The 71,283-nt window shown below is 36.9% G+C and overlaps 2 protein-coding genes across 2 annotated transcripts; both read left to right on the forward strand.

Annotated features, from left to right (window-relative positions):
* Positions 1 to 24,631: 24,631 nt before the first annotated feature.
* Positions 24,632 to 26,289, forward strand: LOC149146084 (uncharacterized). Its single transcript, XM_089452652.1, has 2 exons — positions 24,632 to 25,516; positions 25,798 to 26,289. Exons 1-2 carry the CDS (start codon positions 24,632 to 24,634, stop codon positions 26,287 to 26,289), a joined length of 1,377 nt encoding a protein of 458 aa, XP_089308778.1.
* Positions 26,290 to 26,334: 45 nt separating this feature from the next.
* On the forward strand, positions 26,335 to 47,522 carry LOC149146085 (uncharacterized). Its single transcript, XM_089452653.1, has 5 exons — positions 26,335 to 27,433; positions 27,527 to 28,123; positions 28,282 to 28,384; positions 28,668 to 29,780; positions 47,093 to 47,522. Exons 1-5 carry the CDS (start codon positions 26,335 to 26,337, stop codon positions 47,520 to 47,522), a joined length of 3,342 nt encoding a protein of 1,113 aa, XP_089308779.1.
* The last annotated feature ends 23,761 nt before the right edge of the window (positions 47,523 to 71,283 follow it).

Below are 71,283 nucleotides of genomic sequence, written 5' to 3' on the forward strand. Positions count from 1 at the left end.
CTTGAAGTAGCTACAATGGGACAATCCTTGAAGATGGAGAAGTTGGAAGAGTTAAGAAACATCCCACAAGTAGATGAATTAATGTAAGATGAATTAGAAAAGAAGTCATTCACATGGAGGAAATGGTGGCTTAAAAAGGAGTGTGTAGCAAGCCACTCAAATTTTCTTATATAAGCTTGGAAGAGGGTAGCAAAGAGATCATTCCATCATTTAGATCTACACCAACACTTCGAGGACCAAACAATGAAGTTAGAGAGCATCATATAATATGAAAAGGTAGGACATAGTATCTTGGGTTTCTTTCTATTGTAAGAAAAGTGGACATAAGACTAGAAATTATTGGCACTATATAAGGCCAAGCGATCCATGCAAGAATTATTGCCAATACTATAGATTGATTAGACATTGGGAGGCCAAATGTTGAAGGTTTCATCCAAAACTCCATCCCTATAATCAATATCCAACAAGAAATCTTCGAAGCTAAGGTCAAGGGAAAGAGGCATTGTTTGCACTTCCAGAACAAGGTGCAATATTTTTCCAATTACATATTGTAGCAATGAGTGTCATCCCTAACTATGAGATGGAAAGAAAGCTTATCCCAAACACAACCCCTATTCAACTCTTATCTTCCATCTTGTAGCAAAGGCACCCATGAAGGATGCTTGAAGAGAGAAAAGAAGAAGATTGAAGGGAGTTGAAGCTTTTGTGAACCCAAAACCTACAAAATTGGGAGGTGTGATCTAATTTAGATTCTCATTAAAATCTCTTTGTGAAATTTGTAATAAGTATTTTATTGTGTTTTTAGCACAATTAAGGAAATTATTAGAGTAAATTTCGGGTCTAAAATGAGTCTCTTATTAATAAAAGCATATGATATGTCACACTAAGTTAGAGGTGCTATGTAGTGAAGGTTAATGTACATTGTCTCATTAATTATAGTTATTGAGTATAGCGTTATGATATGAGAGTTAAAAATAATAATGAAAGGCTTATATCCTTGTGCACACAATATATGATATAATATTCTTGTTTGTAAGCTCCTGTGGCGGTTAGAATTTGAAGAATTTGAGTTTGAAATTTGATCCACAATAATCATTTGTAGTCGATATTTCAAGTCCACAACAAGACTCACCAGTAGGACTAAATGGTTGAGAGAAAGAGAGAGAAAGATAAAAAAGAGAAGAAAGACAAAAGCTAACTAATGATAACCCTAGCCATAAAAGAAAGAAAACTTGACAAATATTGATGAGATTAATAATTAGTATTAATATATTAGTAAGTTAGTATGTATTATTAATATAATATATGTAATATAATAAAATATTGATATATATTATAATAACGTGGTATCATTTAATAGAATAGAATAATCTATTAAACTATTAATGGTATTAATATATTAATATTAATGTGAAGCATTAATCTATGAAGGAATTATATGTATAGATAATTTTATTACTATTAATATAGTATATCTAGTTAAGATATATTAATATTTTAGAATTAGTATATTAATATATTAATATTTTAGAATTAGTGTATTAATATACTATATTAATAATACTAATAGGTTATATATAATATATATTAATAATACACTAATAAGTTATATATTAATAACTTATTATAATTAATGTACTCACATTTATTATTGTATTGCATTAATAACATCAAAGATTAATACGAAAATATTAATATATAAATATAATGCATTAATAAGTGAATGTATTAATGGATTATAGTGTTAATATTAATATCAATATATCAGAGTATTAACATTAATTTGTTAGTGTAATAAAATACTATATTAATATATGTTGCTAAAATTAACTAATTAGGGATAGAACTATCTATTAGAGATGAGAGATGAAAGGAAACCAATTTCTACTTACCTCAATTCTGTCACCTTGATTGAGGTTGTTTGGATGCTTTAATATCTCCAGAGCTTCTATAAATCTTCTTTTGAAGTAGTGATCTTCTTTTGAGATTAGTGTATTGTCTTCTAAGCAAATATGCTATTTAGAATGAAGGGAATGTTCTGCAAGAGGAATATCTTTATATTTAACATGAGGAATGTATAAATATTTAGGTCCTCGATGGATTGCTCAACAACAACAACAAATATCATCATGTCAATTGCGGGAATTGAACCTAAGTGGGGAGGATAACAATCGTTCCTCTCAACCACACAAGATAAAACCGATTGGAATTTTTAATAGCTATATATAATGATGATGATGATTAACATCTACTAAGACCAATATGGTCTATCAGACCTTAAGAAAGTAAGAGATTAATTGATATTATTTAATATTTTATTTCTATGATTGAAAAGATGGGAGAGAAGCATTCCAAGATCACCATAGTTTTGTTGACTTAACAAGTCAACGAGGTTGATAGTGTCACAAATATTTTGAAAATTAGAAAGGATGTGAGTAAGTGTTGGGTAATCCAAGAAAAATGATTTTTATCTTCAACCCTCTTAGTATCACAAAGGTGAAAAACTATTTCGTCCCTATGTGTTTTGGGAATCGACCAATGCCCTATTTCACTTTGAAGCTTATGAGAATTGTTTCTTATCTTGGAAATGCTCATTTTCTTCTTACCACTAGTCAAGTTAGAAAGGCAATTTTGGTTATCAAGATTGGGGTTGGTCACCTCTTTATAATACCAAGTAGCTTCCTTTTTCCTTCTAACTCCTTATCATCCCACAACTTATCCTTAAATTTGGAAGTAATAATATTTTTAATATTATCCTCAATTCTCGAAGATTATATCCTCCTTTACCCCTAAATGGTCTAGCCAAGACTAGGCATCCTTATGGCAGTCTCGCTTGAGTCGAAGATGGGGGTTCTAGGTAGAGTTATAAGAAACTTTGGGGAACCTCTTAGTTTCCATGTTGTATAACTTCTTCTTATACATGAGATACCTAATCATAATCATGCTTTCAATGGGGGAAATATTAGCTTCAATCAAGAGGATAGGGTAGGAAGTATTTCCTTTAATTTTGAGGTTGTAGGTTATATATTGCTTTTGGATCAGCTCGATCTTCCTCCATGATTCTCTAGATATACTGCAACCCAAAACCTCACATCCATATAAAATAACAAGGGTGACAAGAACCTTAAAGAGGAACTCTTTTTACTCCATACCAAAGATCTGTTGACTTACAAATGTTTTCAAGCCCATAATATGATTCCATCCTCCGATTATCCTTTTCTCAATGCTCTAATTCCAGTTGAGCTAATGATGAATGTCAATACCTATATATTTGTATGAAGGAACTTTCTCCAAGCAGTTATTATCATAAACAAAATTATCATAGTTGGTTTTTTTGGATTTAATTATCGTGACTTTAGTCTTGTCAGTATCAACAATCATACCCATCTTGGAGAAATAATATTGGAGGATTCTAATCTTATTATCGATATCATCATGGATCCTAGCTAGAAGAATGATATCATCAGCATAAAGGAGAAGAGTAATGACCATACCAGTGAGTCTAGGGCCATCACATCCTATAGCTTCTAAAAAATCTTCTATCTTATCAATGTAAATGCCCAAAAGGATAGGAGATAGGGGACACCCTTTTTTAAATCCTATATTACATTTAATTTCTTCTAACCAACCCTCATTAGTCCTAAGCTTGGCAATAACTTTCTCATATAGCCTAGTCAGAAAAACCCTCAACTCAAGAGGACCATTATCTCTTCTAGTATCTTCCATAGCTTATCCCATGGAATTGTGTTGAAATATTTTCTAAAGTAAAAAAAAAAAAAAAACTAAAGAGATCGGTTTTATTTGTAACCACTCCTCCCACATTTACCCAGTTTCACCATCCTTCCAGGGTAAACATGAGAGGAATAGTTACTATGATATGACCCAACCTCCTAGGTCCCATTAAGGAAGTGGGCCTGACTACAGAAGACAAACTGACAGCTCATAACATTCTACAGGGGCTACAGGTCACTCAGAGGCTGAGTAACCACCCCATGTGGCCAAAACCTGAGTTGGAAACCATTTTCTTTGACGTAGGTCCCCAATCATTCTGAAAACAAGCCCTCCATGTGACTCGAAACCTCCAACTACATGCAAAAGCCTGCATCCATTCAGTTGAAACCCAAATTTTCTACTTCAGAGGTAGCGGTCCCAGATTTTGAGCCATCATTTAAGGCTAGCCTCCAAACCACTGCCCATAACTTAGTGAGACTTTCCAGAATGATAAAATACATTGGGAAAAAGTTATTCATACAAAATTTAATCAAGGAATTGACCTAACTATTGAAGAATATGGGGCAAATTAAGTTTAATAAGATTCTTTTCTCCATGATAACTATTTTTGAGGTATTTTAACTTTTTCTTCTTATCACAATATTCACTTGTTATTATTAGAGTTTTTCTTCTTTATTTAATCAAATAGCTAGCAAAAACAAAAGAGACAAGAACACAAGATGGTGGCTTTCTGCCAGGGCCAAAACTTCTCACTCCTTGAGAGGAAAACCCGCACAAAATTCTTCTTATAGAGATTCCAATTGATGAATACCAAGACCATGACCCTTGGCCTATTTAGACACTCCAAGACCAAGACACCAATCCTCTTCTTTGTCACTGCTGAGATCATCATCATTGTTGCACCACTGAGGCCATCAGTACTGCACCACAAAGATCTTCATTACTGCTGCCACATCATTGATGCACCTTCACCAAGGTATTCATCAACAAGATCTCCATATTGAGATATGTACATGAGAGCTACAATTAGATCCATCGAGATCATGATTGTCTCATCATAGTTGTACCTTCACTGAGATCGTGACCTTGTGAATACGTCTCCATCAAGATCGAGATCATAACTATGCTAAGATCATGATTGCACCTTGAAGCATGCCGGGATAGAGTGTGTCACAATGAGATATTTTCATAATAATTATGTTGAGACTGTTTGTGCTACTGTGGGATCCCTGAGATTATCTTCATCACTGAGACTATGACTATGTTTTCTTCCTGCATTGATATCTTCACCGAGACTGTGACTATGTTTTCCTTGCACCGAGAGCTTCATTGTCACAGTTATGCTGAGACTATTACCACCGAGAAGGTTACAATATAATTACTTACTATAATCACCACCGAGATTTTAGAGGTATTCGAGACCTTGTACTTCACTATACCCATCGAAAATTACAAATAAATCCGAGTTATTGTCCTTTCTGTGGTGACCCTAGCCACATATATATAGTGGTCTGCCTCTACACTTGAGCCAACATCATAGAGTGAACTAATGTGACTCCTTATGAATGCTTTTAATTCGATTTGTAGGCCGACATGATGAAGAGGATTGTTTTGGTCATTTGGAGGGCTTCTTGACATTATTTATGACTCAAATACATTTGATACATGCCCAAGAAGGGTTCTTCATGACATTAACTCTTTGACATTTAAAGATAAATCCTAAGGCTCTCAATGGGATCCATATATACATAAAAATTCTTGCTCATGAAACCCATGAAGCAAGCATAATAATAAATTCATTTTCTTGTTTACAAAAATCATAATTACAATTTCTTTATGAAGAATGAACCTAGTTACCCTTTCTTCAACACGACCTCTTAACTAGGGAGGTATTCATAATAGTACTTGGTCATTCTCAATCTGAATAATTTCTCATAAGAAGAATCATATTGGTAATTCCATCTCTACAGCATCATAGTAACCAACATTGTTTCCACAGAAAGGCCTTAACTAACAACTCTACCTCTCATTAGATCAGAGCATAATGTTGGTGAGACCAATGATTATAGACACCTTCATCATTGTCTCTCAAGGAACATACCCACCTGGATGTTAACTGAGTATGATCTTTTAGGACTATTCTTATCTTGGGTTACCAACCCTTAAAGAATATTGGTCCTCTTGCCTACTCTTATCTTGTATGCCCTACACATCCTCAAAAAGCATTGGATGCCAGATGATTACCCAATCCTCCATTCTTTCTTCCCAAATGAAGACAAGAATGTTGTTTCTATCCATCCCTCTCAACTAGGGAAGATATGCCCATTCCTGTAAAGGAATTTACCCAAGTTCCTTCTGACCAAGAACTTGCCCAAGCTCCCTCTCAATTAGGGACTTTTCAGATCTCCCTCCTAACTAGGGAATCTCCTTTTCATCAGTAGCTTCTTCTTCATGGGTCCTTCAACTACTTGATAAACATATTTTCTTGTCTCCTACTTAACTCCCCAACCCTCGCTAAGAAATAAACCTTAAACATATTTACTAGACTTGTGCGGAGCTTTCAATATGTGCAAGGTTTCGAGCAAGCAAAGCTTTACACGATATTTTACATGCAAAGCTCCATGCAGTTTTTAAAAAAATTAAACACTAGGTGTTAAGAATGTTTCAGTTCACATTCCTTCATTTCAAAAATAAAGTAAAAAAATCAACGATACATGTTCCTAAATGCTTAATTTTACATGTTTTGAAACAAATCATCAACTGGTAAAAATATGATTAATTTCATGAATTTAATAAAATGTTACAGCTATAGTTTACATAGTTCCATTACCAGTGTGGAAATTTTTAATATTAATATTTGTCTCTTACTTATCTCCCCATCCCATGCCAAGAAATAAACCTTAACAGTCTTTACTAGACTTGTCTGGAGCTTTTCTTGTGTGAAGCTTTCTCTATACGGAAAGCTTTGCACAAGAAAATCTATGTGTTGATTTCTGACAGCATTGGATGTGCTCTAAGCCTCAAAATTTGTAGGGAAGCTTGGACACATGTATTCCACAATACCCATAAATCATTTTGGGAAGTTCCACAAGAGATAGTATATTATTAAAAAAATTAATTATTTTTAATGGGTGCCTAAGTTTAAACTAATTAAGAGATTAAAATAATTAAGGGTATTAATCAAATTGTGGGTGAACTTCTAGAAGAAGATGAGATCAAGCCAAAATAATAAAATGAACATTAAGAATCTAATCTATCCATTTCTCAATCTCAAAATATATATAAGAGGAGGGCTTCATATTATTTGGAAAATACTTCGGGGAGAGATCAAAGGTCAAATTTCGTAAAGAAGGTTAATTTCGTAAACAGTTCGAATTGTTATGGAAGAGGGCAAGTATTTTTTTGAGTTCCTAAAAGTTCCGGTTGGAGAAATTCCAAAGAGAGATACATTGCAAGAAGCAAAGAGAGATCTAGTAGAGGCATGCAGAGGCTACGCTGGGCAATATGCTCACATAGAGGAAGCTTAGAGCTTCAAAGAGTGTCTGAAAATCAGATGGAAGTCAAGTTCCTGAGTCAGAAGATGGGTGTGAGACCAGAGAGACAGAGGAATGAAGCCCTAGATAGCAGGAGATCCAGGAAGAGGTGACGCAGATCCCTAGAGAGTTTGACGTAGAACTGCGTAGGCTGATGTAGTAGTTGCACACAAACAGTGTGGGGCTAGCCATCCAGGTCCTAAATTAGTGATAGTGTGAGGTATTTCTCACTAATATTTTGTCAGTCATATTCTCTATATTGGATAGCCAGCAAGGCATCCAAAGATTGTATTCATAAAACCACTACTTAATAAATACAAACCCTTAGTTGTTAAATTGATTTTCCTGCGTTGGGTTTTTCTGGAAACATTTTTCCAAAAGTAATGGTGTAATGTGTTGTCTATTTCTTTCTTTCTCAGTTTCTTGTTTTCACTTATAATTTTAATTGGTGAAGACTGCAGTGTATTAGTTTTGGTGTTTACTATAGGAAAAAATAAATAATTTGTTTAGAAATTAACAAATAGAAGGAACTTAATTAGTTGATGTAGTAGAAATTTGGGCTTCCAAATTTTCACATGGTATCATAGCCACATGTGAAGCAAGAGAGCAGAGCCAGAAGAGCCCGATGCTGAAGAGAAGGAGGATTGAAGTGTTGCATAGGCAGCAAATCGAATCTCGAAAGGGATTGTGTAGTCCAGGCTAGGAGGGAAATATTTTCGAGGAAGGGCTCTCTCTGAGTGAGTCGAAAAAGGCGTAATAATTCCATATCAAAGTTTGCTAGTGTCAGAGGGAGCAACGCAGAAGTTTCAATGAAGAGGAGGTTTCTGGTGTGACACCGTTTTCTACAACAATTGTTGGGGTAGAAAAACGTAAGAAGGAAGAAGAGAGACATTGTTGAGGGAATTCTTCCTCAGAGGACTTCTAGCCAAGAAGTTTGAATTCTCATTTTTTGAGTAGCAGTAGGGAGTGGTAGATCTACTAATTCCAGCAGGGAGTGTGTAGGCCAGCCTAGTAGCAGCGCAGAGGAGAGAGGAGGTAGTTTTATAGTTCATTGGCAGAGATGGCAGCTAATGGGTCGATATCAGGATTAGTTTGGAGGGTGCATCCAACTATGTGATCTGGAAGGAAAGGATCTCATCCCTTTTGGATGAGCTTGATCTCAAAACCTATGCCAACAGTCTAGTAGTTGTACCAGTGGATCTAGCTCTTCTCAAGAAGTACAAGGATGATATGGAAAAGGCCAAACGTTTGATCCTTGATGGAGTGAGAAGTCATGTCATATGTCACATTGCTGACAAGGATACTTTCGGACAAATGTGGGAAGCATTGGCTATGTTATACGAAGGATCTTCCGAGAAATGGAAAATGTACTTGAGAAAAATATGAGATCCACGCAGATGCAAAAGGGGGAACACATTGATCTATTCCTTATAGAGCTTCAAGAGATATGAGACCCATTGACAGCTGTGGGGACAACACCTTAGCCTACTGAGATGGTGAGGTTGGCCCTGAACTCAGTCTTAGAATAATGGCAAGTGTTTTTCTAGAGTATCCTGGGCAGAGAGAGATTGTGAGTTTGGGAAGGGATGTGGGCCACTCTTCAGCAAGAAGAGATGAGGAGAGACTTAGTCAAGTGAAATCTTGATAGTAGCAACAGCAGTAATGGGACGAAGCCAAAGGAAGAGGATGAGAATGCAACCCTCACATATAAGGGGAAGTAGGAGCAGCAGAAGAAGACGAAAGATGTTTCGAAGATCAAGTGCTTCTGATGTGGTGAAATTGGTCACTATGCTACATAGTTTCCTCTCAAGAAGAAGGACATGGATGAGAATAATGATATGAAGGCTACATTCACACAAATAGAGGAGGTGTTTTTCATGATTCCCAAAGATGGGGTGATCTAGAAATGTAGTTCAAAAGAACTACAGTTGGGTAGGATATTTGAGGAGTCGACCTCTTGGAGCCCAAGTCAAAAGTAGCAGGATGGATCAGTGTCAGTTGGTGTAGAGGAGTGTTGGAGTGACAATTGTAGTAGCTAGGAGCGCCAGAGATTGAATAGCGCATATAAGAGTTGGTAGTAGTGTAGTTGGAACAGTGTAGAATCAAAAGTAACGTAGAGGCTTTAGAGGGTCAACATAGAGACTAACAACAATTAGAACTCCGATAACAAGATGAATCATACTAAACACATGTTCATTAATTTTTTATTCTTTTCGTTACTAATGCAGTAGCAGTAGTATTTGGAGAAGGTTGCAGTGCAAATGCAGTGTTGGTAGTGGTAAGGCCAGCAACAACACACATGCATAATTTGAGAGAGAGTTATAGTATAAATTCAACGTTGGCAGTGGTAGTGGTAGGGTTAGCATTTGTACAGATGTAGCATTTGCGCAGTAGTTGGTGGGCGAAAATGTTAGATATCAGCAGTGCAGAGGAAGATGTTATAGAGAAGGGTGATGCTTCAACATGTTGCATTACTAGAGCATATTCCTTGCTAAGAGGGAGTGTTGATTTCTGGTAGCATCAGATATGCTCTAAGCCTCAAAATTTGCAAGGAATCTTAGAGACATGTATTCCACAATACCAAGAAATCATTTTGGGAAATTTCATCCGGAGACACTTTTTTTTCCCGTGGAAAAAGTCATAATTTTATTCATAAGATAAAATTACATTTTGTAGATGCAAAAGAATATGCAATGATATTGATCCAGTTTACACAGAAACCAAAAGAATAAAAAAATGAAATGTAAACTAGTCTTTTATCCCTTTCTTTTTCTCCACCTTTCACCATCCCCCAGAGTTGGGGGTAGTGGTTACTATGGAGAGTAGATTTTATGTTATAGTTGTGGGAGAATTCTTGTCCGACTTGGATCCTTCATATCCATGTGTTCTTTTGTTGCCAAATATTTCCTTTCCTATTATCTGGAGGTCTTGTTTTTGTAGAGGGTTGCTGGGAGCTTCCTCTTGATTTTGCATGCTGGGCTGGATTTTTTGTTCACCCTTTTCTGCTTTACATTCTGTGGTGTCTACAATGTCTTCTTCTTCATCCAATAGCACTGTGTTTTTCCATCCTTTGGGCTTCCTCTATTGTTGCTTGTTCTAATTGGGGATGTTTCTTACCTGTGGGAAAGCACTAAGAAGGTGGCCTATTTGTCGACAGCCTCGACATCGAAATGCTATATTTTTGTAGTCCAAGGATTATGTCCACTGAGTGTTGTTAAAATTCAATATTATACTTTCTGGTAGTCCTTGGATGAGATCTACTTCAACACATATTCTGGTGAAGGTGAATATTCCCTTTGTTAGCCTATCGTCAGCAATCTTTAGAAATTTCCCTAGGGTATTCCTGATAGCTATTAAAACCTTGTGATGCCAAAAATGTAATGGGAGGTTATGCAACCTGACCTAGACTAGTATCTTTGATAGCACCATTGTATTGGCGTCGAAATTTGGAAACCATGGAGTGATGTAGAGCCCTACGCTACCCCAGAACCATGGCCCTTATTACGGATGAATTCCTTTTGCTGTTCTGTGTTGAATCTTACTATGAAGAAGCCCTTAGGGCATAAGTAGATTTCACAATTTGGTGTCTAGGTGGTATGGATCCAGTGGTGTAGATCACCTGATTTGGTCCAGTAACCATTGAATCTACAGATAACAAAGTGAGAAAATAGATCTGAGTATAAGTCATTTACCTCAGGGATTGCAATGGTGAGAGCTGTATTCTTAGTTTTTTTTTCAACTATGTAGGGCCCAGGAAGAACAGGGGTTGTTGCTGGATTGACTTGGGCTTTCCGTTTACCCTTCACAACATCCTTGAAAAACCGTGTGTTCTTTGAGCTTGTATTCTTTTAGCTAGTTCCTGAACATCCACCTCACAGACAGAGGTTGATGATGATGGTCGAATCAGTGGTTATGTTGTATTCCTGAAGGGTGTGGTTGTCCTGCAGACTACGCCCCATATAGATCAGGTTTTGCCTCTGTTCTGGGATGCCAAGAAGGTTCTGTATTTTATTTTGTAGTTCTTGGATACTGTTGTTCCTTCGCAACCTCAAGAAGTAACTCAAAGATGTTGGAAAATGATCTAGAGGCTATGACATCAATATTAGTCATAGGCTCAACTACTCAAAACTGAAAATAAAAGGATAGGAAAAAACATTTAACGATAAAACTTATGACCCTAACAAGGGTGCAATCTCGTAGCCTATTCCTCTCCAAGCTTGGTTCCAAGGTTAGTTTTGGAGTGGTTGTTGGGGCCACATTTTCCATGGTCTTGTAACATTCCAAGGAGGATACCGTTGATTAGGAAAATACAGAAAATTTGTAGCAGAAGAATCAAAAGGCTTACCTTAGGTGAGGTTTTTCATGGCTTTTTGGTTGACAACAAGTAACTTTGTTTTGGTGATTTCTCTTCTCCCTGATACACCGCCTTAAGACCTATAAAAGAGGGAAAGTGATCAATGAAAAGTTCTTCTGCCCAAATAACACAAATGATAACACTATCAAATAGGAAATATTTCCTAGGATGCTTCTTTAGACATCTCAGATAGGAGATGGAAAGGGTAGCACATTCTTCTTCCTGTTTCATTTTAAAACTTAATGTATTGAGCTACAAACTAAGAGTACTCAATATGTATGTTTTAAAATTTTCCATTAGGTTCCCCAATTCATCTCTTGTTAAGCCATTGGAGGCAGTTTTAATATTTTTAGAGAAATCCTCCTGATAATTCTTCCCAGTTCATCCTTTCCCATGAGAATACATCCTACAAATTTCAACAATTTCATCAAAATAAAATCTAGAGATATATGTGATTCCCATTAAATTCATCATGTTAATTGATTCTTCAAAAATACCTTTTGGAAAGAGAATTTTTTTTAGTCTGAGGATATAATTTTTGTTGTCTTGCTCACTAAATATTTTACACCAATATTTCCAAATAATCTTCTAAACTTGCGTCCTCTATCTGCACCACTCTAAATATTTTTTCTTTTAATTCCCCAGGATTACAATAATTATGATATTTCTTAAGAAAGGATTTTCTCATACCCTCCTAGGTTGTAATACTATTTTTAGGCAATCCCATAAACCATTTCAAGGTTGATTCTTTCAGGGAAGTAGGAAATAATTTTAATTTTTGTGCATCAGTCAAATAGTCCATGCTATGACATAAAACATCGAATTCAAATAAAAAGGTGTCAGGGTCCTCGCTTACCAATCCTTGAAATTTGTGAAGAATTGAAGGGGAAATATTCTTCATATGAATATCAGTAGTAGTATCAAAAATTGGAAAGTCGAAGGTTATCTCACCCTTGTCCTTTACCTGATTTTCTCTCATGCTCATTCTCCTTCTCCCTCAACCATATTATTGTCCCCATTAAAGATAAATTCAATCTCTAGTGGTCGAAGTTTGGTAGCTAAGTTATTCTGAAACATCAAATCCACCTCCCTTTCAAATGATATTTCAACTCTAGGACCAGCTGAAGTGGCAATAGTATTTATCACAATCCCAACTACAGATTTCTCACACAACATAACTTGGCTCTCCAATGTTCTACCTCCTATCCTCTTATTTGAATTGTTACATGTCAATATGTTAGTGCTTGGGGGTTTCTTTTTTTTTACTTCGCTATTTGGAGTATTCAAATTTCCTTTACCCCTAACCTTTCTACCTTTTCCCCTACTCATATAGTACCAACATCATCTAAATCCAATGAGACAAGAAAACCCACAAAAGTGGACCTACAGGTACTTATCTCTCATCTTACTACTCCTACCACTATGTTTTGTGATGCTCAAATATTGTAGGCAAGGGAACCTATTCAAACATCAAACCAATCAAGACCTAATTCTGTGGCACCTCCCCAACAATGATGCCAAAAATTATGGGAAAATTAATTGCTTAAATTGTTGTACATTAAATTATCAACCAGGGGCTTGTAAATTGATGAGGTGTCAAAAAAGTATATGCAAAAGTAGACTCAATTGGTTTTCAATCAATTAAAACTACAACTTCTATTGCACACATACTTCTATTTAATAGGGATTCATCTCTTACATTCTACATAAATGAAAATTAAATATGTATTTTAAAATATTGTTTCATCCATCAATATCATAGGGACATCCAACAAGTTCAATAGTTTCTACAAATCAACAAACAAATACATCAAACACACTATTCTAGAAACATAAAACAACCCAAACTCTCAAGAGTTACTTGCAACTCCTAGTGGATCCCTGCGTTACGTCAAAGTGAAACCAACAACAACGATTTAATTTTAAGTCATCAAAATATTACAAAGTTTAAAATGAGAATCAAATGCAATAGTAATTTATTCTAACATAGAGGCTAACCTATTAAGTTGTGTCAAAAGATATATATAAGATTAAACATGTTCATATTAGGCCAAGAGGTGATTTCGGTCTTATCCTAGTCGTTACAACTATGTGGTCAATTACTACAAAAATATACAAAGGGTGCAATTGTTCAACCATATTTATATAATTTGAGAAATATATTCTGAATAAGAAGATATTTTGTTACAATGAAACAAAATATATCCTAAGTGGTAAAAATTTCCCTAGTTGGACTGGTCATAGACATGAATACTAATGCTGAACTTTGACTGTGTATTCATTCAGGCTCCCAATAACTACGACAAATGATCACATTCGGTAACTTAGCTTGATGTGTATGGCCACACGTTCAGGTAGCCAACAACTACTCTTCATTTAGCTTATGTGAAGAAGCTACAATGCCTAAAGGGATTACATAGAGAAAACATGCCAAAATATAGACCAAATCAATGATAAAATGAGTGCAATGAAAAATAATATGCACCTTAATGCCTCGTGATTTCTATAGGCATGATATTTACAAGAAAAATAGAAAAATATAGGGAAACACAAAGTGAAACAAAGGAAATTGGGTCGAAAAGTGTGTTTGAGAGGTACTTTGGATGAGTCAAATTTTAGATTCGTTATCTTGCGTATCAACTCGTTTATTTCTAGAAGTGTTCCATTTAGTATGTACACCAAAATATCAACATCACATATGTGTTACAATTCATTTTATTACTTAGTAAATAATCCTTCTATAGGAAACTTGGTTTTTTCCTCGAAATAAGTTGAATTTCTAATAGGTGAGGTTTCAAACTAATACTTATCTATATGGTTATTCTTTGCCTCCTTTTCCTCCATAGGTAATAATTTTAGCTCATTGTCTACATTGGATAGGCCCTCTTATACTCACATACTAATGAGTGTGTGACAAATTTATTCTCCCATCAATTAATTACCCTTCTAGGCCCACGAACCCCCATCCTTTGTTGATCTACTTGTTCGAGAGCTTTCCGATATGGGATTATTGAATACATAATTATATTCTTATAGCCATGTGCCCTTCTTGTGTGCTCTGACATAAATTATACTACATTTCTCATGGAGACTTATAGTCGAGGTGCCCTTTATGAATTTCTCCCATGAGGTAATCAAAGTGTGTCATATGGTTGCAATGTCATCACAATGGCCTTGTTCTTGGGATATTTTCTTCACCTCTCTTCTATCAAAACATTCAATTCCCATGAGATATACCCAAAAGCTTCAAATAAAAAATTTTACTTTCCCAAATTTGCTTCATTCATAAGCCAAATCTCACAAACATGAGACTTTTAGTTATGATGTTGGGCTCCTTTGTAAGTGGTGATATTTTTATCTATCAAAATGAATTCTATCTCACACCGCATTCCATCACTCTACATGCAATATAAACTTTCAATTAGCCAAACAATGGTATGTGTTCATACATAAAAAATAAAAATAAAATATATATATATATATATATATATATATATATATATATATAATAAATAAATAATAATAAAAAAAAAAAAAATAAAAAAAAAAAAAAAATAAAAAAAAAAAATAAAAAAAAATTCATTGCATAATTTACAACATCCCTTGAAGTGATCTCAGAATTATTAAACACATAAAATTATATCACTTTTAACTGAGTTTAGATAGATTTAAATAAACTATCATTGCATTGTATATTTGCATCACAACCATTCTAATCATTTCATAATGAAATCAAACATTTATTCCAAGAACCCAAGGGGTCAAAATTAAGAGTTACATAACCATTTTCTCCACTAACACACACATCTCTAAACTCATGATTAATTGGTTTCCACTTCTTTTTGTAGGATGAGGGATTCATTCTACTCATTCACTACTCAAAAAATCCTTAAGAGTATTAGAAGTTATTTCCTTTCATAACATTCAATCATGCAATCGATTGTTCCATACAAACATGTGTGCACTTAATGCACCAAGCATATGTACCATCATGATTCATAATATGAGTGTCATGATCAAATAATATCATAGTAATTGATGGAAGCATCACAAGTATTCTAGTAATGTTTACACATTGAAGGCTCCTTGCCTTTGTCCTAACCCACTAGGTATTAATGACAAACATTCTTTCATATATCAAGTTCAATTATCTACAATCACATTGACTAGGAAAAACCAATCCTTCAACAAACTTAACATTATATAATAGAATCACTTGAGTTAAGATTAGAAACTATTCGGCCAATACTCATTTCATTTCTCTCATCTAGCTAAATAGAAGTCAAGCTATGAGCATTCAGAATATGGATTCTAAAACGGCGAATTCATTGAAAAACACAATCCTATGCATTTTAATTATATTTTAATTAATATATATATTTATAAAATAAACAAAATAACAACCCACATAAAATAAATTATACAGAAATATAATAATAAATAAAATATAATAAAACTTAAAACAAAAGTGTTTAATATAAAACAAAAACCCGTACATGAAATTAAATGCCAAAAGCTATTAATAAGGAGGTTGTAAGTGTGTGTTGGGAGGAATATATATGTGGAGTAGAGTGAGTGGAGGAAGGGAACCACGTGGGGTTTGCTTTCCACTCACTTTTAACAAATCAAAATTATATATTATATTACAAACTTCCTATTCTTGCTATAGCGTGATATCAACAAATTCATTTTATTTTATTTTATTTAATATATATCATATATTTAGTTTATGATGATGGTGGTTAACCTCATATACCACATTTATGTAATTGTAATATAATTTTATATATAGTATTCTAAAAATTAATAATTAATTTAATTAATAAAAAATAATTAAAATTTAATATTTACAAATTAATTAAGCTAATTAACTTAATCTATCGAAATTAATTAAATAACTAAATTAAACAATTCTATTTATATATTTTAATTAATTAAATTTATAAAATAAAAGGAAAATACATTTAACATATTTTAAAGTTTAGGGGGTAAAATTTGACGAAACTTCGACTAAGTCTAATTTCTAATCACTTTCAATCTGTAACTCCAAATAATGTGAAACTTGAACCATTGGAAAGCTAAAGATGAAATGTATGAAATGAAACAATGAAAATTAAATTCCTAGAAATTGAAAATCCCAAAAGATTAACAAAATTAAAGCATTAAAGGAGTGATTTGACCAAAATTTACATGGAAGGTCCCCACAATAAATTTGAAAAAGTATGGCAGTGTTGTGGCCACAACATCTTTCTAGTCAAGCTTTCCCCCCTCCCCAAGACATCATGATCTATTAGCTGCTCCCATCTTTCATCTTTACATTTTTTTATTAATAAAATAGAACAATACATCACATAATAAATTGTAGTACATAATATAAATATTGGTAACCAAATATTACAAGTATTTAATTACATCATAATTTTTTGGGAAATGAAAAGAGGGTGTCACAGGTAGCATCTCAACATATCACTATTTTGGACGACCATGGAGCATAGAGGTAAAACACAAAGAGTCTATAAGTTGCTTCGCTGGTTTCATTGGATATTGATTTCTTCTTTATTTGCTAATGAAGCTAGGAAACATACATATTGTGCATAACTACAATTTTTTTAATATTGGTATGTGGTTCGGTTACATGTACTTTAGAAACATTTAAGTTTGTTTTCAATTAGGTAATATTAGGGTTTCAAAACCTCTAAAACTTAGGTTGAATAAACAAAACCTTCATGTCCTGACTACCCTAACAAATCTCGATAAGAATGACATGTTGATTGGTGAATCCTACCTTTTATGTATTGTTTTGATGAGCTTGGGAAAAGATTACTAAAGAGAAATATTTCTTATGAGTAGGTTGACAGGGACTTACTTCTGGTAGTCATCTCCTAGAAATGTCTTGGGTACTAAACTTTAGTTGATTATCTTTAATCTACTTGAAGTTTTACATCCATATATAACACTAAATTAAAATTAGCTCACATTTGTGGGTAAAGTTAAAATGATGGGAGGCTGACATACATAATTAGAAAACTTGATGATGTGAGTATACCCATCTTATCTTCGTTATTGGATGTCAACCCTATATGTTATAATAAAGAAGATATTGCATACATAATTGGGAGATGAAGACACCTTCATCAAGGTTATAGACACTTGTTGGAAGCATAGAATTCCCTATGGTATTACAGTAAACCTAGTGCATAAACATCACATTACACCACAAAGTTATATTATCATATTTTTGCATTATTCTAGTGGGAAATTCAAGTAGCTACATCAAGGCTATGGACATCCACTAGTGGAGGAGCAAGGCCTGTGATGTCAGATTGACTACACCATGGGTTATGAACGCTCTTTGGTAGTGTAGTGACACCAAGAAGACAAAAGAGGATACTCATATGAATGTTTACTTATTTCTCAATTATTAAATGTCCCCCTCAGAATTAACCCTATCTTACACATAAAATTGCTATAAGTAAATGAACATTCATTACAAACTACTTTCATCTACAATGATGAATAGTTGGAATTGACATCTAAGACCTATTTACTATCATCGATTACCTTGAGTAATGACCTAATACACTAAAAGTTAGAAAAAGAAAGTCTTATAACTAGGCACATTAGTATTTTTATGCTAGGATTTTACGTGATCAATCACTTTATTGTTCTTGTTTATTGATCTAATAAGGCATTGAAATATAAAGGATTTTGTTCATAAACTAGGTTTTTTACTTGGTTTTCTTCTAAATATATTACATTTTTGTTATTTATAAATTAGAGTTTGTCTTCCTTTTATTTGTAAATAATTGAAGTTTTTGAAACACGAAAAGCATTATTTGATTTTATAATAACAATGAAGGTATAACATCTTATAATATTTTCATTACTATTATGAATTGACGTGTGTTACTGATATGATGTTTTTGTGAATATACATTTTCAACATTATTATGAATTGACGTGTGTTACTGATATGATGTTTTTGTAGAAATACATTTCCAACATAATTATAAAATGTTACATGTATACATAGTTATCAAACAAAAATAAATTTAATGATACATATATACATGATGGCAACTCTTGCAATCACTTTTCAAGTACTTTTCAATTAAATTAAAGGGTCTATATCCTTTCCTTTTGAAATAATACCGAGATATTCATGGTTAATAAATACCATTGACTTTACAATAATAAATATTCTTATCAAACTAATTCATAATTTACGGGCAATCATGAAACAAAATATGTGAAATTGGTTTTTTATCTTTAGGCCCAATCATTATCAACTTTTAGATGTTGCAACATGTGCCTTTAACACTATAATTCTTACGTGTCCTATTTAATCTATGATACATTATCTCATGTTTATATAAATATAAAAATTAAAATAAAAGACCACATAGTAATTATATTATAATAATATAAAAATATTAAATTATGTAATGGTTATGATGATAGGATTGTAATATAAAATGATATAATTATTTTATTTAGTATTTATATAAAAAGAAAAAGGTACCATATATGTCTTAAAAATAAAAGGTTATATATATATATAAATAGATATATAAATAAAGAAAAAGTAAAATAATAATTAAGAGAAATGTTTAATAATTAATAACAAGTTTAAATTTATTTTAACTCCAGATTTATCAAGTGTTGAGACGGATCAAATCTCTTGAGGTGTAAATATTTTTTTTTGTGTGTAAAATTTGAAGAAAAGTTTGCACTTCGAAAGATTTGATTTCTCTCAACGCTTAATAAATCCAGGGTTAAGATGGGATCTAGGCTAGTTATATAATACTATATAATATCTATATGTTTATCTATGTGTCTCTTTATTATTCCCTCTCTCTATCTCAACCCCCCAAACATGCACACTCTCTCTCCATATCTATCTATATCTCTCTTCCTCGTTCTTTCTCTCCCTTCCCCTCTCTCTCTCTCTTCCCCTTCTCTCCCGCTCTCTTTCTCATTCTCTCTCTCTTCCCTCCCGCTCTCCTCTCTCCCTCACTCTCTCCATCTCTCTCGTCCTACTTACTCTCTCTCTCCACCTTTCTCCCTCTATGTCTTTCTTCTTCCCTCCTTCTATCTCGAGTCCTATATGTCTTCATTCCTCCCTCTCCCTTTCTCTCCCACCTCCCTCTGTCTCTCCCCCCCCCCCCCATCAGTCTCTTTCTCTCTCTCTTCCCTCCAACTTTGTCACTATCTCCCTCTCTCTCTTTCTATCCTTCTCTCTCTTAAGTTCATGTTGTCTTCCTTCCTCTCTCTCCCTTTCTCTCCCACCTCCCTCTGTCTCTCCCCCCATCACTCTCTCTCTCTCTCTCTCTCTCTCTCTCTTCTCTCTCCAACTATGTCACTATCTCCCTCCCTCTCTCCTTGTCTCTCTCCCCTCAATCTTTGTGTCACCCTCTTTCTCTCTTCCCCTTCTGTTCTTATCTCTCTCTTCTCTTCTTCTCTCTATTCCCTCCTCTCCTCTCTCCCTCACTCTCTCTCCACCTCTCCCATGTCGCTCCCTCACTCTCTCCACCTCTATCTCTCTATTTTTTTGTTCTTTCCTCCCTCTCTCCCCCTCCAACTCCCTCTCTCCTTCTCTCTCTCTTCATTCCTCTCTCTCTCTCTCTCTCTCTCTCCACCCTCCAGCTCTCTCACTATCTCCCTCTTTCTCTCCCCCCCGCTCCACTTAAATTTGATCCTATTGTATTATGTTTAAGAAGGTATGTAAATTAAAAAAACTCAACTGATTGTAAAATGTTAAACATATATTTTAGATCAATCATGTCAAAGAAAATACAATAATGGAAAACTTAAAAGAATCGTGCACTATCTTTCCTCTATTATTGTTTGTCACTCTCTTTGCTCCCATCACCTGTCCTTAGTTAAGATGTTGATCCTATTGTATTGTGTTTAAGAAAATATCTAAATTAAAAAAACTCAACATATATTTTGGATCAATAATGTCAAAGAAAATACAACAATAGAAAGCTTAAAAGAACCGCCACTATCTTTCCTCTATTATTGTTTGTCACTTTGTTTGTTCCCATCACCTGTCCTTCGTTAAGATGGATCTTTATTGGTTCTTAATAAGATTATTTATATTATATAAATTACACATCTTTATATATAAACGTATTTTCATCTTTTATTTTATTAACAACTTGATTTTATTTCTATGGGAATATTTTAGATATAGAGAGTTTAGATATATCTCAAAAGTAATTATAACATTTTTCCTTTTAGATTTAATTAAAAGAATATTATAAAATTAAATTAAAATAAAATATTTATAAAATATTTTGATTGTGAAATAAGTTATGGTTTTTTGGCATGTGGTATTAATAAGCTAGGGTATTGGCTCATGGTATTGTAACAAAGCTTATTTACAAGTTAATAATATGTGTGGTAAAGTGGGGGTGAATATCCATGGTTAAGAATCTTGTCATATTGTTATAAAATATTTTGATTCTGAAATAAGTTATGATTTTTGGGCATGTGGTATTGATAAGCCATGGTATTGGCCCATGGTATTGTAACAAAGCCTATTTACAACTTCATAATATCAATGGAAAAGTGGTGGTGAATATCCATGGTTAAGAATCTTGTCATATTGTTATAAAATATTTTGATTGTGAAATAGGTTATGTCTTTTGGAGCATGTGGTATTGATATGCCATGATATTGGCTCATGGTATTGTAATAAATCCTATTTACAAGTTAATAATATCTATGGTAAAGTGGGGGTGAATATCCATGGATAAGAATCTTGTCATATTGTTATAAAATATTTTGATTGTGAAATATGTTATGTTTTTTGACCATGTGGTATTGATAAGCCATGGTATTGTAACAAAGCCGATTTGCAAGTTAATAATATCCACTGCAAAGTGGGGGTGAACATCCATGGATAAGAATCTTGTCATATTGTTATAAAATATTTTATTGTGAAATAAAAGTGGGGGTGAACATCTATGATTAAGAATCTTGTCATATTGTTATAAAATATTTTGATTGTAAAATAAAAGTGGGGTGAATATCCATGATTAAGAATCTTGTCATATTGTTATAAAATATTTTGATTGTAAAATAAGTTCTCATTTTTTAGCATGTGGTATTGATAGTGTAACAAAATCTAATCACAAGTTAATAACAAAACTAAAACACAACAAATTGAATTTTATTATTTTTACTACTTTAACTTTTTATTATTAATCGAACCAACATTTAAATGTTTACACTCATTCCATATATCACTTTTAACTTTTTAAATTTATAGCCCAAACAAATTAATAAGTGATGTCAATTCTTGTCCATTCTGACAAACCGTAAGTACACATGAAGGTTAATCATCTTACATTTGATGATTTTTTATTTCAAGAAATCACAATTTTGTTTGGATGGCAAAATTCTTACTAGAATTAATGAAAAAAATTTCACGAAATTCAATTCTAAAAATATTTGAATAATTTTTTAATAATAAAAATGGATTCACTATCATAAAAACTCATAACCACCCAAAAAGGATTTCCAAAATTTTTACCATAATTTTTTAAAACCGTACCAAAATCTCCATAAATTTCCTAACGAGATTGTGGCATCTTTAAACTTCGGCCTATCAAATTCGATATTGTTCTCTGTCGTTGAAAGGGCACGTAACCCTTTGATGTGTCTAATCCCAATATCAATATCAAGAGAAAGGGCACGTAACCGAGGCCATCATGGGTGTTCTCTGATTTTTTTATTTTTTATTTTTACAAACATGAAAATGCCTATCGCGTTATCTAAGGTCATGGGTATGATCATAGAAAACCAAGAAGAGTGCAGAGTCCACACATTATGATTGCAGATCCAAGTGTTTAGTTGACATCATCATCACTATATTTGAAAAAATGGAAAGGTAAGATTTATTGAATTTATTGTTTGCAATGGCTTCTAACTCTGGTCACATGTATTTTCATGTACTTGTATTCATGTAATGCCTACATAAAGTCCTCATTAATATTTTAATTAAAATAAATTGATACAAGGTTACTCCTTAAGTTTATATTTAAAAGATTGGTTATATAATGAAGATACCATAAACTAATAAAATTTGGATGAAGAATTTGTACTAAGGGGTTGGTGTTTTATTGTAGATGATCAATGATTCCCTCCGACAACTCAAATTCAGTCTATCTTCTCTCGTGGATGTAAAAAAAATCTTAGGTTAATTCAAAACCATTTTCTTGTTTCATATAATTATGAAACTTTGTGGTTTGTTGGTTTATTTGTTCAAATTTCTAATTAGTTTTAGTACCATATGCTATTGTATTCAACCATTATTTACTTATTTGATCATTGAAGCATGACTATGACGCTACTATATATATTACATTTGATGTGTGGAGAGAACTTGTATCTTGATGTTACTATATATATTACATTTGATGTATGGAGAGAATTCGTATCTTGAAAATAGATTTAGAGAGCTTATGTTGAATAAAAAGATGTTTACTAAAGAAATCAATTGAATAGTGAAACATGTATGAAATAAAATTATAAATTTTTATATTTGTTGGTGATTAGTAATAATGAGCATTATTTATTTCTATAGAGACCCACATTGACGAAATAGATAGGTCATAGTCTTACCATTTATAAATTATAAAGTACCAAAGCATGTTCATGAGAGACCTTGAAGTAGCTACAATGGGACAATCCTTGAAGATGGAGAAGTTGGAAGAGTTAAGAAACATCCACAAGTAGATGAATTAATGTAAGATGAATTAGAAAAGAAGTCATTCACATGGAGGAAATGGTGGCTTAAAAAGGAGTGTGTAGCAAGCCACTCAAATTTTCTTATATAATCTTGGAAGAGGGTAGCAAAGAGATCATTCCATCATTTAGATCTACATCAACACTTCGAGGACCAAACAATGAAGTTAGAGAGCATCATATAATATGAAAAGGTAGGACATAGTATCTTGGGTTTCTTTATATTGTAAGAAAAGGGGACATAAGACTAGAAATTATTGGCACTATATAAGGCCAAGCGATCCATGCAAGAATTATTGCCAATCCTATAGATTGATTAGACATTGGGAGGCCAAATGTTGGAGGTTTCATCCAAAACTCCATCCCTGTAATCAATATCCAACAAGAAATCTTTGAAACTAAGGTCAAGGGAAAGAGGCATTCTTTGCACTTCCAGAACAAGGTGCAATATTTTTCCAATTACATATTGTAGCAATGAGTGTCATCTCTAACTATGAGATGGAAAGAAAGCTTATCCCAAAAACAGCCCCTATTCAACTCTTATCTTCCATCCTGTAGAAAAGGCACCCATGAAGGATGCTTGAAGAGAGAAAAGAAGAAGATTGAAGGGAGTTGAAGCTTTTTTTAACCCAAAACCTACAAAATTGGGAGGTGTCATCTAATTTAGATTCTCATTAAAATCTCTTTGTGAAATTTGTAATAAGTATTTTATTGTGTTTTTAACACAGTTAAGGAGAGTTTCCCGCGCGAGCTGCTCTGCAACTGCTCTACTCTAAGCTCGCACTGCCGGTCTCGGCCTCTGGGCACCTCGGAGGGCTCTGTCGCCCTCTCTCTGCTGTCTGCTCTTTCTAGTGAGCTGCGCGGAGCTTTGGTTTTCATTTTGGGGCGGCGCGACGCGCAGAGTCGGCCCCCTCTGCTGAGCGCATCGCTCTGAAAAGCCCTGGTCTTCTGTGCGTTGTTTCGAACAGCTGTTTTTTGGATTTGCAGGGGAGCCATCTTGTGGGGTATGGGTTGAGTTCTCTGCGACTCAGCTTCCGCCATGGGTGATCCCGGGGGTGAGGAGCCCTCTTCCACTCCTTCGATCTCGGCTGAAGAATCTTTTCGCCGCCTGTTATCTCAGAAAGGGAAAAAGCGACCGGCCCCTGAGGTCCCAAAGTTCATTTAAAAAATTGAGGAATTCCCTGAGATAGCCCTGCAGCAAGATCAACCAATTAAAATAGCCCTTGCGCTTGCTGACATAGGACTGGTTGGGTAATTTATGGGTCGATGGCCTTCTACCAAAACCACTGATGATTGGATTCAACGCAACTGGAGACCACAACTGAAAGATAATGTGATCTGCTATGCGGTTGGCAGAGGCTTTTTCATTTTCGAGTTCACCTCCAAAGAAGACCGAGATCTAGTATTCAGAAACGGTCTGTATTTCATGGGAAATCAGGGTCTCTATCTCAATAAATGGACCCCTGACTTTGATCCTTCAGTTGATGTCCCTAAGGAAGTCCCAGTCTGGGTTCGTCTCCCCAATCTCCCGATCCACTGCTGGAGCTTTCAATTTTTGCAAATGATTGGGAATGGTCTGGGCAGATTCATCGACAAAGTAGATAATAAGGGCCAATACACCTGTGCTAGAATTTGTGTGGAAGTCGACTTAGAAGTTGGGTTACCTGAGGCGGTTAAACTTATAGTGGGAGAATGGAAACACTATCAAAAATTAGACTACGAGCAACTGCCTTTCAAATGCAGAACCTGTCATGAACACGGACACTTCCAACGGAACTGTCCTAAAGCCCTAGCCGGGACTAAGGAGGACGAAGAAGGGTGGAAAGAAGTCAAAAGAGGAAAGTCTAACCCAAGGACAACTGAGAAGAAAAATGCTGGGCCAATGGGGAAACCCCAAACCAAGCCAAAGGCCAATGAAGCTCCAAAGGTTGGTTCCTCCTCAGGAGGGAACGAAGAAACCATCAGGGTTCAAGAAGAAACGGAAGACTTGCCGAAGAATGCAATAGAAAATGATACTGAAACAAACGCCCTCCCAGCAGATAGAGGCAATGAAAGAACTGCCGATAAAGAAGAGCATATCGGACTGGACTCTGAAACTGATGAAGAATCAGAAGAAAGAGTCTATGAATCAGATAGCTCGCAAGTTACCCCTACCAAAACGACCAAGGGTCGAAAATCCAAGAAGAAACAGAGAGAGGAGAAAACTTATCTGGATGTTCTCCAAGGCTCCCAGAAAACACTCAAGGGAATGATGAATACAAGATCCGGACGCAAGAATGGCCCGGCTCCAAAAGGAGCCACTTCCCATTCCAATAAATAATGAAATACGTCTCCTGGAATTGTAGAGGATTAGGTAGCAGACTGAAAGAAGATGCCCTGAAAGATATAGTGAGAACATATTCGCCTGAAATCCTACTCATCTAGGAGACAAAGTTGGAGGAACTTCTTCTCCTCCATGCTAGCAAATCCTTTTGGCGTAAAGGACATGGGAGTGCTGTAAGTGCGAGAGGCACCTCCGGAGGAATCGGTTCCTTCTGGGATTGCTCTCTCTATGACCTGATTCAGAAAGATATCTCTCCACACTGGCTCTTCACGAAGCTCCTCCATAAAGACTCTGGCAAACAAGTAAGTATATTCAATATATATGCACCAGTCCTTCCATTTGAGAAAAAAGCATGTTGGGATTCAATTTTGTCCTATCTTTCGTTGCACAATCCAGAAAACATTATTATTGCAGGAGATTTGAATGTCACTCTAGCTGTAAATGAGAAAAAGGGGGGCTCCCCAGTCAGGGATCTAGCTAGAGAGTGGGTTGAAGACCTTATGTTGGGCTGGGAGCTGGAGGATATCAAGCCCACTTCTGGGAAGTTCACCTGGTCCAATAAAAGGGTTGGCCCCAGCCATATAGCTGCTTGATTGGATAGATTTCTCATCCAATCCTCTTTTCTGACCAACAGTCTAATGACCTCTTCCAAAATTCTGCCAAACAGTACCTCTGATCACAAGCCCATTCTCCTTGAACTTTCCATGGATGTAAACCTTGGCCCTATTCCCTTTAGATTCAGTCCATTGTGGCTTCAGCATGATGGCTTTCAAGAGGTCGTTTCAGAGTCCTGGAACAGGCATGTTCATGGTTCCCCTTTCTTCGTGTGGGAAGAAAAAATGAGGGGACTAAAAGGAAGGCTCAAGGAGTGGGCTAGAAAGATGAAATCTCCCACCTCCAAGAGAAAGGAGGCTTTGGACAGTCTTGCTGCCCACCAATTATCTTTGGAAAATACTGTTGTCTCCCACGACCTACTTCAAACAGAAGTTGATCTGCAAAAAGAACTCCACAAAGCAAGCAGGGAAGAAGAAGAGTACTGGAGACAAAAATCCAGAACTCTTTGGTTACAAGCTGGGGACAAAAATACTAGCTTCTTCCACAAACAAGATGAAGCACACAAGCACTTCAAAACAGTAAAAGAAATTCACCATCAAAACGCAGTGATCAAGGATTTTGAAGGCATAAAGAGGGCTGCCCACTCTTACTTCAAAGATCTCTACTCTGCCCCCGATGATCCTCCCATTGATCCTCAGGCCTATCCGATGGACTTAATTCCCCAATGTATCCAAGATTCTGACAACTCTATGCTGACTGCTCCAATCAACATGAATGAACTTAAATTTTCCCTGGATAGTATGGAACCCGATAAAGCTCCTGGCCCGGATGGGTTCCCGGTTAGATTCTATCTATCCTGTTGGGCCACAATAAAAAATGACTTGTTGAGAATGGTCAGAAAATCTCAATCTTGTGCCAAGATCGGAGGCGGCATCAATTCATCATTCCTTGCCTTGATCCCAAAAGAGAAAGGCGCATCCGATTTCAGCAGATTCAGGCCAATCTCCTTGTGTAACTCTAGTTACAAGTTGATCACCAAAATTATAGCCAATCGCCTTAAGAAGATTTTGCCGTCCATTATCCCTGAAAATCAAGGAGGATTCATCAAAGGGAGAAAAATTCTGGATAATATTGTGCTGGTGCAAGAAGCAGTCCATTCAAGCTACCACCAAAAGGAGAAAGGTATGGTGATTAAACTAGATCTGGCTAATGCCTTTGATAGGGTGAGACATGATTTTTTGTTTATTGTGATGACGAAAATGGGCTTCTCTTCAGCCATCATTAATTGGGTTAAAGCCTGCATTGCCTCTCCTTGGATAGCGCCATTGGTCAATGGTCGACCTTCAGAATTTTTCCAAGCCTCTAGGGGCCTTAGACAAGGCTGCCCCTTGTCACCGCTTCTATATGCTATTCAAGCCACTGTGCTCAGTTTCCAGCTCGAATTTGGTCAACAGACTCAAACCCTCCCTGGCCTTCGTATGGCTAGCAATGTCAAAGACATAAACCATGCTCAATTTGCCAATGACACTTTATTGCTAGGTGGGGCAAGCATTCACTCTGCAAGACACTTCAAGAAGGAGTTGGATATTTACAGAGAGGTCTCGGGCAGCAAGATCAATTACCTAAAAAGCACAATATATGGCTGGAACTGCTCGGTCAAGGAATTAACCGAAATTGCAAGGTTTCTTGATATGGAAGGATCCTGGGCCTGGGACTCTTTTAAATATCTGGGGATCCCAATCTTCAAGGCCAACCCTAAAGTAGCCCACTGGATGCCCCTGCTGGACATGATTAAACTCAGAATCCAATCGTGGGGAGCCTCTTGGCTGAACAACATTGGAAAGGTCATTCTGATGAAAGCTGTCCTGTCAAGTATGCGACTATATCAGCACTCCATCCTCCTTGCCCCTAAATCCTTCATAACCAAAATGGAAGCACTTCTGAGGCGTTTCTTATGGGAAGGGGGAAAAATAATGAACGAAGGTTCCACCTTGTTAACTGGGATACTATTAAAAAGCCATTTATGGAAGGAGGTCTCCAAATGCGCGATCTAGTTGCCCAGAATCTGGCCTTGGGAGCTAAGCTTCTCTGGAACATTGTCTCTGGAAATTTAAGTTGGAGCAAGAAGGTCCTGTGGGCAACGCCTTAGATGCTTAGACCAGCCTCCTAGAACTTCCAAAGGTTCACCTGTTTTTAAACTCTGTCTCAAAGCCTTGGAGCACTTCAACCATAATCTGTACTGGATCCCAGGTAATGGGCAAAAAATAAGAATCTGGGATGATCCAATTCTGGGCGATCAACCTTTGAATCAGATGGAAGATCTAGCCAATATCAAAGCCTGGCTACAGGCCCGCAATCTAAATACCCTCTGGGACATCTCCACCTAGTCAGAGGATGCTTCCTGTCTATGGAACAGCTGGTACCTGGGGGAGATTCCTCAATGGCTGGAAGGTGAAGCCTCGATTTTGCTGGATAGGCTCCAAGGAAAATCCCCTTTAAGAGCTTCTGCTAAGGACAAACGAGGGTGGGGATCGCACTCTGGTGTATATTCAGCTTCTGAAGGTTACAATAGTTTGAAGGCCTTTCCAAATGTTCCTCCGAATCCTGCTCCATGGAAATTTATTTGGGCATTCCCCTCTCTCCCCAAAGTTGATTTCTTCTGCTGGACTTTAGCACACAACAACATCCTCACTAGAAATAATCTCCGCAGGCGTGGTATGGAAGGTCCTTCCATGTGCACCCTGTGTATGTCGGATGATGAAACCATTGATCATATGTTCTTAAATTGTCCCTTTGCTCTAGAAGTCTGGAAGGGTGTCTTGCTGCTAGATTCTGACAAAATAGAGCTCCCAGGGAACATCCCCAATCTTATTCAAAACTGGGTCACTCTATCCCCGTTCTATCTCTCCAAAAAACACCTTCTCAAAACTTGTTGGATGTGGATTCCCAAATTTGTTTGTTGGAAGCTGTGGCTGGAAAGGAACAACAGAACATTCAGGAATGAAAGCGGCAACCCAACAAGAGTCATCAATAAAGTCAAAGCTTTTTTGGGGGAATCTCTAGCAGCCAATACTATCATAAAGAATGGAAAAGAGTTGGACAGAGAGGAGGATCTCTGGTTGAAAGGGCTATTCCCAAATCATAAGTATCATTCCCCTACTCCTGCCATTGCCATCTCCAACTGGGAAATTCGGTTGGGAGAACAGGAGTTCATTAAGTGGAGATCGGCTCTGAATGAACACTGTCTATTTTTCGACGGGGCCTCTAAAGGCAACCCTGGTATCGCTGGAGGTGGAGGGGTTCTCCTAGGTCCTAATGGTTCCACTGTGATTCGATTTGCCTGGGGTCTGGGTAGGGAAACTAATAACAGAGCGGAGGCTCTTGCTCTGTGGCAGGGTCTGAATCAAGCGATTAAAGGTAACTTCCTCTCCATCTCTGTATTCGGGGACTCCAGGCTCATTATCCAGGCGTTGAATACTCATAAGAATCCTGCTAAGCTTCAATTATCCACCGTCCTCAGGAAAATCAGGTTAATATTGCCAAAATTTCTCAAAATCTCTTTCTATCACATCCCCAGGAAGTTAAATTCCCAGGCGGACAAGGAAGCCAATCTTGGCTCTCTTCGAAGTAAAAGATCTCTTACTGTTAATCAAGCTGAATCAATCTGCAATATCCCTTAAGAACTATGACTTTTGGGTCCCCCTCCCCCTGGGTTCCACTCTGTTTCCAAACCACGGCCTTTTTCTCCCTGATCCGATCGCCAACCTTCTGTATCGAAGCAACCTGACCTATCCCCATTTCTCCGTGCTGTGACCTCTCTCAACTTTATTTCTCTCCAAGGTTGACAGAGAGGCACATTGGATTTACTGATTAATTTCCCAAGCCTGTGACTTCGACCGAATATCTGCAGGTTTTACTTGACTTCACTTCTTAAAAGCCAGCATGCTCCTTCCCCTGTTTTCCATGCGGTTTCCCTCTGCTTTCCGTGGAAAGGACGCCAGGCGATCATCTTCAGCTCCGTGGTAGAAGCACTCATTCAGTTTCAGATTGGATCTACAGGCTCCTAAAGGGGGGATCTCCTCTCGGCCCCTGATCTGCTAAATTTCGGGCGTTCATTCGTGACTTTCCTGTCATCTTCAAGGTGTCTCAGTACCTGTTGCAAGTTTTCCTGGCGCTTTAGAAAAATGCTGCTCCGTGCTATTAGCCAGAGCAAGAATGTAACGGCTCTCGGCTGCTGTTTTGGCGCCGATTAATAAAATTTACCCGTTTCTGTCTTAAAAAAAAAACACAGTTAAGGAAATCATTAGCGTAAATTTTGGGTCTAAAATGAGTCTCTTATTAGTAAAAGCATATGATATGTCACACTAAGTTAGAGGTGTTATGTAGTGAAGATTAATGTACATTGTCTCATTAATTATAGTTATTGAGTATAGGGTTATGATATGAGAGTTAAAAATAATAATGAAAGGCTTATATCCTTGTGCACACAATATATGATATAATATTCTTGTTTGTAAGCTCCTGTGGCGGTTAGAATTTGAAGAATTTGAGTTTGAAATTTGATCCACAATAATCATTTGTAGTCAATATTTTAAGTCCACAACAAGACTCACCAGTAGGACTAAATGGTTGAGAGAAGGAGAGAGGAAGATGTATAAATATAAAAAAGAGAAGGAAGACAAAAGCTAACTAATGAGAACCCTAGCCATAAAAGAAAGAAAACCTGACAGATATTGATGAGATTAATAATTAGTATTAATATATTAGTAAGTTAGTATGTATTATTAATCTAATATATGTAATATAATAAAATATTGATATATATTATAATAATGTGGTATCATTTAATAGAATAGAATAATCTATTAATGGTATTAATATATTGATATGAATATAAAACATTAATGTATTAAGGAATTATATCTACAGATAATTTTATTACTATTAATATGATATATCCATATACTAGTTAAGATATATTAATATTTTAGGATTAGTATATTAATGTATTAATATTTTAGAATTACTGTATTAATATCCTATATTAATAATACTAATAGGTTATATATAATATATATTAATAATACACTAATAAGTTATATATTAATAACTTATTATAATTAATGTACTCACATTTATTATTGTATTACATTAATAACATCAAAGATTAATATGAATGTATTAATATATGAATATAATGCATTAATAAGTGAATGTCTTAATGGATTATAGTGTTAATATTAATATCAATATATCAGTATATTAATATTAATGTGTTAGTGTAATAAAATACTATATTAATATATGTTGCTAAAATTAACTAATTAGGGATAGAACTATCTATTAGAGATGAGATGAGAGGAAACCAATTTCTACTTACCTCAATTCTGTCACCTTGATTGAGTTGTTTGGATGCTTTAATATCTCCAGAGCTTCTATAAATCTTCTTTTGAAGTAGTGATCTTCTTTTGATATTAGTGTATTGTCTTCTAAGCAAATATGCTATTTAGAATGGAGGGAATGTTCTGCAAGAGGAATATCTTTATATTTAACATGAGGAATGTATAAATATTTAGGTCCTCAATGGATTGCTCAACAACAACAACAAATATCATCATGTCAATTGCGGGAATTGAACCTAAGTGGGGAGGATAACAATCGTTCCTCTCAACCACACAAGATAAAACCGATTGGAATTTTTAATAGCTAGATATAATGATGATGATGTTTAACATCTACTGAGACCAATATGGTCTATCAGACCTTAAGAAAGTAAGAGATTAATTGATATTATTTAATATTTTATTTCTATGATTGAAAAGATGGGAGAGAAGCATTCCAAGATCACCATAGTTTTGTTGACTTAACAAGTCAACGAGGTTGATAGTGTCACAAATATTTTGAAAATTAGAAAGGATGTGAGTAAGTGTTGGGTAATCCAAGAAAAGTGATTTTCATCTTCAACCCTCTTAGTATCACAAAGGTGAAAAACTATTTCGTCCCTATGTGTTTTGTGAATCGACCAATGCCCTATTTCACTTTGAAGCTTATGATAATTGGTTCTTATCTTGGAAATGCTCATTCTCTTCTCACCACTAGTCAAGTTAGAAAGGCAATTTTGGTTATCAAGATTGGGGTTGGTCACCTCTTTATAATACCAAGTAGCTTCCTTTTTCCTTCTAACTCCTTATCATCCCACAACTTATCCTTAAATTTGTAAGTAATAATATTTTTAATATTATCCTCAATTCTCGAAGATTATATCCTCCTTTACCACTAAATGGTCTAGCCAGGACTGGGCATCCTTATGGCAGTTTCGCTTGAGTCGAAGATGGGGGTTTTGGCTAGAGTTATAAGAAACTTTGGGGAAAATCTTAGTTTCCATGTTGTATAACTTCTTCTTATACATGAGATACCTAATCATAATCATGCTTTCAATGGGGGAAATATTAGCTTCAATCAAGAGGATAGGGTAGGAAGTATTTCCTTTAATTTTGAGGTTGTAGGTTATAAATTGCTTTTGGATCAGCTTGATCTTCCTCCATGATTCTCTAGATATACTGCAACCCAAAACCTCAAATCCATATAAAATAACAAGGGCGACAAGAACCTTAAAGAGGAACTCTTTTTACTCAATACCAAAGATCTGTTGACTTACAAATGTTTTCAAGCCCATAATAAGATTCCATCCTCCAATTATCCTTTTCTCAATGCTCTAATTCCAGTTGAGCTAATGATGAATGTTAATACCTATATATTTGTATGAAGGAACTTTCTCCAAGTAGTTATTATCATAAATAAAATTATCATAATTGGTTTTTTTGGATTTAATTATTGTGACTTTAGTCTTGTCAGTATCAACAATCATACCCATCTTGGAGAAATAATATTGGAGGATTCTAATCTTATTATCGATATCATCATGGATCCCAGCTAGAAGAATGATATCATTAGCATAAAGTAGAAGAGTAATGACCATACCAGTGAGTCTAGGGCCATCACATCCTATAGCTTCTAAAAAGTCTTCTAGCTTATCAATGTAAATGCCCAAAAGGATAGGAGATAGGGGACAGCCCTTTTTAAATCCTATATTACATTTAATTTCTTCTAACCAACCCTCAACAGTCCTAAGATTGGCAATAACTTTCTCATATAGCCTAGTCACAAAAACCCTCAACTTAAGAGGACCATTATCTCTTCTAGTATCTTCCATAGCTTATCCCATGGAATTGTGTCGAAATATTTTCTAAAGTAAAAAATAAAAATAAAAAAACTGAAGAGATCTGTTTTATTTGTAACCACTCCTCCCACATTTACACAATTTCACCATCCTTCCAGGGTAAACATGAGAGGAATAGTTACTATGATATGACCCAACCTCCTATTTCCCATTAAGGAAGTGGGCCTGACTACAAAAGACAAACTGACAGCTCATAGCATTCTACAGGGGCTACAGGTCACTCAGAGGCTGAGTAACCACCCCATGTGGCCAAAACTTGAGTTGGAAACCATTTTCTTTGACTTAGGTCCCCAATCACACTGAAAACAAGCCCTCCGTGTGATTCAAAGCCTCCAACTACATGCAAAATCCTGCATCCATGCAGTTGAAACCCAAATTTTCTAGTTCAGAGGTAGTGGTCCCAGATTCTAAGCCATCATTTAAGGCTAGCCTCCAAACCATTGCCCATAACTTTGTGAGACTTTCCAGAATGATAAAATACATTGGGAAGAAGTTATTCATACTAAATTTAATCAAGGAATTGACCTAACTATTGAAGAATATGGGGCAAATTAAGTTTAATAAGATTCTTTTCTCCATGATAACTATTTTTGAGGTATTTTAACTTTTTCTTCTTAGCACAATATTCACTTGTTATTATTAGAGTGTGTCTTCTTTATTTAATCAAATAGCTAGCAAAAACAAAAGAGACAAGAACACAAGATGGTGGCTTTCTGCCAGGGCCAAAACTCCTCACTCCTTTAGAGGAAAACTCGCACAAAATTCTTCTTATAGAGATTCCAATTGATGAATACCAAGACCATGACCCTTGGTCTATTTAGACACTCCAAGACCAAGACACCAATCCTCTTCTTTGTCACTGTTGAGATCATCATCATTGTTGCACCACTGAGGCCATTAGTACTGCACCACCAAGATCTTCATTACTGCTGCCACATCATTGATGCACCTTCACCAAGGTCTTCATCAACGAGATCTCCATATTGAGATATGTATATGAGAGCTACAATTAGATCCATCGAGATCATGATTGTCTCATCATAGTTGTACCTTCACTGAGATTGTAACCTTGTGACTATGTGTCCATCAAGATCGAGATCATAACTATGCTAAGATCATGACTGCGCCTTGAAGCATGCCGGGATAGAGTGTGTCACTATGAGATCTTTTCATAATAATTATGTCGAGACTGTTTGTGCTACTGTGGGATCCCTAAGATTATCTTCATCACCGAGACTATGACTATGTTTTCTTCCTGCAATGATATCTTCACCGAGACTGTGACTATGTTTTCCTTGCACCGAGAGCTTCATTGTCACAGTTATGCTGAGATTGTTACCACCGAGAAGGTTACACTATAATTACTCACTACAATCACCACCAAGATTTTAGAGGTATTCGAGACCTTGTACTTCACTGTACCCATCGAAAATTACAAATAAATCCAAGTTATTGTCCTTTCTGTGGTGACCCTAGCTGCATATATATAGTGGTCTGCCTCTACACTTGAGCTGACATGATAGAGTGAACTAATGTGACTCCTTATGAATGCTTTTAATTCGATTTGTAGGCCAACATGATGAAGAGGATTGTTTTGGTCATTTGGAGGGCTTCTTGACATTGTTTATGACTCAAATACATTTGATACATGCCCAAGAAGGGTTCTTCATGACATTAACTCTTTGACCTTTAAAGATAAATCCTAAGGCTCTCAATGGGATCCATATATACATAAAAATTCTTACACATGAAACCCATGAAGCAAGCATAATAATAAATTCATTTTCTTGTTTACAAAAATCATAATTACAATTTCTTTATGAAGAATGAACCTAGTTACCCTTTCTTCAACACGGCCTCTTAACTAGGGAGGTATTCATAATGGTACTTGGTCATTCTCAATCTGAATAATTTCTCATAAGAAGAATCTGATTGGTAATTCCATCTCTATAGCATCATAGTAACTAACATTGTTTCCACAACAAGGCCTTAACTAACAACTCTATCTCTCATCAGATCATAGCATAATGTTGGTGAGACCAATGATTATAGACACCTTCATCATTGTCTCTCAAGGAACATACCCACCTGGATGTTAACTGAGTTTGATCTTTTAGGACTATTCTTATCTTGGGTTACCAACCCTTAAAGAATATTGGTCCTCTTGCCTACTCTTATCTTGTATTCCCTACACATCCTCAAAGAGCATTGGATGCCAGATGATTACCCAATCCTCCATTCTTTCTTCCCAAATGAAGACAAGAATGTTGTTTCTATCCATCCCTCTCAACTAGGGAAGATATGCCCATTCCTGTAAAGGAATTTACCCAAGTTCCTTCTGACCAAGAACTTGCCCAAGCTCCCTCTCAATTAGGGACTTTTCAAAGCTCCCTCCTAACTAGGGAATATCCTTTTCATCAGTAGCTTCTTCTTCGTGGGTCCTTCAGCTACTTGATAAACATCTTTCCTTGTCTCCTACTTAACTCCCCAACCCTCGCTAATAAATAAACCTTAAAAATATTTACTAGACTTGTGCGGAGCTTTCAATATGTGCAAGGTTTTGAGCAAGCAAAGCTTTACACACTATTTTACATGTAAAGCTCCATGCAGTGTTTAAAAACATTAAACACTAGGTGTTAAGTATGTTTCAATTCACATTCCTTCATTTCAAAAATAAAGTAAAAAATCAACGATACATGTTCCTAAATGCTTAATTTTACATGTTTTGAAACAAATCATCAACTGGTAAAAATATGATTAATTTCATGAATTTAATAAAATGTTACAGCTATAGTTTCAATAATTCCATTACCAGTGTGGAAATTTTTAATATTAATAGTTGTCTCTTACTTATCTCCCCATCCCATGCCAAGAAATAAACCTTAACAGTCTTTACTAGACTTGTCCGGAGCTTTTCTTGTGTGAAGCTTTCTCTATACGGAAAGCTTTGCACAAGAAAATGTATGTGTTGATTTCTGGTAGCATTGGATGTGCTCTAAGCCTCAAAATTTGTAAGGAAGCTTGGACACATGTATTCCACAATACCCATAAATAATTTTGGGAAATTCCACCTAGAGATAGTTTTATTAAAATAATTAATTATTTTTAATGGGTGGCTAAGTCTAAACTTAGGAGATTAAAATAATTAAAGGGTATTAATCAAACTGTGGGTGAAACTTCTAGAAGAAGACGAGGATCAAGCCAAAATAATATGAGCCATTCATTAGAATCTAATCTATGTCATTTGTTCTCAACGAGAATATTATAAGAGGAGGCTTGATGGGAATTTGGAAAATACTTCGGGGAGAGATCAAGAGGTCGAATTTCTTAAAGAGGGCAGTGCAACAGTTGTTAGAGAAAAGATCGAAGTGATTTCTTGCAGTGAGGGGCAGGGATAGTTCCGGTTGGAGAAATTCCTAATCCAAGAATACATTGCAGAGGAGGCAAAGAGAGATCTAGTAGAGGCAATGCAGAGGCTACGCTGGGCAACATATGCTCACATAGAGGAAGCATAGAGCTTCAGAGAGTGTCTGAAAATCAGATGGGAAGTCAAGTTCCTGAGTCAGAAGATGGGGTGTGAGACCAGAGAGACAGAGGAATGAAGCCCCAGATAGCAGGAGATCCAGGAAGAGGTGACGCAGATCCCCAGAGACGTTGGCGTAGAACTGCGTAGGCTGATGTAGTAGTTGCACAGAACCAGCGTGGGGCTAGCCATCCAGGTCCTGAATTAGTGATAGTGTGAGGTATTTCTCACTAATATTTTGTCAGTCATATTCTCTATATTGGATAGCCAGCAAGGCATCCAAAGATTGTATTCATAAAACCACTACTTAATAAATACAAACCCTTAGCTGTGAAATTGATTTTCCTGCATTGGGTTTTTCTGGAAACATTTGTCCAAAAGTAATGGTGTAATGTGTTGTCTATTTCTTTCTTTCTCAGTTTCTTGTTTTCACTTATAATTTTAATTGGTGAAGATTGCAGTGTATTAGTTTTGGTGTTTACTGTAGGAAAAAATAAATTATTTAATTAGTAATTAACAAATAGAAGGAACTTAATTAGTTGATGCAGTAGAAATTTGGGCTTCCAAATTTTCACATGGTATCATAGCCACATGTGAAGCAAGAGAGCAGAGCCAGAAGAGCCCGATGCTGAAGAGAAGGAGGATTGAAGTGTTGCATAGTCAGCAAATCGAATCCCCAAAGGCATTGCGTAGTCCAAGCTAGGAGGGAAATATTTTCGAGGAAGGGCTCTCTCTAAGTGAGTCTAAAAAGACGTAAGAATTCCAGATTGAAGTTTGCCAGTGTCAGAGGGAGCAACGCAGAAGTTTCAATGAAGAGGAGGTTTCTGGTGTGGCACAGTTTTCTACAACAATTGTTGGGGTAGAAAAACGTAAGAAGGAAGAAGAGAGACATTGTTGAGGGAATTCTTCCTCAGAGGACTTCTAGCCAAGAAGTTTGAATTCTCATTTGTTGAGCAGTAGCAGGGAGTGGTAGATCTACTAACTCCAGCAGGGAGTGCGTAGGCCAGCCTAGTAGCAGCGCGGAGGAGAGAGGAGGTAGTTTGATAGTTCATTGGCAGAGATGGCAGCTAATGGGTCGATATCAGGATTAGTTTGGAGGGTGCATCCAACTATGTGATCTGGAAGGAAAGGATCTCATCCCTTTTGGATGAGCTTGATCTCAAAACCTATTCCAACAGTCTAGTAGTTGTACCAGCGGATCTAGCTCTTCTCAAGAAGTACAAGGATGATATGGAAAAGGCCAAAAGTTTGATCCTTGATGGAGTGAGAGGTCATGTTGTATGTCACATTGCTGACAAGGATACTTTCAGACAGATGTGGGAAGCATTGGCTATGCTATACGAAGGATCTTCCGAGAAATGGAAAATGTACTTGAGAAAAAGATGAGATCCACACAGATGCAAAAGGGGGAACACATTGATCTATTCCTTATAGAGATTCAAGAGATACGAGACCCATTGACAGCTATGGGGACAACACCTTAGCCTACTGAGATGGTGAGGCTAGCCCTGAACTCAGTCTTAGAATAATGGCAAGTGTTTTTCTAGAGTATCCTGGGCAAAGAGATATTGTGAGATTGGGAAGGGATGTGGGCCACTCTTCAGCAAGAAGAGATGAGGAGAGACTTAGTCAAGTGAAATCTTGATAGTAGCAATAGCAGTAGCGGGACGAAGCCAAAGGAGGAGGATGAGAATGCAACCCTCACTTCTAAGGGGAAGTAGGAGCAGCATAAGAAGACAAAAGATGTTTCGAAGATCAAGTGCTTCTGATGTGGTGAAATTGGTCACTATGCTACATAGTTTCCTCTCAATAAGAAGGACATGGATGAGAATAATGATATGAAGGCTACATTCACACAAATAGAGGAGGTTTTTTTCATGATTGCCCAGAGATGGGGTGATCTAGAACTGTAGCTCGAAAGAACTACAGTTGGGTAGGATATTTGAGGAGTCCACCTCTTGGAGCCCAGGTCAAAAGTAGCAGGATGGATCAGTGTCAGTTGGTGTAGAGGAGTGCTGGAGTGACAATTGTAGTAGCTAGGAGTGCCAGAGACTGAGCAACACATATAAGAGTTGGCACAGTGTAGAGTCAGAAGCAGCGTAGAGGCTTTAGAGGGTCAACAAAGAGACTAACAACAGTTAGAACTCCAATAACAAGATGAATCATACTTAACACATGTTCATTAATTTTGGATGCTTTTCCGTTACTGATGCAGTAGCAACAGTATTTGGAGAAGGTTGCAGTGCAAATGCAGTGTTGGTAGTGGTAAGGCCAGCAACAATACGCATGCATAATTTGAGAGGGATTTATAGTATAAATTCAACGTTGGCAGTGGCAGTGGCATGGTTAGCATTTGTACAGATGTAGCATTTGTGTAGTAGTTGGTGGGCAGAAATGTTAGATATCAGCAGCGCAGAGGAAGATGTTATAGAGAAGGGTGATGCTTCAACATGTTGCATTACTAGAGCATATTCCTCACTAAGAGGGAGTGTTGATTTCTAGTATCATCAGATATGCTCTAAGCCTCAAAATTTGCAAGGAATCTTAGAGACATGTATTCCACAATACCAAGAAATCATTTTGGGAAATTTCATCCGGAGACAGTTTTTTTTCCCGTGGAAAAAGTCATAATTTTATTCATAAGATAAAATTACATTTTGTAGATGCAAAAGCATATGCAATGATATTGATCCAGTTTACACAGAAACCAAAAGAATAAAAAAATGAAATGTAAACTAGTCTTTTATCCCTTTCTTTTTCTCCACCTTTCGCCATCCCCTAGAGTTGGGGGTAGTGGTTACTATGGAGAGTTGATTTTCTATTATAGTTGTGGGAGAATCCTTGTCTGACTCGGATCCTTCATATCCATGTGTTCTCTTGTTGCCGAATATTTCCTTTCCTATTATTTGGAGGTCTTGTTTTTGTAGAGGGTTGCTGGGAGCTTCCTCTTGCTTTTGCGTGCTGGGCTGGATTTTTTGTTCACCCTTTGCTGCTTTACATTCTGTGGTGTCTACAATGTCTTCTTCTTCATCCAATAGCACTGTGTTTTGCCATCCTTTGGGCTTCCTCTATTGCTGCTTGTTCCGATTGTGGATGTGTCTTGCCTGTGGGCAAGCACTGAGAAGGTGGCCTATTTGTAGACAGCCTCGACATCGAAATGTTGTATTTTCATAGTCCAAGGATTGTGTCCACTGAGTGTTGTTAAAATTCAATATTATACTTTCTGGTAGTCCTTGGATGAGATCTACTTCGACACATATTTTGGTGAAGGTGAATATTCCCTTTGTTAGCCTGTCGTCATCAATCTTTAGAAATTTTCCTAGGGTATTCCCGATAGCTATTAAAACCTTGTGATGCCAAAAATGTAATGGGAGGTTATGCAACCTGACCTAGACTGGTAACTTTGATACCACCATTGTATTGGCGTCGAAATCTGGAAACCATGGAGTGATGTAGAGCCCTGCGCTACCCCAGAACCATGGCCCCTTATTAAGGATGAATTCCTTTTCCTGTTCTGTGTTGAATCTTACTATGAAGAAGCCCTTAGGGCATAAGTAGATTTCACAATTTGGTGTCCAGGTGGTATGGATCCAGTGGTGTAGATCACTTGATTTGGGCCAATAACCATTGAATCTATAGTGAGAAAATAGATCTGAGTATAAGTCATTTACCTTAGGGATTTCAATGGTGAGAGCTGTATTCTCAGTTTTTTGTTCAACTATGTAGGGCTTAGGAAGAACAGGGGTTGTTGCTGGATTGACTTGGGCTTTCCCTTTACCCTTCACAACATCCTTGAAATACCCTGTGTTCTTTGAGCTTGTATTCTTTTAGCTGGTTCCTGAATATCCACCTCGTAGACAGAGGTTGATGATGATGGTCGAATCAGTGGTTATGCTATATTCCTGAAGGGTGTGGTTGTCCTGTAGACTGCGCCCCATATAGATCAGGTTTTGCCTCTGTTCTGGGATGCCAAGAAGGTTTTGTATTTTATTTCGTAGTTCTTGGATACTGTTGTACCTTCGCAACCTCAAGCAGTAACTCCTGCCTTCCGGTGCTTTTATGAGAAGCTATATGAGATCCACCTCCCTGGGATTTTAGCCCAAACAAGGTTGCCCCTGATCTATTGCCTGGATCATAACGTTTCCAATCCCCAGTTCATCGTTGGTCTGAGGGCGTTCCTCTGCGATTTTGGCCCTGGTGACAGGGTGTAAGGGTATCCTGGTTTGCCCCCAGATCTGGATTTTATGCAGGCTTCTTATTCGTCTGATGGCCTGATCTGGTGGTTCAATAACAGATCTGGGTAAGTGACTATCTTCCGTGGTCAAGATTCTCGATCCAGATCTACGGTTTGGCCTTGAAAAAACGCCCTGGGCAAGTTCGCGTATACAGGGATGGTTTGTAAAAAACAAAATGGCCCTTACCGCAAAAATGGTGTCTTGTAGTCTGCTTGAGCCCATCCCCTGAGCGCTCAGGTGTCCCTTCTACGTCCTGGCCTCCTCGGAGATCTAAAGACTTAGATCTAGGTTGTTTCTCTCGATTGGCTCCTCGAACGCTGCCGACCGGTGCTTGTTGGTGTATTCATAGAAAGCCAAGACAGTTGGTAGAGATCAATGCTGAGGCCGTTAGTAGGATGGATCTTGCCTTGCCAAGCATCGAAACGGGATAAATTGTCGTTTGATGAGAGGTCCATACCGTTTTGTGAGAAAACAGTCAGAGGGCGGCCATGGTTTCCTTGTTTCCCCAGTTCCTTGGTTGGATTGCTCAGGAGGATCGCGTGCTAGTTGCCGAGATCGTGCCTTGGAGGTCAGCCACGAGGGCGTTGACAGATTCTGCAACAGTGAAGCTTGTGCCGCATCAAGACTATGTATCCACCATGGCTCAGAGCTTCCAACCTAAGAAGTTACAATTGTTTTGCACCCAGAAACAATTTTATTAAAATAATTAATTAGTTTTAATGGGTGCCTAAGTCTAAACTTAGGAAATTAAAATAATTAAAAGGTATTAATCAAATTGTGGATGAAACTTCTAGAAGAAGACGAGGATCAAGCCAAAATGATCTAAGCCATTGATTAGAATCTAATCTGGGTCGTTGGTTCTCAATGAGAATATTATAAGAGGAGGCTTGATGGGGATTTGGAAAATACATCGGGGAGAGATCAAGAGATTGAATTTCTCAAAGAGGGCAATGTAGTAGTTGCTAGAGAGAAGATCGAATTGATTTCTTGCAGTGAGGGGTAGGTATAGTTCCAGTTTGAGAAATTCCTGATACCAGAATACATCACGGAGGAGGCAGAGATAGATCTAGTAGAGGAAGCACAGAGGCTATGTTGGGCAGCATATGCTCATGCAGAGGTAGTGCAGAGCTTTAAAGAGGGTCCAAAAATCAGCTAGGAAGTGAAGTTCCTAAGTCAGGAGCCAGGGTTGGAGACCGGAGAGGTAGAGGAATGAATCTCCAAACAACAGGAGATCCGGGAAGAGGTGACGTAGATCCCTAGAGAGGTTGACGCAGAACTATCTAGGCTAACTCAGTAGATGCGCAGAACCAGTATGGTGCCAGCCATCCAGGGTCTGGATCAGTGTCAGATTGTCAGTGATAGTGTGATTTATTTCTCACTAATATTATGTCATTCATATTCTCTGTATTGGATAGCCAACAAGAAATCCAAATATTGTATTCAGAAAACCACTACTTAATAAATACAAAGCCTCAGTTGTTGCATCGGTTTTCCTGCATTGGGTTTTTCCAGGGACATTTGTCCAAAAATAATGGTGTAATGTATTGTGTATTTCTTTCTTGCTCATTTTCTTGTTTCTGCTTATAATTTTAATTGGTGAAGATTGTAGTCTATTAGTTTCGGTGTTTACTATAAGAAATAGTAAATAATTCGTTCAATAATTAACAAATAGAAGGAACTTAATCAGTTGCTGCAGAAGAAATTTGGGCTTCCAAATTTTCACACTCTGCACACGGCTTTACATGCAAAGCTCCACACACTGTTTAAAAACTTTAAACACCAGGTGTTAATGAATGTTTAAGTTTACATGCCTTCCTTTCAAAAAAAAAAACTCAACGCAACCTATTCCTAAATGCTTAATTTTATATGCTTTGAAATAAACGATTAATTGGTAAAAATATGATTAATTTCATGAATTTAATAAAATGTTAAAGATATAGTTTCAATAGAAATTTGTAAAAGTAATAGTCGTGTCTTACCTAGCTCCCAAATTCATGCTAAGAAATCAACCTTAAAAATATTTACTAGACTTTGTGGAGTTATGCTTATGCGGAAAGTTCTGCACAAGCAAAGCTCTGCACAGTCTTTACATGCAAAGCTCCACACAGTATTTAAAAACTTTAAACACCAAGTGTTGAAAAATGCTTAAGTTTACATGTCTTCATTAAAAAAAAAAACGAAGTCACTTGTTCCTAAATGCTTAATTTTACATGTTCTGAAATAAATCATTAAATGGTAAAAATATGTTTAATTTCATGAATTTAATAAAATGTTAAAGCTATAGTTTCAATATTTCCACTACTAGTGTGGAAATTTGTAAAAGTAATAGCCATGTCTTACTTAGCTCCCTAGCCCACACTAAGAAATAAACCTTCAAAATATTTACTAGACTTGTGCGGAGCTTTCGTTTAAAAATTTTAAACACTAGGTCTTAACCAATGTTTAAGTTTACATGCATTCATTTAAAAAAAAAAGTGAAAAAATCAATGCCACATGTTCCTAAATGCTTAAGTTTACATGCTTGAAATAAATGAGCTCCACATTATGGAAAAGAACTTAATTTACTTAGATAAAAAAATATTTTGTCATCATTATTCTCAACCACCTTTCCATTTTTAAGATTTCATTGTTATACTCAACCTTCTAATTTTTAAATTTTTATAGCAAGTGATGTCATGATTTTGGATGTACACTTTTAGTTAATAATTTAATATGAATAGAATTGATTTATGATATGACGAATATCCACGTGAACAAATAACGAGAGAAATGACAATGTTTTTGGATTATTAGTTTTTTTATTATTGGAGTCAGTAAATGTTTTGGTTTGATGCTTTTTACACTATATTTCTATGCCTATTCATGGTCCGTCTTCTTGAACAAACTTGGTTGATGATTTCCAACTCATCAACCTTACTTCTATTTATATGAGTTGCTTCCCAATCATTTTTTTGGGTGGATTCCCCTTCTCAACTCGGGTCGACCCATCATGTCATGCAAATGTGCCCCTTGGCATTTAGGTGCCCCAGCATGCTCGGCACACAATGCCTGTCAGGCACCACAGTGCCTATGTCATTGTGTATCACACGTCACCTTGCCACATGCTTCACCAAACTCACCCTTGCTTCTGTCACACTTTGTGTTGTCTTCCACTCATGTATCTTGATCATTCCCGTCGTACATCTTGCCCTTCCAGGGCCCATCATGCATGTACCATCGATTCCCTTTGCCTGACTCAGCCATGGCGCCTGTCATGCGGTCATGTCACCTGACACTTCAACTCACCCACTTCTTGTTGACTCGTGCATGTAATCTTCCTATGGGCTCCTGGTCACCTTGCCTTCATGTGGTCACACCCAAGGCACTCACATTTTTTCCATGCACTCTATGCAACACCCACAATCCACTCTATCCAACTAATCTGCCAAACAATTGACCCATGTGTACAACATGTCATTCCCTTGCTCCACACTCGTCTCATCACACGAATTGGGTACACACAGTCTATAAGTCACCAAGGATCATCATGGGTGCCCGTTTGGCCATGGTACCAGCTCAAGGTCCTGAAGATCCTTTACTTAGATGTGTCATTGTTAGTTAATTTTTTTGGGTGGACACCCCCTCATAAGTAGGGATGATGGACCGTGTGTCGTATAGTCACACCCCTTCGTTGAGGCACCCTAGCATGCCCAACACACAATGCCCCATCGAGCACTTGGGATCCCCACCATTGTGTGGCCGTACCAAGGACATGGATGCCCACATCGTCATGTATCACACGCTACGCCACTGCTTGCTTCACCGAACTTGCCTACGCTTGTTCCCCACATTGCAAATCTTGTTGGGGTCATTTCCATCGCACATCTCACCCCGCCCATGCCTTTTTCTTTCTCAGCACATCATGCCTAACCGCCACTCATGTGGTTTGCTTCATGCCCATCGCACATCTGGCCCGACCCACACTTGTTTTATGTGTATCTTCATGACCCTCCACTTGAATCGCCCTTGGCACATGTCGTGTGTTCGTGTCACTTGACGCTCAAACTCACCCACTTATCATCGACTCGAGCACCCAACCTTGCCTATAGACACCTGGGCGCCACGCGTGTGAGTCCACCTAGGGTGCTCCCCTTTATGCGTGAAATATGTTTCCACAATTTCACACATGAACAATGGTTATTTTATTATTAATAGCTTGTGTAAAGTGTGAAGGTCTGCACAATGAAAGCTTAAAATCTTCCTTCGCACAATGGACTCCCTCTATAGTTCTAAACATATTCATTTATGTTAATTTTGAAAATATATGTTAATAATAATATTTTAATACTTTGAAAATTATGCTTTTAGATTTGATATTTTAATGCTTTGAATTTTAATCAACATTTCAATTCCCAACAAAGATCCATCATCGAGACTATTTTTGAATGTTGATAGTAGAAGAGCTAAATGAGAGCTTTAAATAGTTATGAGGTGAGTTGTTTCGATGAGATGAAGGTCGGTTCTTAATATTTATTACCATCCATATTTTTAGGGTTTTTAGGTTTTTTAATTTAGTTTTTATTGTAATTCTCATAATTTTTATTTTATGAAGATTTTTAATTTAGAGGTTAATTCATTAAACGAAAGATATTAAAATAATAATTATTACAAACTATTTATTATTAAATCTAATTATCAATAAATTAATTATATGATTTATAGAACTATTCTTTATCTTAATCTAAATATAATTAATTCTTAGTATAAATTAATAATGATATTAATAATTAATTAATAGTAATACTTAATAATTAACAGTAGTAATAATACTAATTAATAGTAATAATTTATAATAATAATCATTAATTACTAATAGTAATAATTTATAATAGTTATGTTTAGGTTGGCCGTGGTCTTAAAATTGGATTATCAAAAAATCATAGTTTCCTTTCATGTGCGTTTTGATCTGGAGCTCCCGCACCCCTGCTTCCTCGGCCCTAGCAACCCTCCACAAGCCTCCTGCCTGGCAGCCCCTACTGTTGGGCTCTCAACCTCCCCTCCTAGCATCCCCACAATCGGGCTCTGCCCCCCTTCTCTGGCCTGTGCTGCCGCTGGCACAGCGATAGCGTTTTGTGATCGCTGAGGAGCGTCGTTGTTGCCATGAGTGCGCTAGGGGGTGGGGAGCCTTCTCCCACCCCGCCTATCTCTTTAGAAGAAGCTTTCAGAAGATTGATTTCGCAAAAAGGGAAGAAACGTTTGACTCCAGAAGTCCTGAAATTCATCAAAAAATTGGAGGAAATTCCTGAAATCGCCCTGCCAGAAGACCAACTGATAAAAATCGCCCTAGCCCTGGCTGACAGAGGGTTGGTAGGACAATTTATGGGACGCTGGCCATCAACAAAAACAACAGATGACTGGATCCAATGCAACTGGAGGCCCCAGCTGGAAAACAATGTGATCTGCTATGCTGTCGGAAGAGGGTATTTCATTTTCGAGTTCACCTCCAAAGAAGATCGAGATTTGGTTTTCAGAAACGGTCCATATTTTATGGGAAATCAGGGTCTGTATCTTAATAAGTGGACCCCCGACTTCGATCCCTCAATCGATTCCCCTAAAGAGGTCCCAGTCTGGGTCTGGCTACCCAATCTTCCGATCCATTGCTGGAGCTATCACACCTTGCAGAAGATTGGAAATGGTCTCGGCCGTTTCATTGACAAAGTAGATAACAAGGGCCAATATACTTGCGCAAGAATCTGTGTGGAAGTCGACCTGGAAGCTGGACTGCCCGAAGCAGTAAAATTTACAATCGGAGAATGGCATCACTGTAAAAAACTGGATTATGAGCAATTGCTGTTCAAATTCAGAACCTGTCATGAACATGGACACTTCCAAAGAAATTGCCCAAAAGCTCCAACCTGGGAAAAAGTTGATGAAGAAGGATGGAAAGAAATCAAAAAGGGAAAAGTAGTCCCAAAACTAACTGAGAAGAAAAATTCACGGGCATTAGTGAAGCCCCAGCCCAAACCAAAAGCCAAAGAAGTTCCTAAAGAGGGTTCTTCCTCTGGGGAGAAGACAGATGCCATTGGGATCCAAGAGGAACCAGAAGACCCATTGAAGAAAGTGAAAGAAGCTGAAGCAAAGTCATCTCTTCCTCCATCAGAGGACGAACAAGGAGAAAAAGAAGAAAACGAGAAGCACATCAATCTGGGCTCCAATTCTGAGGGAGATTCAGAAGATGGAGTCTTAGATTCAGACAGCTCACAAGTCACTCCTATCAAGTCAGCCAGGGGTTGAAAGTCCAAGAAGAAACAGAGAGAGGAGAAAACTTATTTGGATGTTCTCCAAGGTTCTCAGAAAACTCTCAAAGGAATGATGAACACCAAATCTAGGCGCAAGCATGGTAAGGCTCCAAAAGGAGCCACAACCTCCCAAGCTAGTAAATAATGAAATATGTCTCCTGGAATTGTAGAGGATCAGGCAGCAAGTTGGAATAAGAAGCTCTGAAAGGCATTGTGAGGATGTACTCACCTGAAATCCTTCTCATCCAGGAGACAAAACTGGAGGACCTTCTACTCCTCCAATCAAGCAAATTTTTCTGGCATAAAGACCAAGGGAGAGCAGTCAGCGCCAGAGGCGCCTCTGGAGGGATTGCCTCCTTTTGGGACAGCTCCAAATATGATTTGATTCATGAAGAACGTTGCCACCATTGGCTACTCACTAAGCTCCTCCATAAAGAATCTGGCCGCCAAGTAAGTATGTTCAATCTTTATGCTCTAGTTTTACCCTCTAAGGAAAAAAATTGTTGGGACTCACTCCAGTCCTATCTTTTCTTGCACAATCTAGAAAATATTATTATTGTAGGTGATCTAAATGTTACGCTAGCTGCAAAAGAGAAATAGGGGGGCTCGCTGGTCAGGGACACAACTAGAGAATGGGCTGAAGACCTCATTCTAGATTTGGATTTGGAGGATATCAAGCCCACATCTGGGAAATTCACCTGGTCAAACAAAAGGTTAGGCCCAGGCCACATTGCTGCTCGTCTGGATAGATTTCTTGTCCAATCCTCCTTCTTGACTTGTGGTCTAATGGCCACCTCTAAAATTCTACCAAACTACACCTCTGACCATAAACCCATTTTGCTTGAGCTCTCCTTGGATGGAAATCTTGGCCCCATTCCCTTTAGATTCAGTTCTCTTTGGATTCATCAAGATGGATTCCAAGAGGTGGTCACCGAGGCCTGGAACCGGCAAGTTCAAGGATCCCCTTTCTTTGTGTGGGAAGAAAAAATGAGGAGACTTAAAAGGGAGCTCAAGGAGTGGGCTAAAAGGTTGAAAACGCCCACTGCCAAAAGAAAGGAGATGCATGACAGCTTAGCAGGCCACCAATTAAAAATGGAGAACTCCGATGTAACGCAAATCCTTCTTCAAAAAGAAGTAGAGCTGCAAAAATATCTCCATAGAGCAAGTAGGGATGAAGAAGAGTTCTGGAGACAGAAGTCCAGAAATCTTTGGTTACAGGCCAAAGACAAAAATACAAGCTACTTCCATAAGCAAGCTAAAGCACGCAAGCACCTCAAAATAGTAAATGAAATTCACTATCAAAACACTGTGGTTAAAGATTCAGATGGCATAAAGCGAGCAGCCCACTCCTTCAAAGATCTTTATTCTGCCCCGGAATACCCTCCTATTGATTCTCAAGCCTATCCGATTGATCTTATTCCTCACTGTGTCCAAGATTCCGACAATATCATGCTGACTGCTCCAATCAGTATGAATGAGATTAAAAATGCTCTGGATTGCATGGATCCGGGTAAAGCCCTAGGCCGTGATGGGTTTACAGTAAAGTTCTATCTGACTTGTTGGCCTACAATTAAAAATGACCTTCTGAGAATGATCTGTAAATCTCAGACCTGTACCAAGATTGGAGGCAACACCAACTCGGCCTTCCTTGCATTGATTCCGAAAGACAAAGGCGCCATCGATTTGAGCAGATTCAGACCCATCTCTCTGTGTAATACAAGTTATAAGCTAATTACAAAAATAATAGCCAACCGTCTTAAGAAAATCCTGCCAGTCGTCATCCATGAAAACCAAGGAGGATTCATAAAAGGGAGAAAGATTCTTGACAATATTGTGCTGGTGCAAGAAGCAATTCATTCAAGCTATCACTGAAAAGAGAAAGGCATGGTGATTAAGCTAGATTTGACAAATGCCTTTGACAGGGTGAGACATGATTTCCTATTCTCTGTGATGGGGAAATTTGGCTTCTCAAAAGCTCTCATAACTTGGGTGAAAGCATGCATTGCCTCCCTTTGGATAGCGCCTCTGGTTAATGGTCGTTCAACGGAATTCTTCTAGGCCTCAAGGGGGCTAAGACAAGGTTGCCCTTTGTCCCTGCTTCTTTACGCCATTCAAGCTTCTGTGCTCAGCTTCCAGCTAGACTATTGTCAACAGATCCAAACTCTGCCAGGCCTGAGAATGGCTCAAAATGTTAAAGACATAAATCATGCCCAGTTTGTTGATGATACTTTGTTACTAGGAGGAGCTAGCATAAATTCTACTAGAACCTTCAAGAAAGAGCTCGACATTTATAGGGAGGTTTCAGGCAGCAAGATTAACTATCTAAAAAGCATGATCTATGGCTGGAACTGCTCGACCAAGGATTTGACAGACATAGCAAGGCTTTTAGAAATGGAAAGAACCTTGACCTAGGAGTCATTTAAGTATCTTGGGATCCCAATCTTCAAATCAAATCCTAAGGTAGCTCATTGGATGCCCCTGCTAGACAAGCTAAAACTCAGAATACAAGCTTGGGGAGCCTCATGGTTGAATAATGCTGGGAAGGTAATCCTAATGAAATCTGTTCTCATAAGTCTCCCGGTTTATTAGAATTCCATTCTTCTAGCTCCTAAAACCTTTATCAGTAAAGTGGACGGTCTCCTTAGAAGATTTCTGTGGGAGGGAGGGAAAAATAACGAAAGAAGGCTTCATTTAGTAAATTGGGACACAATTAAGAAGCCATTCTTGGAAGGAGGTCTTCAAATGCGGGATCTGGCAGCTCAAAATCTTGCTCTGGGCTCCAAGCTCCTTTGGAACATTGTCTCTAGGATTCCTAGTTGGAGCAAGAGAGTTCTGTGGAAAAAATACTTTCATGGGTAGCGTTTGAGGTGTTTGGACCAGCCTCCTAGAATATCCAAAGGATCCCCAGTTTTCAAACTCTGTCTCACAGCTATGAAACATTTCAGTCATAAGCTTTATTGGATCCCAGGTAATGGGAAAAAAATAAAAATATGGGAAGACTCGATTCTTGGAGATCAGCCCCTGAATCAGATGGCAGATCTGGAAAATATCAGAGTTTGGCTTCAGGCCAGCAATCTGGAAACCCTTTGGGACATCTCCAATTGGACAAATGATGCAGAAAGTCTATGGGATGGTTGGAATTTGGGGGAGGTCCCTCATTGGCTGGATGGTGAAGCCAAGTTATTGATGGATTTGCTCCAAGGAAAATCTCCCTTAAAGGCCTCTTCTAAGGACAAAAGAGGGTGGGGTTCTCTTTCAGGCTCTTACTCAACTGCAGAAGGTTACAAAAGTTTGATGGTTGTCCCTAGCATCCCCCTAGAGTCAACTCAATGGAAATTTATCTAGTCTTTTCCTGCTCTCCCCAAAATTGAATTCTTTTCTTGGACTATGGCGCATAAAGTATCCTCACTGGAGACAACCTGAGGAAGCGTGGAATGGCAGGTCCCTCTAGATGCCGTCTCTGTGTTTAAAACGAAGAAACGGCTAACCACTTGTTCTTATTGTGCCCCTTTTCTCAAGAAGTTTGGAGGGGTGTCCTGATGTTAGGACCTGACAATATGGAGATTCCAAGAAATATTCAGGGCCTTTTTCGAAATTGGGTCAAGTTATCCCATTCCGCCTCTCAAAACAAAACCTTCTCAAGACTGGCTGGATGTGGATTCCCAAATTCACATGCTGGAAACTGTGGCTGGAGAGGAACAACAAAATTTTTAGGGAGGAGCGTTGCAACCCAGTCAGAATCATCACTAAGATCAAATCCTAGTTTGGGGAGACTTTAGAAATCAAACCCACCATAAGAAATGGCACGACTCTGGACAATGAGGAAGATCAATGGTTAAAAGAGCTTGTTCCTAATCATCAGAATAGACTCATTCCTCCTGCTAAAGCCTCTTCTCATTGGGAAATTCATCTGGAAGAACAAGAATTCATCAAACGGAGATTTGCTTTGGATGACCACTGCCTTTTCTTCAATGGGGCCTCTAAAGGCAACCTAGGAAAGGCGGGTGGCGGTGGAGTTATCTTAAGCCCAGGTGGCTCAACAAAGCTGCGCTTTGCTTGGGGTCTGGGGCATGAAACAAACAACAGAGTGGAGGCTCTAGCTCTGTGGCAAGGTCTAAATTTGGCTTTAAAGAGGAATCTCCTCTCCATCTTAGTGTTTGGAGACTCCAGACTAATTATTCAGGCTATGAACTCCCAAAAGATCCCTTCTCAGGTGCAGTTAGCCCCCATCCTCAAAAATATCAGACTAGTGCTACCCAAGTTTCACAAAATCTCCTTCTATCATGTGTTGAGAAAGTTAAACTCACAGGCGGATGAGGCAGCCAACCTAGCCTCTATCCGGAGTAGGAGATCCCTGTTAGTCAATGAGGTTGAATCGGATTGCAACATTCCTTCATTCTAGAGAGGACTGGACCGCTATACTTCGCTGGTTCAGCTCCTCCAAAGCTTCGGGTTCGAAACTTTTGAGTTGTCTGCCGTTAAGTGGCGTGATGGGTAGGTGTCGGGGAGTTCAAGAGGGCCACCTCAAGGCCTGTTTACCGAACTTGGTATTCTGGATCACAACTTCAAAAAGAAAATGCAGTGATTCATGGGTTGATCCAGCATTCCGGCGTGGTGGGTCTCCTATCTGCAAGCTAAGCAAAAGCAACAGAACTCCAAGGAACAACAGAAAAGGAATAGCAGAAAAAACAGCAGAAAAGGAACAACAAAAAAACGGAACAACAGAAAAGGAATAGCAAAAAAATGGAACAACACAAAAGGAACAGCACAAAAGGAACAGCAAAAAAGGAACAGTAGAAAAGAAAAACGCAGCCACAGTAATATAGTTTGATATGCTTTGTAAATGCTGTTATTTATTACTGAAGTTTGTTAGGATTTACCTTTGGTCTTTGGTTCTTAGAAGCCCAAAAGGCAGGATTAAGGAGGAATTTTGCTGTAACTCCTTCTTCAATCCTCTTTTCTGCAATCAAAGTGTAAATCTTTCAGCGGGCTTTTCAAAAACCAATTCTTCTGTCCCTGCCGACTGTAACAAGGATCTACAAAGTATCAGTGTTTAAGCCCTCGGCAGCTGTTTTGCCGATTTTCAAATAAAATCTAACCATTTTTGTCAAATAATAATAATAATAATAATTTATAATAGTTTATAATAATAATAATTAATAGTAATAATTTATAATAATAATAACTAATAATTATTATAATAAATATTATAAATATTCACTATTAATTCTTATTAATTAATAGTAATAATAATTTTTATGAATTATTATCATTAATAATGATAATAGTTTTTAATAATTTATAATAATAATAATTAATAATTAGTAATAAATATTATAAATATTCACTACTAATTTTTATTAATAGTTTTAATAAACATTATAATTTCTATTGGTTATAACAAATGTTATAATAACTATTATTGTTATAAATAATTATTATAATCAATGTACTTACTAGTTATTAATTATAATGAATATTAATGTGATTTTTGACTAATAATTTCGAGGTTAATTAATTAATTGGGTTTAAATTATTTATTATTAAATCTGATTATTAAGAGAATTAATTAGTCTAACTATAAATAATTTTTAAAATTATTAATAATAATACTAATAAATAATAGTCATGATTAATAATTAATAGTAAATATTATAAATATTCATTCTATTAATATCTAATTGATTAATAATTATTATAATTAAATATTAATTATCTATTAAGAGTACTAAAGGTAATAAAACTAATTTTTAACCTAAGATGGATAGGGAAGGGAGATAGCTACCTACTGAGTGTTATACCTAGGATGTATTGGTTGTCTTAATTTATCTGATTAAGGGAAACCAGCTACCGCTGATCTCGATACCATTGTCCCTATTAATATTATGTGGATGTTTCATAATCTCAAGAGCGTCTCTAATCTTTTGCCTATGATGATGTTTTTCCCTAGCGACAATTGAGGCGTTTTCCAAACAGAGATCGTGCTTAGTTTGAAACGTTGAAAAAATATGGTTATTACTGTGGGTTCTTCGGTAACTAACTCAAAAGATATGAACCACAGATGTCTAAAATCCAGAATGTGAATTTTAATTGAAAAATTACTCACTATTTAAAAATTTTAAACACAAAGTGTTAACGAATGTTTAAGTTTACATGCCTTCCTTTCAAAAAAAAAGCCACGTGTTCCTAAATGCTTAATTTCACATGTTTTGAAATAAATGATTAACTAGCAAAAATAAGATTAATTTCATGAATTTAATAAAATGTTAAGCTATAGTTTCAATAATGCCATTACCAGTGTGGAAATTTGTAAAATTAATAGTCATCTCTTACTTAGCTCTTCAGTCCACACTACAAAATCAATCTTAAAAACATTTACTAGACTTTTCCGGAGCTTTGTGTCGAGCAGTAAAAGGGTATTTTTCACCTCTATTTACCCTGCATTAATTGTAAATCCAGGAATGATTTGTTATCTCAAAGAGTGTACTCAGTTTGAGGCGGTCATTTATCAGAGTAATGCTAGTAGTATAGTGCTTTAAATATAAGAGTAAATGGGTGCTTGGAATAAAATCTACTTTCAGAAAGGAACTTAAAACTCAAATCATGCACTCAGAAAGCTACAACAATTTATCAGTCAAGGGTACAGTAATAGTGACTCTTCCCTTTGTAAACTGATGCAATTAAAAAGCATTCAAGGAAAAGATCATCAACCTGGGAACTGGACAACATATGTCAATGTTCACTATAGTTTCAGATTGTTCTGCACACCAAAGTAATGATAACTCAAATGACAGGAAATGGAACAGTGACTAATCTATTTAATAGGATTGAACAACAAAACCTTAATCTACAGAAAAGAATGAAGCAATAATTGTATCCTATAGGAATTGAGTAACAATCTTTACTTCAGAAATGGTTTGAACAACAAACAGTAATCGAACAGTAAACTAACGAAAATAAAATATTGAACAACAACTTCAACCGAATGTAAATACACACCAAAACCCAATCGAATATTACACACAACACTCCTATATTAAAAGGAACAATAATATGAGCTCCGATATGAATCTCGGTTATAAAGGAACAACAATTGTGATCAAAATGGAACAACAATCCCAAATGAACAGCAATCACGTTAAAATTGAACCATAGATAAATACACAATAATATCGACTTATGAATATACAACACTGTTACTTTGTAATCGAACAACAATGGCAATCTGTAAGGAACAACAATGTTATATGATAATATCAATTGTTAAAGAAACAGCGATGCGATATAAAGTTAGAATGAATAGCATAACATTCATGTTGCAGAGAATAACATTACTTATTCAAGTAGAAATGAAATATAACAGAACTGATATGTAAAACAATAAGGAACATCAAATTACTAAACAGAGTGAATAGAAGAAATCAAACCACACACGAATCGGAAATAATGGTACAGGAGCAAGTGTTCCACCAGGTCCGGGCCCTTAGCCTCCAGGGACACACTGCTTAAGGTTACTCCAGAGTCAAAGATGGAACAACAACCAAAGCTTATATATTATGCATCAAAACAGAGTTATAGTATCGCTCTTAGGGAGAGTTGATGATCAAAGTTCCAATTACAACAGTGGATTTCATAAAACAACAATAGTTTCATCCCTTGGGCTAGCAATGTTGCCTCCTCTTATAGCAGTCGAGCGGAGATATCAATGATACAGCGAATCGTTAAGGTAGCAATCCCTTAGGATCAAAGGATCCTAAGGGATTCGCCAAAATGTTAGCTCTAAATTATTTTCTTGTCCTCTTGCGCCGATTTGGTATCTCCTTTTCCTTTTCCTGGCTTATACGCTCAAGTTTAGATTGCCTTGTTTGGATACGGTTCCTTGTTAAAGGGACAGTAGTTAACCTTGTCTTGTCTTTTCCTTTAGAATGGTGATCTTCTGTTTTCTCCTTTTTCTGCATAGGAAAAGCGTAATTATTATTCGTTTTACGTTGCATACAAATCTTCTAGATTCTATCATAATCTTTCACCATATACTTATTTCATAATGTAAAGAATTTATGAATTCAAGGAAAAGATGACAAAATGAGTAGTAATTACATACCTTCTCTAGTGCTCAGCACACCCCCCTTCCTGCCCTTTTTCATGCCCTCTTGAAAACATTATAATTGACATGCAAGGCAGTGAGGGAATAGGCTGGAGAAGGGATCTCATGAGGTGGTCTACAACCATGATTGCTAGCTAGGAATTCAAAGAAATGTCCTGTCTGTCCTTCAGGAATTTCATATAAGGCTTGATATCCTAGTGCAGGGTGCCAAATAATTAGAATTCTGAATCTACAGCCTAACCAAGATGGTCCTTCTCTGAAAACGACGTCACAATAGAGACTCAGGCGGTCAGCAACTAGCTTAAAGTTATCATAATTAAATGGTTCTCGATTTTAGATGTTTGGATTAGAAGTCTGATATCGAAACATGGTTGCTGCTATGGCAAGGTCTTTGATGGTAAAGAAATATTCTATCCCTTGCCATATGACTATTGTGTGGATAGGTCCCAATGCTTTGATCACTCCCTTAGTTCTCATTAGGCTCCTATGTTTATTCCATAATTGTTGTGGGTCTCTAGGTTCTCCTCTCACCCATAAGTCTAATCCATTTTCCTATCTTTGAAAGACATTATAGGCTTTAAGTCACTTTATTTGATTAACACCAAAAGAAATAAATGCCTACAGTTGGACATCACCCACAAAAGGGCCAGGGTTCTGATCTGTTTCTCCATCTAATACAAGATTGTGCAAATAGAATTCACATAACAATCACTAAACTTTCTTCCTATAGTGCTTACAACAGTTTATGAAGTCATCAATAGTGTTTATTTCTATAGGGACTCCTGCTTTAACAGCTTTAATTTTCAATTGTAAATATCTTTCCATTAAAAATAAAGCATAATTCCTAGCAGGTGCCCTGCACGCTAGAACGTCAGTGTACAAAGAGCATAGGGTATCCATTTGTTTGATGACTATATCTAGTCTATGAGTTAATTTTTTTACTCTTTCTTCTTCCTTTCGCCATCCTTCGAAGGCCTGGCTTTCGGATAAGTTAACGTCCCTCAATTGCTGTTGTAATTTTTCGTACTTTTCTCGAGAGACAGTCTTCTCTGTAAGTTTCTCTACTACTTGCTGGGCTTGCACCAAGTCCTTTCGCAAAGTTACTATCCTCGAGTCACTATCCCACATAGTAGTTGTAAGAGGGAGATTTACTTGAATCTTCTTATTACTTCATCTCATATTTATGGTTTGAATTTCCTTAGAGGATTGTGCCTCTATCTGAATTTCTTTGTCACAGGCTGGTATGTCATCTGTTTGTACTTTGACATGGGCAATAGTCGGGTGTTGTTCCTTTCGGTTTTGAATGGCAGGCTGGACGTGAGTATTCTTAATATTTTTCTTAAGGGGTTTTGTCTAAGCGGTTGTATGCTTTATCACAGAGTTCCCTTTTGTCTTCTTCCTCATTTTCAAAACCCTTATCTGCTGCCGAAGTTGCTTAATCACGCTAAGCAATCTCTGTTGTTCCTTTCGCAATCTTTTAATTTCTTCTATTTTCCTGGAAGGAACAACCATTTGTTTACTCGGGCCTGGACTTTGTACCTCAAGTGTTGTGGCTTCATCTTGGCCAATTTCCTTATTTTCTCCTCGGGGCACTTCTTCAGTGCTATGTTGATCCAGTTGTTCAGGGGTAGAAACCCTAGCTTGCTCTGCTGTGTCCTGAGCAGCTTCTTCCTCTACCTCCTCTTCATCATGAAATTCCTCTGGTGTATTCTGACTAGGAACAGATTGTTCCTCTTCTTCTGCATCATTCTCTTTCCCGGATACACTCTCATCATGAGCAGAGTGATCCTCTTCTCCTTCATCATTCTTCTTCCCAGATACACTCTCATCATGAGCAGAGGGATCCTCTTCTCCTTTATCTTCATCACACAGTTCTTTAGATGCACTTTTGTCATGAACAGAGTGCTCCTATGATCCTTCTTCGATGTGGGGGTTAAGTGGGCTATGAGATTGGGCATATTTGCCCATATTGGCCAGAATCTACACCAACTCATCTTCTTGCAGCAGGTTTTGCAGTGGACTTCCGCTGCATTGCTCTGCTTCTTCTTCCTCCTGACCGAATTGTTCAGTCTCTTCCTAACTATTGCAAATGTCAGTTCTTCCTAACTGCTCTGTTGTTAGGCAAGGCTGTGACTGACTATCAATCACATTAAGCCATGGTGACTTACTACCGATTCTAATTGGCGAGACTTCTTCATGCTTCGGGCGACATCATGTAATAAAGAACTTGAAAACACAGGCAAATTCACAGTGCACTTTTCTTTAACATAGCTAAAAGTTTAAGATGTCGTGGTCTTACCACGTCTTTCCTACCATCACAAGTGATGTAGCTCTGGATAATTCTCGCCAATTCCACCCATGGCTCTCCCAAGGTTGTTGGTAAAACCCCCTTCCCTTTTACAGTCAAGTTCTGCCCTTCATCCTAGAAGATTTTCATGGCGTCCTGCAATCTCACCTTTTTCAGAGTCCACACAGATCCCGTGGTCGGCAGTCCTAAAACTTCTGCAATTATGTCATCAGTAACTGTTATCTGTTTCCCTCTCACCATGGAATAATTTTCATGCAGGTTCAGTAAAAACTCAATTGCCACCGTTTCATTGGATTGTTGTATGCGGTTAAGATAAACTAACCATCCTACCCTTGCTAGGATCTCTCGTGCGGCATCGGAAACTATCAACACCTGTGGTTCCCAGAGAATTGATCTTCCTCCCATGGTCAGCACACTATAAAAACGCAAAGACAATAATGGAACAACAGGCTGTTCAAATTTTAGTTGGCTGTTAGAAAAGCACAGAGAAGATGTCGGAACAGCAAGTTGTTCGAATTTCAAACTTACTGCTAATTGTTGCAGAGCGAAACACGGAAATAAAAAGCCATGAACATTGGAAAACAAAATACCGTTAAGCATTGCTACTCCCAAGTCATTAATTCTTCCAATTGATGAGCTGACACGTATGTCAGCGAATTATGGGGATTACCTGTGCCCCCCCCACAATGTGATAGGCCAACCTCGGCCATCAAATGAAAGAGCAGTGTGCTGAACTGCCATAGTATAGAGTCATTAAGGAACAACGTATACAGAAATGCCATGTTTACAGCGACGAGCGAAGTACCAAAATCGAGGCGTAGAATAGAATCGCTTAATAAATAAGGAAGTGCCATGATATGATGCGAGAATTGGAGGATAGGACAGCTGACATGCACAAAAGGTCCGATGCGGTCATTATCAACTTTTTCCGTCATAATTGATTTGTAATTGATTTTCATGTTTCAAAGGTTCGGAAGGGTTATATACATAATCTCATTTGAACAATTTATAAAGATATAAGAAGAAGGGTTGTTTAATTGCTATTGGTGTATAAGAAATATGACTTCAATACCATCAACAGAGCTCTGTTGCCCACAGGTTTCCATAACCTTGACAGAGTTGTTTATTTCACCCTTGGAACCATTATCTTGTGTATATGCATAGGAAAGTGTTGTGGAATGTCAGAGTGGAGGCCATTATGCTGGCTTGGTAAATAGATGAATCACAATGCCATTCACCAGGAAGGAGTGAAAGATGGGCAGGTCGGCTCATGATGAGACCTCCTGTTCCAAGGACTTTTTATTTTTTTGATGTGCCTCTTGGATCATATCCCTGGTGTGGTGGCCATAGTGGGAATGCCACTTCACTTTCTTCCTTATGATCATGGTAGGTTGTCTCTTGATGAGACAACCTATCCTTCATTTGGCAAATCATGTTAGCAATCTCATAAACATTTTTCTTTTTCTTGTTTTTTTCCTTTATATAGTACCTTTCCTATTTATATGCAGAGGGTGGTTCAACACTCCTTAAGAGTAGGGATGGTGGAAGAAGTCTTAACATCTCAATAGAGAAAATATGCCCTTATTCTTATTCAATAATAATGATCAAAGAGAAATATGGGGATTTAGAAAGAACGATCATGATAAAAATAATCAATCATATCGGTATTAGTAGAATAATGACAGCAAAGTGATCAATAGTTGTGTCCTTTCCTCTTTTATCTTACCAATTCAAGGCACTTGCTTCTAAAGATAACGATTTTTATGTAACTTACTGATTTCAGTATCCTCTAGTTTTTGTATTCATTGCATAAATGTATAGTTGTGCTTAAATGATCATGACTTTCAAAAATGGTCTAAATGATAAAACACGCAAAGGAGAAAATGCACTCTAGAAAGATAGAACAACTACTGCACACAAAATTGAAAAAAGATGCTCGAAACTACTATTCATTGAGAGGAACAACAACTATCCCTTAATTGGAACAACAAAGAAAACAAGCGCAAACACACAAAAAAATGTGAAAATGTTGAAATGTTGTTCCTTCGGAAAGGAACTGCAGAAAATGAAAGTGTTGTTCCTTTGGAAAGGAACAGTAGAAAATGAAAGTGTTGTTCCTTCGGAAAGGAACAACAGAAAACAAAAGTGTTGTCCCTTCTGTTCCTTCGAAAAGGAACAACAGAAAAATGGAAGTGTTGTTCCTTGGGAAAGGAACAACAAAAATGCAAAAGTGTTGTTCCTTCAAAAAGGGAACAGCAAAGTGGTGAATACGCTATTCCTTCAAAAATGAAGGATATTGTGGTGAAAATGTTGTCCCTTCCAAAAGGAACAACAGAATGCAAAACTTGCAGAAATGCAGAAATATGTACAGAAAGAAATTTACAGGAACAAAATAAAAGAATTACGTACAAAATGTAAAAGCAATCAAACCACTTAATGAACCAAAGGTGAGGAATATTTCTCTTCCTCAACCATAATCTGCATGTCAGAGTCTTCGTGGAGTTGCTGGTAGAAGGATTCCCGAGTAAGTGGTTTGCGGTATAATCGAACTCGGTGGACGTTTTCTTTAAAGGTATGTCTCGATCCATCAATGGTGGTTAAAGTAATGGTACCATTATCATGTACTTTTTGGATCTCGTATGGTCCGATCCAGCGAGTCTGGAGTTTCCCTGGAAAATCTTGAAACCTAGAATCGTATAGGAGCGCCCAATCTCCTTCGCGAAAGACTTTCTTTTTGATGAGGGCGTCATGCCATTTGGTTCTCTGTTGTTGGATCAATGCAGTATGTTGGAGAGCAGAGAGCCTGATTTCATCCAGCTCATTAATCTGTTGTAGTCTATTAATCTGGGCCTCGTTCAAGTCTAGACCGACTTCTTGTGCTGTTCTCAAGGTTTGTATTTCAAATTTGATTGGAAAGATAGGTTCCTTTCCAAACACTAGTTGATATGGTGAATAACCAGTAGTTCTTCTCCATGTTGTTCTGTATGCCCACAAGGCTTTAGGCAATCTTATAGCCCAATCGCATCTGTGTGACGCAATGGTTTTTGTCAGTATTGCTTCTATTACTTTGTTCGTACTCTCTACTTGGCCATTTGCCTGTGGGTGGTAAGGAGAGGTAATTTTATGCTGAATATGGTAGTTTTTTCAGTGTTGCAATGATTTTATTACCAGCAAACTGTGGTCCTCCATCCGTAATTATATCTCTTGGGAGGCCATATCGTACAAATATGTGGAATAGGAACTGAATGACGGAATCCTCTATAGCTCTCGGCAATGCCTCTGCTTCAACCCATTTGGTGACATATTCTGTTGCTACCAAAATATATGTTTTTTGGTTTGATGATGGATTGATCGGACCAACAAAATCAAGTGCCCATCATTCGAATGGTTCAATGACTAGCTGTGGGTTCAGAGGCATCTCATCGGACTGTCCAGGGCGTCCTGCTCTTTGAAAACTGTCACAGGCTTGAACAAATTTCTTTGCATCTTTAAATATTTTGGTCCAATAATACCCTGTTTGCAGGACTTTGTGACCAGTTCATCGATCTGCGAAATGTCGGCCACACGGTCCGTCGTGACAAGCTTTTAGAATATCAAAAACTTCATCTTCGTGGATGCATCTCCTAATGTGCATGTCTGCCCCTATATGAAATAAGTAGCCCCCAATCCAAGAAAATCAGGTACTATGCTGAACAATTTGCTTTCATTCATTGGGAGTCAGATGTTTTGGTAATTTGCCTACTGCTAGATAATTCTCAACATTAGCATACCAGGGTGTTTTGACAGTAATAGTGAACAAATGTTCATCTGGAAACTGATCTTCGACTATTGCTGCATCCACTGGCTTTGGCATTCGTGAAAGAAAGTCAACTACAAGATTTTATTTTCCAGGTCGGTCTTTTATGGTGATATCGAATTCTTGCAATAAAATCAGCCATCTTGTTACTCTACCATTTGTGACTGGTTTATTCGCTAAATATTTTATGGCAGAGTGATCTGTGTATAAAACAATAGGATATCCAGTGATGTAATGCCTAAATTTATTTACAGCACGTATTACAGCTAAGAATTCTTTTTCAGTAACTGTATAGTTTAACTCAAAAGGAGACAAGTTCTTGCTAATATAATAAATTGCATATGGTTTTTTGTCTTCTTCCTACCCAAGGACTGCTCCAATAGTTGTGTCTGAAGCATAAATTTGAAATGGCAGGTCCCAATTTGGACCTTTGAGTACTGGGGTTGTTGACACAAGCTTTTTCAGATCCTCAAAAGCACGGTCACATTTATCTATCCAAACAAAGTCAACATTCCCTGTTAATGCGTATAGAGGTGCAACAATGTGAGAAAAATGTTCTATAAATCTTCTATAATAACCAGAAAATCCAAGAAAATTGTGTACCTCTGTCTGAGTGGTGGGAGTAGGTATTAGAATTTTTTTTTGAATTTTGGCCAGATCTACCTGTATTCTAGCTGCTGAGATATAATGACCTAGGATGAAACCTTCAGTCATCATCATATAGCATTTTTCATGGCTTAGGCAGAGACTGGTAGCTATACATCGTTGGAGCACCTTTTCCAGTGTATCTAGTGTTGGGTCGAAATCATCTCCATATGGTGTGAAATCATCCATGTATACTTCGAGCCCTTCATTTATTAAATCTGAAAAGATGCTAAGGATAGCCCTTTGAAATGTGGTAGGGGAATTGCATAGGCCAAAAGGTAAAACCCTGTAGGCAAACATTCCCCGAGGACAGGTAAAAGTAGTTTTGTCTTGGTCTTCAGGGACAATCTGAATTTGATTGTATCCACTGAAGCCATCCAGGAAAGAAAAGAATTTCTTTCCTACTAATGTGTCTAATACCAGGTCAATAAATGGAAGGGGAAAGTGGTCTTTTTGGGTTGCTTTATTTAATTCTCTGTAATCTACACAATCTTCCACTTTCCATTCTTCTTCGGCACCACCACAAGCGGAGAGACCCATTTTCTATCGGAGATGGGATAAATAAAGTTTGCATCTAAAAGTTTTTGTAGTTCAGCTTTCACAATGTCTTTTAGATGAGGGTTAAGTCTTCTTTGGGGTTGGCGAATAGGTCTTGCATCTTTTTCCGTATAAATGTGGTGTGTACATAACTGGGGATCGATTCCCTTCATATCCGGATAATCCCATGCAAATGCTTCCTTATATTTTTTCAATAGCTGGATTAGTTTCTGTTCTTGTTCAGGAGTCAGGTTACTATTAATGTTTAAAGTTTTGCTTGGCTCGATCTCTACAGTTTTGCTATTTGAAACAGAGGTAGTAGGTATCATTTGGTCATGAGTTTCTTTGAGAGGATCTTCTTCCAATTCATTATCAAATGTTGCCTCTATCATGTGACATTGTATATGAGATCTAGACTCGGCTTGGTTGATAAAATTGTTAATAATATCATCTTCTGTTTGGTCTTTGAAATCAAGGGAATCTTCTATAGTTAATGGGGATCTAATGTTTTCGGTAAGGTATGATATATGATGTTTGTTAGCTTTTATTATTGTGACACCTGGCTAGGCTGGAGGATGTAAGGCTAGATTCTTGATATTAGCCCCTCTAGTTATGGTCATACTGCCTTGTCGGCATCCAATGTAAGCATCAGCGGTTGCAAGCCAAGGCCTGCCTAAAATTAATGGGTGTCCATCAAGTCGTTTTTTAGGATTTATTATCAGAAAGTCAGCAGGATATTCCCAAGAATCAATGGATACCATGACATCATGTAGTGTGCCTCCTGCCTAACCACTGATCGGTCAGCCAGTTCTAATGAAGTGGAAGTTGGTTCTACTGATGTAATGCCTAGTTTTCAACAAGTGGTGGTTGTTAGGATATTAATTGCAGCCCCTAAATTGACTAAGGCATTTGAAAAGGTTTGTCCATTGATTTGGACTATCACTATTAGATTTCCTGGGTCTTCATATTTGATAGGTGCTTCTTTTCCCAATAACAGATCAGATAGGGTGCCAACTACTTGCACTGTTGGGTTATTTGTTATTCTCCTCCTTGTTTTTTTTATACATAGTTCTTTGATGGTATTGGCATATATTTGGATATCTTGGATTACTTGGAGGAGTGGGATTTTTATGTACAGGTTCTTAAGTTCTCCTAGAATATCAAAATCAGGATGTTCTATAGGTCGCGGTATAATTAATCGTTCTGGGAATGGAGGAGAAGATGTGGTTGTTTGATCATGAGTTTGTTTTGTAGCCACATATTTTTCTTGTAACAATTGTTCTATAGGTAACTGATTTTCAATTTGAACATTTTTATCTCCCTCAGTTTCTATAATGCACCCAGACCTTAATTGAAGGTCATTGCATTCCCTTAGATCGGTTTCTATCTCTGGTGTTTCAATTATTTGAATAGATTGAACCAGTCTATTATTTGGATTAGGGTTGGGTTGGGCTGGGAGTTGCAGTCTTAAGTTGGACTGGGGGTTTTGTTGCAATGCTGGCAGTGTAGGTTGAGGGAGTGGAATGGTTCCTACTGGCTGATTCATCGGTCTTTTCCAGTTTGTCTGCCAGGCTTGACTTTGTGAAGTAGGAGGGGACCATTGTGCTGGATATGCATTGTTTTGCCAATATGGTGGGGCATAGGGAAAATTTGGCCAATTAGATTGGCTTGTTTGATTCGGCCATGGTGATGATGAAGGAAATGGTTGTTGTGGCCAGTTTGAGAAAGGAGGTTGATTTTTCCACATTGTATTATATTGCTGAGCATGATATTGTGGAGGCTGAAAAGAAGAAGCTGGATCAGGGAACATACTTGATTGTTGCGGCTACCATTGACGACGTTGATTAAGTAGGTACACCAGTTCTGGTTCTTCTTCTGCTTCTTTGTATACTGCTTTCAAACCAAGAAGTGAGGGACAGCTCTCTCTAGATTGGTCTTTTGTAAAAATGGCGCAAACTTGAACCGCATCTAATGGGCATTCTTTGTTGATGAGTTTCTTTTTGCATCTGGGACAGAAGATTGCCAGATTCTGTTATGCCTCTTCTTGGTTCTGCTTGGCTTGCATAATATCGAGCTGCGTTGTCAGAGTCCCCAATATGTCAGTTTTGAAATTTTCTAATAAATTTCCAATTTCCGCGCGAGTTACTCCTTCTCCAGAGATCTTGTTGTCCCTTGTAAACCTGTCATGTTCTGCTGGTTTTAGCCTTGTGCTTCCTCGTGAGCTCCTGATACATAAATCAATGATGTTAGCAAAATCCTCTTGATAAATTTCTCCTTTTCCCATAATGTTCAATGTTTCAATCCATTGTTCCTTCATGCCTTTAATTAATGTTGTTTTTAATACATTATCAAGCAAGGGTAATGATGCATAAGGAGATCTTTGAAGATTATACTGAAAACGTTCAACATATTCTTCTAGTGTTTCATTAGGTCTAGCTACCATCTGAAATATTTCATCTTTTAACTCTCTAGATCTACAATAATCTTGATATTTCTTCAGGAAAGAATCTTTCATCTGTTCCCAGTTATTTATAACACCTCCACCCAACCCCATAAACCATCGTAAAGCAGCTCCTTTCAATGTAGAAGGAAATAGTTTTAGCTTCTGGGGATCGGTGGTATAGTAATATCCTCTACATAGCACATCAAATTCAAACAAAAATGCATCTGGATCTTCCAATGTTAGGCCATGAAATGTAGGGATATGTTGGAGAGAAATTTCCTTCATTGGTGCATTAGCTATAGTATCTACAATGGGATATTGCAGTGTGGAAGTTTGGGTGTTTGGCTGGTTCTGGGCCATTTGGTTAAATATGTGCCAATAACCTTCTGGGATTTCTAGGAGGGTATTCCTAGGTTGGCTAGAATGATTAGGGATGGCTTTAATAGGAATGGCCTTAACAGCACTTCCTTTTTCCAGGATGATGAGAGTTCCTAATCTTTGGGGGGATTTCGACTCTTGAGGTTCTTCAACTTCGTTATGAATGATTTTTGCAGCACTCCCCTTATCTGGGTTGCTTAATGGCTGAATTATTCCAAGAGGAGATCTTGGTTCTTCAATTTCCCCTGTTTCTCCTCTTCCTTCACAGAGGTTGCTAAGGTTATCTTCTTGCAATGATTATGGGCTAGAATTCTCAATTTCTTGAAGATCTTGCTCCTCGGTTTGGTTATGCACCTTAGCAAAGGCTACAGATGGTGATCCTGTGGCCTAAAGGGAACTAGTAGGTTGTCTAGAAGCAACTTTTCTAGGTCCTACTGAAGGCTGAGGTTCTGCTTTCTTAAGGATTTCGTCTATAAAGGTCGATCGACCAAGGTTCACTGGCCCCTTAGCTTTATCAGGCTTCGGTAGTGGTTTGGGGTTCTTTTCAGGCTTTTTCTGCTTAGTCATGCACACAAATCAAATGCTGATTTCTACCCAAAACAACAACAAAACTGCAGGGAAGCGGGCAAAGGAGCATGGCTGTTACATGCTCCATACGCAGGTTCTTACTTTCTGTTTTTAAAACCCAATTCTTTCCTAGTAGGTACTTACACTACTCTGAAAAGGAAACAAATGGCTACACTCTTCCCCAGCAACGATGCCAAAATTTCGAGCAGTAAAAAAGGTCTTTTTCATCTCTATTTACCCTACATTAATTGTCAATCCAGGAACGATTTGTTATCTCAAAGAGTGTACTCAGTTTGAGGCAGTCATTTGTCAGAGTAATGCTAGTAGTATAGTGCTTTAAATACAAGAGTAAACGGATGCTTGGAATAAAATCTACTTTCAGAAAGGAACTTAAAACTCAAATCATGCACTCGGAAAGCTATAGCAATTTATCAGTCAAGGGTACAGTAATAGTAACTCTTCCCTTTGTAAACTGATTCAATTAAAAAGCATTCAAGGAAAAGATCATCAACCTGGGAACTGGACAACATATCTCAATGTTCACTACAGTTTCAGATCGTTCTGCACACCAAAGCAATGATAATTCAAATGACAAGAAATGGAATAGCGACTAATCTATTTAATAGGATTGAACATCAAAACCTTAATCTACAGAAATGAATGAAGCAATAATTGTATCCTACAGGGATTGAGTAACAATCTTTACTTCATAAATGGTTTGAACAATAAACAGTAATCGGACAGTAAACTAACGAAAATGAAATATTGAACAACAACTTCAACCGAATGTAAATACATAGCAAAACCCAATCGAATATTACACACATCACTCCTATATTAAAAGGAACAACAATTTGAGCTCTAATATGAATCTCGGTTATAAAGTAATAGCAATTGTGATCACGATGGAACAACAATCCCAAATGAACAGCAATCACGTTAAAAGTGAACCATAGATAAATACACAATAATATCGACTTACGAATATATAGCACTGTTACTCTGTAATCAAACAACAATGGCAATCTATAAGGAACAACAATGTTATATGATAATATCAATTGTTAAAGAAATAGCGATGCGATATAAAATTAGAATGAATAGCATAACATTCATGTTGCAGAGAATAACATTACTTATTTAAGTAGAAACGAAATATAACAGAATCGATATGTAAAATAGTAAGGAACATCAAATTACTTAACAGAGTGAATAGAAGAAATCAAACCATGCATGAATCGGAAATAATGGTATAGGAGCAAGTGTTGCACTAGGGCCAGGCCCTTAGCCTCTAGGGACACACTGCTTATGATTACTCCAGAATCAAAGATGGAACAACAACCAAAGCTTATATATTATGCATCAAAATAGAGTTACAGTATCGCTCTTAGGGAGAGTTGATGATCAAAGTTCCAATTACAACAGTGGATTTCATAAAACAACAATAGTTTCGTCCCTTGGGCTAGCAATGCTGCCTCCTCTTATAGCAGTCGAGCGGAGATATCAATGATACAACGAATCGTTAAGGTAGCGATCCCTTAGGATCAAAGGATCCTGAGGGATTCACCAAACTGTTAGCTCTCAGTTATCTTCTTGTCCTCTTGCGCCGATTTGGTATCTCCTTTTCCTTTTCTTGGCTTATACGCTCCAATTTAGATTGCCTTGTTTGGATACAGTTCCCTGTTAAAGGGACAACAATTAACCTTGTCTTGTCTTTTCCTTTAGAACGGCGATCTTCCGTTTTCTCCTTTTTCTGCATAGGAAAAGGGTAATTATTAGTCGTTTTATGTTGCATACAAATCTTCTAGATTCTATCATAATATTTCATCATATAGTTATTTCATAATGTAAAGAAGTTATGAATTCAAGGAAAAGATGACAAAATGAGTGGTAATTACATACCTTCTCTAGTGCTCAACACTTTGCTTGTGTGAACTTTTTCTTGTGCAAATCTTTCACTGTGCAGAAAGCTTCACACAAGCAAAGCTCTCCACACTACTTTACATGCAAAGTTCCACACACTATTTGAAAACTTTAAACACCAGGTGTTAATGCATGTTTAATATTACATGCCTTACTTTCAAGAAAGAAGAAAAAAATCAACGCCACATGTTCCAAAATTCTTAATTTTACATGCTTTGGAATAAATGATTAACTGGTAAAAATATGATTAATTTCGTGAATTTAATAAAACGTTAAAGCTATACTTTCAATGCCATTATGAGAGTGAGACATTGTAAAACTAATAGTGGTATATTACTTAGCTCCCCAACCCATGATAAGAAATTAACCTTAAAAACATTTACTAGACTTGTGTGGAGCTTTCATTGTGTGAAAAGCTCCACACAAGCAAATATTTGCACATTACTTCATGTGCAAAGCCTTTCACACTATTTAAAAACGTTAAACATTAGAGTTAAGAAATGTTTAAGTTTATATGCCTTCATTTAAAAAATAAATAAATAAAAATCAACGCCACGTGTTCCTAAATGCTTAATTTTACATGATTTGAAATAAATGATTAACTGGTAAAAATATGATTAATTTCATGAATTTAATAAAACGATAAAGCTATAGTTTCAATAATGCTATTACCAACGTGGAAGTTTGTAAAAGTAATAATCGTCTCTTACTTAGCTCCCCAAACCATGCTAAGAAATAAACCTTGAAAATATTTACTAGACTTGTGGAGCTTTGCTTGTGTAGAATTTTTACTGTATGGAAAGCTTTGCACAAGAAAAGCTCCACGTGCTACTTCACATGCAAAGCTTCACACACTGTTTAAAAACTTTAAACACTAGGTGTTAATGAATGTTTATGTTTACATGTCTTCCTTTAAAAAAGAAAAGAAAAGAAAAAGCAATGGCACATGTTCCTAAATGCTCAACCACCTTTCCATTTTTAAGATTTGATTGTTATATTCGACCTTCTAATTTATGAAACTTAATAGCAATTGATGTCATGATTTTGAATGTCCACTTTTAATTAATAATTTAATATATTGGAATAGAATTTGTTTTATGAGATGACGAAGATCCACGTGAACAAATAATGAGAGAAATGACGAGGTTTTTGGATTATTGGTTTTTATTATTATTGGAGTTGTTAAATGTTTTGGTTTTGTTTTTTACATTGTATTACCATGCCTATTCATGGCACTCAAAGTAGCAACAAGTTTAGATAGTAAAAGTATGATTGATTTCATTAATTTAATAAAACGTTAAAGCTATAGTTTCACTAATGTCATTACGAGCGTGGAAATTTGTAAAAGTAATAGTTGTCTCTTACTTAGCTCCACGACACTAAGAAATAAGCCTTAAAATATCTACGAGACTTGTGCAGAGCTTTGCTTGTGTGGAGCTTTCATTTTGCGAAAAGCTCTGCACAAGAAAAGCTTTGTTATATTGGACCTTTTAATTTTTGAAATTTCATAGCGAGTGATGTCATGATTTTGAATGTCCAATTTCAATTAATAATCTAATATATTGGAATAAAATTGATTTATGAGATGAAGAAGATCCATGTGAACAAATAACGAGAGAAACAACGAGGTTTTTGTATAATTGGTATTTTTTATTATTGGAGTTCTTAAATGTTTTGATTCAACACTTTTTACATTGTATTACCATGCCTATTCATGAAATTCAAAGTAGCAACAAGTTTAACTCGTAAAAATATGATTAATTTCTTGAATTTAATAAAACGTTAAAGCTATAGTTTCAATAATGTTATTACCAGTACAATATATAATGTGGAAATTTGTAAAAGTAATAGTCATCTCCGCACAAGGAAATATTAATTAGAGATTTGTTTAGTCACCCCCCTCTCGCCTATGTAGAGAACCTGCAACCGCATTAGTTTTGGTATCATTGGCATAGTAGTACCATAACAGTGTCAGTGTCAATGTTAGTCACGGAATGGCCAATCATAAAACTAGTTTTTTTTTTAATGAATTGTTAGACACTGACAAATACCAAAATTAAAATGCTCTCTAGCAAGGGAATTATGTCCCATCAGAGGCTAAGCCAATTGAAAATTAGAAATAATATTTCCAAAAAATTAGAAAATTATTTTTCAATTTATGAAAAATAGAAATATTCCACATTTTCCCGAAGCTTTGGTTAAAATTGCAAAAAAAAACAAAATAATCCAGAGTCAATGCACTTTGATCGTGAGGAAAATTCTATAGTCCCTAGTGAGGTAGGGACTAATAACTATTAAATACCATTAAACCATTTTTAACGATTTAAGTATATTTTTCATTACTTATGGAATGGTCTTTCCATAATTGTGCAACTAGTTAATCATACCTTGAACTAGCCCAAAAAAAAAGCAATTATCTTTATATTTCATTTAATTATTCTTAAATTATATTTAAATATTTACTAATCAAACCAATTTTAACTTATCTATATCTTGATAATCATACTGTCACATTCTATAATATTTTTCATTATAATGATTAAAAAATGCTTCCAAATTATGTAAAATGTTTTGATAGAAAATCATTCAAAGCATTATTTGGTAGGATGTTGTCACATGAACATATATCAACAATAGTACATGATAAAAAATTCTATATCATACTATTAGAAATTGTTTTTTTTATTGAAGCCTTGGGGTAGCTCACTTGGCAAATCATCTAAAAGTATTATGTAAAATATTATGAGATACTAATGTATTTGGTTCTATACCATAATTAACCCATGTTCATGTGCACCTAGTGATTATAGTGCTATCTAATGGAATCAACCTCATGTCATGCAAGTATGAATCCCCAATTTTCCATTCCACTAGTTATATTAGTAGATGTGGTTGATATTGTTGATAAATCTAAGAGCAACAAGCATAGGTGGTTTCACTCCTTTGATAATTGCTTGTGAAGTCCTTTTGATTATCTTGATTATATTCTCCTTTGTCTTGATTATTATTATGTTATTTTCATCAAACATCTACCAAACTATAAATAACAATGAGA

This window comes from Pinus tabuliformis, chromosome X (assembly GCF_031772625.1).
Source record: "Pinus tabuliformis cultivar Carrire ecotype Pingquan chromosome X, CPIR1, whole genome shotgun sequence".
NCBI classification, from domain to species: domain Eukaryota; kingdom Viridiplantae; phylum Streptophyta; class Pinopsida; order Pinales; family Pinaceae; genus Pinus; species Pinus tabuliformis.

Bases quoted from the DNA above. Each gene is read 5' to 3' on its own strand.
- LOC149146084 (XM_089452652.1), top strand. From the start codon at position 24,632: ATGGGTCGATGGCCTTCTACCAAAACCACTGATGATTGGATTCAACGC. The intron at 25,517-25,797 runs GTTACCCCTACC...CTACTCATCTAG, and splicing joins ATGAATCAGATAGCTCGCAA to GAGACAAAGTTGGAGGAACT.
- LOC149146085 (XM_089452653.1), top strand. From the start codon at position 26,335: ATGACCTCTTCCAAAATTCTGCCAAACAGTACCTCTGATCACAAGCCC. The intron at 28,124-28,281 runs GTATGCGACTAT...CATTTATGGAAG, and splicing joins GATGAAAGCTGTCCTGTCAA to GAGGTCTCCAAATGCGCGAT. The intron at 29,781-47,092 runs GTTAATATTGCC...GTTCAAATTCAG, and splicing joins ACCGTCCTCAGGAAAATCAG to AACCTGTCATGAACATGGAC.